The 72089-nt window shown below is 42.8% G+C and overlaps 1 protein-coding gene across 1 annotated transcript; it reads right to left on the bottom strand.

The window, feature by feature from the left end:
- Positions 1 to 47760: 47760 nt before the first annotated feature.
- On the bottom strand, positions 47761 to 51292 carry P2RY1 (purinergic receptor P2Y1). Its single transcript, XM_075861521.1, has 2 exons — positions 51088 to 51292; positions 47761 to 50620 (listed from the first exon to the last, which is right to left on the bottom strand). The coding sequence occupies exon 2, from the start codon at positions 50557 to 50559 to the stop codon at positions 49474 to 49476; it is 1086 nt and encodes a 361-aa protein (XP_075717636.1). The 5' UTR covers positions 50560 to 50620; positions 51088 to 51292; the 3' UTR covers positions 47761 to 49473.
- Between the last annotated feature and the right edge of the window lie 20797 nt (positions 51293 to 72089).

Raw genomic sequence — 72089 nt, 5'->3', positions numbered from 1 at the left:
GGCGGAGCTAACTCCGACTGACCAGGCCGCGATAGGCTCTCCCACTCCTGAGCCTGCCACCCTCGTTGGTGGGAGATGGTGTCAGTCGAACAGCTCTGGCCTCAGGTGTGGATTGATTAATCCCAGGAGTATACCTAGACGTAGTACCTGGCAGATCCCTAACACTGGGGCTTCCACATGCTGGTATCATTGGGCAGGGTAAGCCCAGAATTAGTGGCCTTTCCCACCCTGGTAATGCTAGGCGGCTGCTGCTGCTATGTTATATCTGGCTGGTTATAAAAATGGGGGAACCTCACATCGTTCTTTCCAATTATTTATTTATTTAATTTTTAAAATTACGTGGGGTCCCCCCCATTTTTCATAACCAGCCAGATACAACATAGCAGCAGCAGGCTAGCATTACCGGGGTTGGAAGGGCCACTGTTTTTGGCCCTTCCCAGCCTAATAATACCAGCCTGCGGCCAGCCAGTGCCCGACCATCACTACAGATCGTCGGGTACTGGATCGTACCCGGCTCTTCCCGAAACCCCTGGTGGCAGTGGGTACCATTGTAATAATGGGGATTAGTGTTAGCCTCTGCACCATCTAACACTAAGCCCTGCCTTAGTAATGGACGTTGTCAATCAGCCAACAGCTATTAATAAGGCAGCAATATTAAAGTTTAAAAAAAAAAAGACATAGAAAAAATATTTTATTGAAATAAAAAAAACCCACACAACCCCCGTTAACCATTTTATTGATAATAAAAAAGCCATCATCGATGTAGTCCTCAAATCCGACGTAGTCCAACAACCGTACTTGTGAAAAAACACAAACACACAAAAAAAACATTAGTAAGGGCCTCTTCACATCACCGCTGCCCTTCCGTTGAGGGCTTCCATCAAAAACAACGTAACCCTGTCGCAACAGTGACGGAAACAAACCTTTAGCAACGTTTCCGTTACCATTGATATCAATGGTGAGGGAAACGGAAGCTGAGGTTTCAGGTTGTCTTTCCGTTGAGCGGTTACCCGACAGAAATCTCAGATGGAACCCCTCAACGGGAGAGCGACAGTGATGTGAACACAGCCTAAAACATATGGTAGGCTTAGATACGGGGCCGATGTGCATGTTTGATGCTGTTTGTTTACTGTATCTAAGACTACAACATGGTAGGCTTAAAGAGGTTGTCCAGTTCCTAAACATTAATAGCCTATCCTTAGGATAGGGCATCAATAGCTGGTGGGTCAGGGTCCGACTCCCGGGACCCATGCCAATCAGCTGTTTTGAAGGGGAGTATTTACTCACACTGTGAATTGCTAACACGTTCGTGTTGGCAATTCACAGTGTGGGAAAGTGACCGGAATGAAGGGAAATTATCGCTTGTACAAGCGCTGCACCCCCTTCAAAACAGCTGATTGGCGGGGGTCACGGGAGTCGGACCCGGCCTATAAGCTCCAGCAGACAGTGGTATTAAACCTACCCTCCACTTCGGACACAGTGGAGGTCCTGACTGGAGGTTGTGATGTTGTGGAGGTCGTGATGTTGTGCTCAGCGCATAGCATGGTGACGTCAGGACCTCCGCTGCGCTCTGGAACGAGTAGAGTAAGTACTGTCAGTTACTATAGTAACAGGGGCACGTGTAGTTTATTACATAGGCCCCAGTTACCATAGTAACTTTTCATTGATGTGGGGCCCGGTCGAAATTGCGACCGCTGCGACACCTATAGTTAAACCACTGCCCCTCCTAATTATTGAGTTAAGGTGTTTCAGCCACAGGTACATAAAATTAAGCACACAGCCATGCAATCTCTTCAGACAAACATTGGTAGTAGTATGGTCATACTGAAGAGCTAAGTGACTTTCATCGTGGCACTGTCATAGGATGCCACCGTTGTCACAAGTCAGTTTCTGAATTTTCTGATCTGCCAGATCTGCTCTGGTCAACTGTAGGTTCTGTTTTTACGAAGTGGAAGCATCTAGTAGCTACAACACCTCTGCCATGAAGCAGTAGACCAGGGGTCAGCAACCTTTGGCACTCCAGCTGTTATAAAACTACAACTGCCAGCATGCCCTTACAGCCAAAGGCCGTAGAGCATGTAAACTGACAGAAAGGACCACGGAGTGCAGAAGCACATGGCGCATAAAAATCATCTATACTCTGTTGTATCCCTCACTACAGAGTTCCAAACTACTTCTCAAAGTAGACATGAACTGTGTGCTGATCACCTTTTAAAAAATGTATTGCATCTTTCAACTGGCTGTAACATAAAATATAAAAAATTTACTCACCTCTCCCCTCTGCTTCTTTCCCCTGGATCCCCTCAGACTGTCACAGCAATGATGTTTTCAAAAACATCATTACATTCAGCATGTTTATTTTAAGTTTAAATAAATATATTTTTGTGGATGTAAAGTCTGAAGTGTCCATCAAGGGTTTGACCTTCCCCCAGCTAGCATGCAGAAAGAACTATCCAAATTTCCACCGGTGTGTGTATCTCGCTGGCAGGGGTGAACCTAGCCCCTCTGCTGCCTGAGGCGAACTATAAAAAGGCGCCCCTCCCAAATCTATCAGAGTTTTCTCATTACTAGCTTTACACATCAAACACGCAATATATACATTTTTTTAAATAGGAAAACATTTGATGTTTATTTGCTGTTTGAAGTAAAGAAAAGATTTAAAGAATTCTTCTTACTACCAATCAGTGCAGTGCAAATACTACAGTCTGCACTGCACAGCCCCATATCTTTCCTCGGCAGCCAGTCTCATTTGCGGCGTCACTCTCTGCAATTACATTCAGGCCAGTCCAGGACGGGTCGCGCTGAGAGCTGTTTTTAAGCGGCACGACCTGGGCTGGTTTCTTTACTCTACCTTCTGTATTGTTGTGGTCTGCTTGTGGATTAATATGATCTTAGGCCCTGGACTGTACACAAGTTATGGGACCACATCCCACACGTAAGTATCACCTACATGTCAAAGTACATCACATGCCACTCTGCGGACTGTCTCTTAGCCTGATCATCTGCTGCCACACTCACACTTCCCCACAGCCCACACCACAGTAATTTACATAGATTGTAAGACCAACATTACCAATAATACCCCATACTGTTACTGAATAATACCCCCACAACATAACCACATAGTGGCTTAATAATACGTCACACCATGACTGCATATTACCGCCACATAGTGTCTGAATAATACCACCATAGTGTTAATGAATAATGCCTCCACACCATGAGAACATATTACTACCACATAGTTACTGAATAATACCAGCATACTGTTACTGAATAATACCATCACATCATAACCATATAGTGACTGAATAATACCCCCATATCAGTGGCGTAACTACTGCTATAGCAGCCGTAGCGGCTGCTACGGGGCCCGGGGCATGGGCGGAGGCTCCGCTAGCTGCCGCTATGGCTGCTACAGCGCGACGTCACTGAACACTACGGCAGAGCAGGGAGGTATCTCCCCGCTCTGCCATTAAAGGGGTTGTTCCTACATAAGACATGTATCCCCTATCCACAGGATAGGGGATACATGTGTGATCGCTGGCAGCGATAGGGAGAACGGGGGACCGAAAGTCCCCTGAAGACTTGAGAAACCTCGGACTTCCGGGGTCTGTGTTGGCAGCTCCGTAGAAATTAATAAAGTTCCAGTCGCGCTTGTGCGCATGCGTGACCAGCGCTCCTTTCATTTTTATTGAGCTGCGCAGACACCGGAAGTCAAAAGTTAGTCATGGAGAACTTGGGGGGGACTTTCGGTCCCCCGTTCTCCTTATCAGTGCCAGTGATCACACATGTATCCCCTATCCTGTAGATAGGGGATACATGTCTTTTGTAGGACACACTATAGGTCGGATTTTTTTGGAGGGTTGGGGCTGCATAGCGTTACCTACAGGGGGGGGCTGTATGGCGTTACCTACAGGGGGGGCTGTATAGTGTTACCTACAGGGGGGCTGTATAATGTTATCTACAGGGGTGGCTGTATGGCGTTACCTACAGGGGTGGCTGTATGGCGTTACCTACAGGGGGGCTGTATGGCGTTATCTACAGGGGTGGCTGTATAGCGTTACCTACGGGGGGGGCTGTATGGCATTATCTACAGGGGTGGCTGTATGGCGTTATCTACAGGGGTGGCTGTATGGCGTTACCTACAGGGGTGGCTGTATGGCGTTATCTACAGGGTGGGCTGTATGGCGTTATCTACAGGGTGGGCTGTATGGCGTTATCTACAGAGGGGGCTGTATGGTGTTATCTACAGGGGGGCTGTATAGCGTTATCTACAGAGGGGACTGTATGGCGTTATCTACAGGGGGAGGGCTGTATGGAGCTATTTACAAAGGGGTCTGTATGGCGTTATCTACAGGGGAGGCTGTATGGCGTTATCTACAGGAGGGCTGTATGGCGTTATCTACAGAGGGGGCTGTATGGCGTTATCTACAGGGTGGGCTGTATGGCGTTATCTACAGAGGGGGCTGTATGGCGTCATCTACAGGGGGCTGTATAGCGTTATCTACAGAGGGGGCTGTATGGCGTTATCTACAGGGTGGGCTGTATGGCGTTATCTACCGAGGGGGCTGTATGGCGTTATCTACAGAGGGGGCTGTATGGCGTTCTCTACAGGGGGGCTGTATAGCGTTATCTACAGGGTGGGCTGTATGCCATTATCTACAGTGTGGGCTGTATGGCGCTATTTACAAAGGAGTCTGTATGCCGTTATCTACAGGGTGGGCTGTGTAGCGTTATCTACAGGGGGGGACTGTATGGCGTTATCTACAGGGGGGCTGTATGGCATTATCTACAGAGAGGGCTGTATGGCGTTATCTACAGGGGGCTGTATGGCAATATCTACAGGGGGGGCTGTATGACGCTATTTACAAAGTGGTCTGTATGCCGTTATCTACAGGGGGGGCTGTATGCCGTTATCTACAGGGGGCTGTATGCCGTTATCTACAGGGTGGGCTGTATAGCGTTTTCTACAGAGGGGGCTGTATGGCGTTACCTACAGGGGGGGCTGTATAGTGTTACCTACAGGGGGGCTGTATAATGTTATCTACAGGGGTGGCTGTATGGCGTTACCTACAGGGGTGGCTGTATGGCGTTACCTACAGGGGGGCTGTATGGCGTTATCTACAGGGGTGGCTGTATAGCGTTACCTACGGGGGGGGCTGTATGGCATTATCTACAGGGGTGGCTGTATGGCGTTATCTACAGGGGTGGCTGTATGGCGTTACCTACAGGGGTGGCTGTATGGCGTTATCTACAGGGTGGGCTGTATGGCGTTATCTACAGGGTGGGCTGTATGGCGTTATCTACAGAGGGGGCTGTATGGTGTTATCTACAGGGGGGCTGTATAGCGTTATCTACAGAGGGGACTGTATGGCGTTATCTACAGGGGGAGGGCTGTATGGAGCTATTTACAAAGGGGTCTGTATGGCGTTATCTACAGGGGAGGCTGTATGGCGTTATCTACAGGGGGGCTGTATGGCGTTATCTACAGAGGGGGCTGTATGGCGTTATCTACAGGGTGGGCTGTATGGCGTTATCTACAGAGGGGGCTGTATGGCGTCATCTACAGGGGGCTGTATAGCGTTATCTACAGAGGGGGCTGTATGGCGTTATCTACAGGGTGGGCTGTATGGCGTTATCTACCGAGGGGGCTGTATGGCGTTATCTAAAGAGGGGGCTGTATGGCGTTCTCTACAGGGGGGCTGTATAGCGTTATCTACAGGGTGGGCTGTATGCCATTATCTACAGTGTGGGCTGTATGGCGCTATTTACAAAGGAGTCTGTATGCCGTTATCTACAGGGTGGGCTGTGTAGCGTTATCTACAGGGGGGGACTGTATGGCGTTATCTACAGGGGGGCTGTATGGCATTATCTACAGAGAGGGCTGTATGGCGTTATCTACAGGGGGCTGTATGGCAATATCTACAGGGGGGGCTGTATGACGCTATTTACAAAGTGGTCTGTATGCCGTTATCTACAGGGGGGGCTGTATGCCGTTATCTACAGGGGGCTGTATGCCGTTATCTACAGGGTGGGCTGTATAGCGTTTTCTACAGAGGGGGCTGTATGGCGTTATCTACAGAGGGGGTGTATGCCGTTATCTACAGGGGGGCTGTATGGCGTTATCTACAGGGGGCTGTATGGCGTTATCTACAGGGGGGGCTGTAAAAAAGGCACTATCTACAAGGGGGGGTTGTGTGACACCCAGGGGAGGGGCCCCAGTGAAAAGTTTTCTATGGGGCCCAGTCTTTCCTAGTTACGCCCCTGCCCATATTGATACTGAAAAAAACAAGATCACATATTACTACAACAGTGTCAGAAAACAACCCACGATACTGTTAGTGAATAAAACACACTATATATAGACCAATATTACCACCAAACAGTGACCATATAAAGGTAGATAGCAGTTATACACAGGAAATACGCAGACCACATAAGTGATTACAGAATAGTTATATTGAGTGACTCACAGGTGACGTCTTCTCATATTGAAGTCTCTCACTTTCACCTTTTCTTCTTCATCCAGCCAAGACCGCCATGATAACTTCTCCCGGACACAATTTCCTAAGCCCTGCAGAATATGACACAGAAATCTTTGGCTCCTTGATTTTCTAGCGCACTCCCTAACTATTCCCTACCTCTACACAAACTTCCTATACATACTATACCACACAGTAATAGTACACACACCCTTTTGTTCCCCCAAAGGCCCCACACAGTAAGTGCTACTTTTGTTCCCCTATACAGTGTTAGTGTCCCCTTTATACCTTACTCAGTGATAGAGCCACTTTTAGGGCCCTCACCCAGTAATACAATTCCCACTCAGTACTAATATTCCCTTTATGTCCCCACAGAAATAATGTCTCCACTCAGTAGTAATACGACCTTTTATGCCCCCATTCAGTACTAATGCCACTTTTTCAGCCACACTCAGTAATAATGCCCCCACAGTAATTTTGCCTCTTTATACCCCCACTCAATAAAAATGCCTTCTTTATGCCCCCACAATAAGGATGCCCCCTTTTGCATGCCCCTTTTTTTTCCCCCCTTTTTTATTACCTAATAGACTTATGAATTTTAACTGAATTCAGTGGCCCGGCGTGGACGGCATGATGCAGTGATGTCATCGTGCAGGTCAGTTGATGTCATCAGCGTGCTCCCGATCTCTTGTAGGCCTCAGGTCTAAGCCAGGCTGTGGCCTACATGAGCAAACGGCGGAGCAGGGAGCCAATGGCCAGGGGTTGGCTGGCAAATTTTAGTCTGCGGGGCAACCACAGAGCACTGGCCCAAGAGTAGCGGCCCCTTTCTGGGGGCACTGGGTAATTGGCAAGTTTGCCCCCCTAACATCGCTGCGGAAGAACTCTGCTACCTGTCAACGAAAAAATCATCCGACGGGAGGAAAAATGTTTCTTGATGTCGGAGTACAAGAAAGCCTGACCAGGGAATTAGAATTTCTTGTACTCCGCCATGGGGAAACATTTTTCCCACTGGCAGATGACTTTTCAGTTGACAGGAAGCAGAGTTACATGAAGGAGAATTATTTTTCCCTGACCTCTAGTTTCTATTGTGGCAAATTTAAGTTTTTAAAATTTTTATACTGCTAACTTTTTTTTGGTAGGTTCCGCTGGACCGTTTGGACTACTTCGTCGATTCATTGGACTACTTCGATGATCTACTTTTTAAAAAAAAAAAAAATGGTGAAAGAGGGTTGCATGGGGGAGTTTAGATTGCAATAAAAAAAAAAATTTTTGTTATATTTTATTATGGCCTTAGTAATGGCTGCAAACGCCGCTGCTGCAGAATCAACTGTAGCCTCTGGTGCCGATGTGTCCTCGCTCGTCCGACACGATGCAGGACCTGGGGCAGGAAGTGAGTGACGACACAGCGTGATCTCTCGAGAACACGCTGTGTGTCTGCACTGCCAGAAGCTGGGCGTTCTGAAGAGAAGTGGATGATACCTCTCGTCAGAACGCCCATCTAGTAAAAGAAGTAAAAACGCCCGATGTAACACACATAATACACGCCCAGTTGGACTTTTACTTTAAACACGCCCAGTTGGACTTTAGCAAGCCTCATTTGCATAAATACAAAAATGGTCATAACTTGGCCAAAAATGCTCGTTTTTTAAAAATAAAAACGTTACTCTTATCTACATTGCAGCACCGATCTGCTGCAATAGCAGATAGGGGTTGCAAAATCTGGTGACAGAGCCTCTTTAAGTAGTTTTCCTTTGATTGGGCACACCTGGCAATCTAATTATCAAAGGTGTCTGAGATTGATTACAATGATCCAAAGAGCCCTAAGACACAATACCATCCATGAGTTTAATTGAAAAACAAATAATTAAATGTTTAAAAAAAACTGTGCTTTTCTTTAAAAAATAAGGAAATTTCTAAGTGACCCTAAACTTTTGAACGGTAGTGTATATATATATATATATACATACAGTTAGGTCCATAATTATTTGGACAGTGACACAAGTTTTGGCATTTTAGCTGTTTACCAAAACATATTGAATATACAGTTATGTAATCATTGGGCTTAAAGTGCAGACTCTCAGCTTTAATTTGAGGGTATTCACATCCTAATTTGAGGAAGGGTTTAGGAATTACAGCTCTTTAATATGTAGCTGCCCCTTTTTCAAGGGACCAAAGGTAATTGGACAATTATCTCAAAAGTTATTTAATGGGCTGCATGGGCTATTCCCTCGTTAATCCATCATCAATTAAGCAGGTAAAAGGTCTGGAGTTGATTCGAGGTGGTGCATTTGCATTTGGAAGCTGTTGCTGTGAACCCACAACATGAGGTCAAAGGAGCTCCCAATGCAATCCCATTGCAGACCATCGTTAGGCTGAAACAAAATGAAGAGAAATATCAGAGAGATAGCACAGATGTTAGGCATGGCCAAATCAACAGTTTGGTACATTCTTGGGAAAAAAAAGAGCGCACTGGTGATCTCGTGAACTTCAAAAAGCCTGGACGTCCACGGAAGACAACAGTGGTGGATGATCACAGAATCTTTTCCATGGTGAAGAAAAACCCCTTCACAACATCTACCAAAGTGAACAACACTCTCCTGGAAGTAGGTGTATCTAAGTCTACCATAAAGAGAAGACTTCATGAGAGCAAATACAGAGGGTTCACCACAAACTGCAAACCATTAATCAGCTTCAAAAATAGAAAGGCCAGATTAGACTTTGTCAAGCAACATGTAAAGAAGCCAGCACAGTTCTGGAACAGCATGAAACTGAGATCAACCTGTACCAGAATGATGGTAGGAAGAAAGTATGGAGAAGGCTTGGAACTGCTCAGAATCCAAAGCACACCAAATCCTCTTTAAAACATGGTGGAGGCAGTGTGATTTCATGGGCATGCATGGCTGCCAAAGGCACTGGGTCACTAGTGTTTATTGATGATGTGACTGAAGACAGAAGCAGCCAGATGAATTCTGAAGTGTTCAGGGATATATTTTCTGCTCAGATTCAACCAAATGCAGCAAGCTTTATTGGACGTCACTTCACAGTACAGATGGACAATGACCCAAAACATACTTCGAAAGCAATACAGGAGCTTTTTAAGGAAAAGAAGTGGAATATTCTGCAATGGCCAAGTCAATCACCAGATCTCAACCCGATCGAGCATGCATTTCACTTGGTTAAGACAAAACTTAAGGCAGAAAGACCCACAAACAAGCAACAACTGAAGACAGCGGCAGTAAAGGCTTGGCAAAGCATCACAAAGGAGGAAACCCAGCGTTTGGTGATGTCCATGGGTTCCAGAGTTCAGGCAGTCATTGCCTGCAAAGGATTCTCTACAAAGTCTAACAAAATTACAATAATTGTATTCATGGTAAATGGTAATGTTAATTTGTCCAATTTCTTTTGAGTCCCTGAAATGAGGAGGCTGTGTAGAAAAATGATTGCAATTCACAGGATATTTATGTTCAACCCCTTGAATTAAACCTAAAAGTCTTCACTTCAATTGCATCTCAGTTGTTTCATTTCAAATCCAATGTGGTGGCATGCAATGCCCAAATCAAGAAGATTGTGTCACTGTCCAAATATTTCTGGACCTAACTGCAGTGCCGCACCTGCCATGAGGCCAGGTGAGCCGACGGCCTCAGGCGGCACCACCTACCCAAACGGGGGGGGGGCGGCATTTTCAGCCCGGGAAGGACTGGACCGGGGGGAGGGGCCATGCAGACGCACATAGATAGCAGACGTGCCGAACGTCTGAAACACTCCTCCTCCTCTGTGACGCTGTATGCAGCCAGAGAGGAGAAAGTCTGCAGGAGTAGCGACGAGCAGCACGAGCAGCAGGAGGTAAGTTCCTGCCTTGCTGGGACCGGGACCCGTGACGTGAGTATACTGCAAGGGGGAGTCTGGGCATTTTACCGACAGCAGAGGGCTCTATGGGGCTGGAATAATCCACCCCATAGAGCCCACACATCACTATAATGGAAGGATTAGTGTAGGTGGGGGAGGGTCTGAGCATCTGACTGTCTGACTTACTGCAGTGCAGAGAGCTCTATAGGGGGGGATTCTGCCTCCCCTTTAGAGCAGTCAGTCAGATGCTCAGACCCCCCTAACATTTCAGTATAGTAACTAGTCAGGGCTCTATGGTGGGGGGATAATTCCCCCCTATAGAGCCCTCTGCTGTCAGTAAAGCGCCCAGACCCCCCCCCCACCCCCCCTTGCAGTATACTCCTGGCTTTGTAGCTTTAGGCTTTGTAGCTTTCCTGTGCTTAATTAGCATGGGAAAGCTACAAGCAGGGCTGTGACTGGTGAGTCTCACAGTCACTCCCAGTGCACACTGCATGCAGCAGCTGCGGCATTCAGTCTGACTGTGAGTCTCTGACCAGTCACCACCGACACGCAGCAGAGAGACAGGATAGACTGATAGTGCCTGTCGTTGAATAAACCCTCAACTACTACAGTTTCACAGGGAGTGACTATGAAGCCTTCTATAGTGTAGTGATCAGCTTGTCTGCCTTACATATGGAGGTTGCTGGTTCAAAGCCCATCTAGGTTCTTTTTTTTAATTTATTTTTTATTAATTTTTTTACTTGTATTGGGCTTTGTTCACACTAGCATTAATATACGTTTACCCCTCTTCCATCAGAGGAAGAGAGGATCAATACGTTAAACGGAATTTTGTATCAGTTGCTTTCCGTTTGTCTCCGTTCGCTAAGTTTCCGTTCTTTTGAACGGAAATAAAAGTTCTGCAGACTTCACTTTTGTTTCTTTTAAAAAAAACGGAAACTTAGCGAACGGAGACAAACGGAAAGCAACTGATACAAAAGAATTACCATTGAAAGCAATGGTAATTCTAATGGAGCCGTTGCTTTCCGTTTAACGTATTGATCCTCTCTTCCTCTGACGGAAGAGAGGTAAACGTATATTAATGCTAGTGTGAAAGAAGCCTTAGGGCCTGTTCACATCAGCGTTGGCTTTCCGTTCTGGGGTTCCGTCAGAGGTAAACCCGCAACGGAAAGTCAAACTGAAACCACAGCTTCCGTTTCTGTCACCATTAGCGCAGTCCACTGCGCTATTGATTCCGTCACAAAAACGGAAACCTGCCGGAATGGTGACGAACGGAAACCATTAGCAATGTTTCCGTCACCATTGATTTCAATGGTGACTGAAACAAAATCTGTGGTTTGTTTGACTTTCCGTTGCGGGGTTCACCCGACGGAAACCTCCCACGGAACCCCGGAACGGAAAGCCAACGCTGATGTGAACTGGCCCTAATCCTTCCCCATAAACCTGCACCCGCTAATTAAAATAAATATATTATATAATGTATATAGCTCTGTATCCTGTATCCGTCAGGTCAGCGGGACTGACTGATTCAGTGTCAGCGAGTCCTGCAGGATCGAGCTGTTACCAATCACATCTAAGTTCATAACTTAGATGTGATCGGTAATAGGCGACCTAATGGATTCAGGTCTCAGCGCTATATACAGCTGCTCTGTATACAGGATACAAAGCAGCTGTATCTCAAAAAGTACAAATCATTTTCAATAAAAAGTAATTAAAACTTGCACCAATCGCATTAATAGATATCTTTATATATCATAGTGAATGTCCGAAGTTTTCATCGGTGGGGGACCGAGCACTGAGGCCCCCACCGATCGCAAAAACGAAGCAGCAGAAGTGCTCGGGTGAGCGCTGTGCCGCTTCATTTATGATCGACTTTCAGCCGAGTGTACGGACTCCTAGACTTTCTATTGAGCCCGTACACTGCTCCAAGGAAGCCAAACAGAATTGAAGCGGCACACCGCTCACCCGAGCACTTCTGCTGCTTCGTTTTAGCGACTAGTGGGGGGTCTCAGTGTTCGGACCCCACTGATCAAAACTTCTGACATGTCAAAAGTTTTTTAAAAAGTTGTTACACTTTAAAGAGAATCTTTCACCTGCCCACAGATTTGCATTTGAGTGCAGCATGTAATGGAGAGGGCTGCACAAACTCTGGGGCACTTCACATTTTTTTTCCTACCCTCTTTCCTTACTTAGATATCGGTGCCGTAATGTTTGGCGCCGATATTTAAATAACCCCATGAACTGCCAATGAGGCGGTAATTGGCAAGGGGGCGTGTAACATCGCTGTGACACTGTCCAATCAGCTACGGACAATGTCAACAGCAAGAGCTGGAGAGAGGAGAGCATGTGCGCGTGCACACGCTCTCACTCTTCAGCTCTCGGCAGGCAAGTACAAGACCAGTGGCGTAACTACCGCCGTAGCAGCAGTAGCGGCTGCTACGGGGCCCGCGGCATGAGGGGCCCGTGTCGCCCGCCGGCACGGGCCCCCACCGTGGCTGGAGGCTTCGCTAGCAGCCGCTGTGGCTGCTACAGCGGGACGCCACTGAACACTATGGCAGAGCAGGGAGGTATCTCCCCGCTCTCCCATTAACTGGTTCCCGACCGCTGGCTGTGTTTTTACGGCCAGCGGTCAGGGTCCTTAAAATCCGAGCCATAGACTTTCTACGGCTCGGGCTTTAACTTGCTGCCAGCGCGATCGGGCAGCTGAATGTCGGGTCTCCGGCTGTCAGTGACTGCCGGGGACCCTGAGGAGAGGATAGAAGCAGCTTTCGCTGCTTCTGTCTTCTCTGATCACTTGTACACAGCGCTCAATGAACGCTGTGTATAGGAATAGAGACAGCAGCAGCGGCGCTGTCTCTATTCCTCCCGGTGATCATGTGACTGGTCACATGATCGCCGGGTGCCGTTAGTGGCAGACTGTTGCTGGGTCTTACTAGACCCAGCACAGCCCTATTAGTGACAATCGTCACTATGAGAGGGCTGATTTCCCCTGTAACTGGGGCTGCTGTGCAGCTCCAGTTACAGTGGGAAAACATGGTGCAAAAGAAAGAAATAAAATATATAAAGTTCCCCAAAGGTCTTTTTTGACCTTTGGGGGACAGACCATGGTAATAAAAAAATAATAAAGTAAAGTGCAAAAAAAATGTAAATAATAAATACACATAAAATACCCACCCCTAAAAAAAACGTTCCCCCCGCCAATCATTGTTGTAACGCTAGCGCTGACCCAATTACCCTAATATAGACATGTAATATATAAAAATTTACGGTAGACAATGACGATCACATATAAAAGGTCTATTTTAGGGTAAAACTATGTTATTACCAAAAAAAAAAATAGCTGAAATGTAAAAAAGCTTATTTTTTTACTATTTTCAAACTTTATGAATAAAAATTCTAAAATAGCAAAAAAGGTGTGTATAAAATTGATAAAAAAAGAAACCTGCATTGTCTACGGAAAAAACGTCGCAAAAATCACGTCGTTAGGACAGGGGATACATGTGTGATCGCTGGCATTGATAAAGAGAACGGGGGACTGAAAGTCCCCTGAAGTTCTCCATCACAAACCTCGGACTTCCGGGGTCTGTGTCGGCAGCTCCGTAGAAATGAATGGAGCGCCGGTCGTGCATGTGCGCATGCGTGACCAGCGCTCCTTTCATTGTTATTGAGCTGTGCAGACGCCGGAAGTCAGAGGTTAGTCATGGAGAACTTCAGGGGACGTTCAGTCCCCCGTTCTCCCTATCGCTGCCAGCGATCACACATGTATCCCCTATCCTGTGGAGATCCTGTGGAGAGCGGATACATGTCTTTTGTAGGACACACTGTATGTCGCCTTTTTTTGGGAGGGGGGACGCTGTATGGCGTTCCCTACAGGGGGGGTGGCTGTATGGCGTTCCCTATAGGGGGGAGCTGTATGGCGTTCCCTATAGGGGGGGAGCTGTATGGCGTTCCCTACAGGGGGGGCTGTATGGCGTTCTCTACAGGGGGGCTGTATGGCGTTCCCTACAGGGGGGCTGTATGGCGTTATCTACAGGGGGGCTGTATGCCGTTCTCTACAGGGGGAAGTATGGCGCTATCTACAGAGGGGGGGCTGTATGGCGTTATCTACAGGGGGGGGGCTGTAAAAAGGGCACTATCTACAAGGGGGGGGGGGTTGTGTGACACCCAGGGGAGGGGGGGGCCCCAGTCAAAAGTTTGCTATGGGGCCCAGTCTTTCCTAGTTACGCCCCTGTACAAGACTGTGATCTCAGGTGAGAGATCAGTCTTGTCGCCCTTGTCTGCCGAGAGCTAAAGAGTGAGAGCGTGCGTGCGCGCACAGCTCCGATGCCATGAAACAGAAGAAGAAGAATTCACACTCTTCTTCTGTTCCTTAGTGGTGGCGGAGCTGCGCGTGCACACGCTCTCTCTCCAGCTCTTGCTGTAACGCTGACCGTAGCTGATTGGACAGTGTCACAGCGATGTTACACGCCCCTTGCCAATTACCTCCCCATTGACAGTTCAGGGGGTTATTTAAATATCGGGCGCCAAATATTACAGCACCGATATCTAAATAACGAAGGAGGCTAAGAAAAAAATGTAAAGTGCCCCAGAGTTTGTGCGGCCCTCCCCATTACATGCTGCACTCAGCTGCACATGTATGGGGAGGTGAAAGGTTCTCTTTAAAAGAAAGGTGTTATAATTTTTTATTCTTTATTTGATATGTTTTATTTTATGGGCCTAATTTTTCTAATTATTTTAATATGTTCCCGAAGGTAGCTATTTATTCATATGTCTGTGGGGGCAGCCAACTTTATTTTTATTTTTCATACTGCTAATTTTTGTTTTGCAGGTTCCGCTGGACCATTTGGACTACGTCGTAGATTCGTTGGACTACTTCGCTGTTGTAAGCTTTTTTTCTTTTTTTTTTAATAAAATGGTTAAAGTGGATTGTGTGGAAGAGTTGTCATTTCAATGAAATAAATTTCTTTATGTCTCTGTTTTTTAATACTTCATTACCGCCTTAGTAATGGCTGCTGTCTGATTGAGAGCGTCCATTGCTAAGAAGTGGCTTAGTGTTAGCCAGTAATAAGGCTATCACTAACCCCTATTATTACCCCGGTACCCACCGCCACCAGGAGTACCGGGAAGAGCTGGGTATGATCCAGCACCCGACCATCTGAAGTGAAGGGTACTGGGGTGGCTGCAGGCTGGTACTATCAGGCTAGGAAGGGACAAAAACCATGGCCCTTCCCACCCTGGTGATGCTAGGCTGCTGCTGCTTTATTGTATCTGGCTGGTTATGAAAAATGGAGGGGATCTCACCTATTTTTTTCTAAATTTATTTTTAAAAAATGACGAGGGGTTTCCCCAATTTTTCATAACCAGCCAGATACAATAAAGCAGCTGCAGCCTAGCATCCCCAGGGTGGGAAGGGCCACTTTTTTGGCCCTTTCCAGCCTGATAATACCAGCCTGCGGCCTAACCGTCGTTTCAGATGGCCAGGTACTGAATCGTACTCGACTCTTCCCGGTATCCCTGGCGGCAGTGGGAACCAGGGTAATAATAGGGGTTAGTGATAGCCTTTTTACTGGCTAATGCTAACCCCAGCCTTAGTAATTGAACGCTGTCAATCAGACAGCTGCCATTACTAAGTCCATAATAAAGTATTAAAAAAAAACAGACATAAGAATTTTTTTTTATTGAAATCAAAACTCCCCCATGAAACCCTCTTTTACAATTTTTTTTTTTTTAAAGTAGATAATTGAAGTAGTCCAATGAATCTACGACGTAGTCCAAACGGTCCAGCGGAACCTACCAAAAAAAGTTAGCAGTATAAAATGTAAAAAAAATTTTTATTTGCCACAATAGAAACCCCTGCTCCGCCGTTTGCTCTTGTAGGCCACAGCCTGGTTTAGGCCTGAGGCCTACAAGAGATAGGGAGCACGCTGATGACGTCAACTACCCGGCACGATGACGTCACTGCATCATGCCGTCCACGCCGGGCCACTGAACTCGGTTAAAAATCATAAGTCAATTAGGTAATAAAAAGGGGGCATAGAAGATGTTAAACCATTTTCAGTGTTAATGCTGCGTTGCTGATCTATGATACTAAAGTAATACAGTAAGAAGAGTTCTTTAAATCTTTTCTATACATTAAACAGCACTTTACAAATAAACAACAAATGTTTTCCTATTTAAATTTTTGTTATATATTGCGTGTTTGATGTGTAAAGCCAGTAATGAGAAAACTCCGATAGATTGGGGGGTGGGGGGCGCCTTTTTATAGTTCGCCTCAGGCAGCAGAGGGGCTAGGTTCACCCCTGCCTAACTGTATATATATATATATATATATGTATACAGTGAAGGAAATAAGTATTTGATCCCTTGCTGATTTTGTAAGTTTGCCCACTGTCAAAGACATGAACAGTCTAGAATTTTTAGGCTAGGTTGATTTTACCAGTGAGAGATAGATTATATAAAAAAAAAAAACAGAAAATCACATTGTCAAAATTATATATATTTATTTGCATTGTGCACAGAGAAATAAGTATTTGATCCCTTTGGCAAACAAGACTTAATACTTGGTGGCAAAACCCTTGTTGGCAAGCACAGCAGTCAGATTTTTTTAGTAGTTGATGATGAGGTTTGCACACATGTTAGATGGAATTTTGGCCCACTCCTCTTTGCAGATCATCTGTAAATCATTAAGATTTCAAGGCTGTCGCTTGGCAACTCGGATCTTCAGCTCCCTCCATAAGTTTTCGATGGGATTAAGGTCTGGAGACTGGCTAGGCCACTCCATGACCTTAATGTGCTTATTTTTGAGCCACTCCTTTGTTGCCTTGGCTGTATGTTTCGGGTCATTGTCATGCTGGAAGACCCAGCCACGAGCCATTTTTAATGTCCTGGTGGAGGGAAGGAGGTTGTCACTCAGGATTTGATGGTACATGGCTCCATCCATTCTCCCATTGATGCGGTGAAGTAGTCCTGTGCCCTTAGCAGAGAAACACCCCCAAAACATTATGTTTCCACCTCCATGCTTGACAGTGGGGACGGTGTTCTTTGGGTCATAGGCAGCATTTCTCTTCCTCCAAACACGGCGAGTTGAGTTAATGCCAAAGAGCTCAATTTTAGTCTCATCTGACCACAGCACCTTCTCACAATCACTCTCAGAATCATCCAGATGTTCATTTGCAAACTTCAGATGGGCCTGTACATGTGCCTTCTTGAGCAGGGGGACCTTGCGGGCACTGCAGGATTTAAATCCATTATGGCGTAATGTGTTACCAATGGTTTTCTTGGTCACTGTGGTCCCAGCTGCCTTGAGATCATTTACAAGTTCCCCCCGTGTAGTTTTCGGCTGAGCTCTCACCTTCCTCAGGATCAAAGATACCCCACGAGGTGAGATTTTGTATGGAGCCCCAGATCGATGTCGATTGACAGTCATTTTGTATGTCTTCCATTTTCTTACTATTGCACCAACAGTTGTCTCCTTCTCACCCAGCACCTTACTTATGGTTTTGTAGCCCATTCCAGCCTTGTGCAGGTCTATGATCTTGTCCCTGACATCCTTAGAAAGCTCTTTGGTCTTGCCCATGTTGTAGAGGTTAGAGTCAGACTGATTAATTGAGTCTGTGGACAGGAGTCTTTTATACAGGTGACCATTTAAGACAGCTGTCTTTAATGTAGGCACCAAGTTGATTTGGAGCGTGTAACTGGTCTGGAGGAGGCTGAACTCTTAATGGTTGGTAGGGGATCAAATACTTATTTCTCTGTGCACAATGCAAATAAATATATATAATTTTGACTATGTGATTTTCAGTTTTTTTTTAATACAATCTATCTCTCACTGGTAAAATTAACCTAGCCTAAAAATTCTAGACTGTCCATGACTTTGACAGTGGGCAAACTTACAAAATCAGCAAGGGATCAAATACTTATTTCCTTCACTGTATATATATATATATATATATATATATATATATATATATATATATATATATATATATATATATATATATTTCTAATAATGCAAAGTGTATATTAGGAACTAAAATTGCAGTTATTACAAAAACAATATCTTCATGATGCACTAGTAATGTCTTGTATGGGAGATTGATTTGTGACAGTGTTCAGGAATGAGGGATGACCTTACTAATGTCACTCAGAATTTTCTGTTACAATAAAGTATTTTCGTGCCATCCGACTGCACAAACATTATTCAATAACACTGACAGCTATGGTCATAGAAAACGAAAATTAGAATAAAATCCTGCACACAAGAAAAATTTCACACGGATACGTCATGATGTTGTAAAACTGGTTATGCCTTTCTATATACTGTTTAAAGTATTATCAGCTGTATAAAACCTCTTCTCCTTAGGGCAAGAGTAAGTAATTGAGGAGTTCCCTCATCAGGACCCCACTATTATCCAAAGAATAGACATGTGACTTAGCTGGAGGGTCGAGGTGATAGTGATTGATTTTAATGGTTGCTCTGTAATCCATCATTTTCGAAGATTTATATTGTGCTATGATCAACTGGTTGAGGGGCTCCTACCATTGAGCATTACTTCAAAGGGTCAGTTTTTGCTGCTCTTTTCTAATAGTCCACATTACACTGTGGCACATGGAAACAAATATCCAGCACAGTCAGGGGCGTAGCTAGAGGCTCATGGGCCCCGATGCAAAAATTATTACTGCCCCCCCCCCCCGCAAACTTCTCATGGCCGACGGTCCGCTTTCAGCTGCATCGCTGGGTCTCCTAAATGACCCAACAATGCAGCACTAGCAGCCGGGGCGTCACTAAGGCTGGGTTCATACACACTATTTACGGACGTAATTCGGGCGTTTTAGCATTGAATTACGTCCAAAAATGCGGCTCAAAAGCGTCGGAAAACATCTGCCCATTCATTTGAATGGGTCTTACGATGTTCTGTGCCGATGGTCATTTTTTTTTACGCGTCGCTGTCAAAAGGCGGCGTAAAAAAGTGCCTGTCACTTCTTCAGACGTAAATGGAGTCGTTTTCCATGGACTCCATGGAAAACCAGCTTCAATTACTTCCGTAATGGACGCAGCAAAAGACGCCTGCACATGCCATTAAGCTGAAATTACGGTGCTGTTTTCTCCTGAAAACAGCACAGTAATTTCAGCCGTAACAGACGCTGCCGTGTGAACATACCCTCAGGGCTTAAAATGTCCGGGAAATAGCCCCAATACATATGTGTCCGCCCCAAAAAAAAGTGTGTATATGAGACAGCATAGCATATCTATAGCACTACGACCCTATAAACTATGGATAGGATTAGATACAGTGGCTCAGAAGACAGTATCACACATGATAGTATTAGATACAGTGGCTCAGAAGGCAGTATCACACATGATAGGATTAGATACACAGCTCAGCAGACAGTATCACACATGATAGGATTAGATACAGTGGCCCAGCAGACAGTATCACACATGATAGGATTAGATACAGTGGCTCAGCAGACAGTACCACACATGATAGGATTAGATACAGTGGCTCAGCAGACAGTACCACACATGATAGGATTAGATACAGTGGCTCAGCAGACAGTATCACACATGATAGGATTAGATACAGTGGCTCAGCAGACAGTACCACACATGATAGGATTAGATACAGTGGCTCAGCAGACAGTATCACACATGATAGGATTAGATACAGTGGCTCAGCAGACAGTATCACACATGATCGGATTAGATATAGGGCCCAGCAGACAGTATCATACATGATTGGATTAGATACACAGCTCAGCAGACTGTATCACACATGATAGGATTAGATACAGGGCCCAGCTCGCTGACATTGCGGCTCCAGCGCTGGACCCAGGATAGGTAAGAATAATAATTTTCTTTATGTGTTACTGATTATTTTTGTGTGTTTGTGTTTTTTTTACAGGTTCGGTTGTTGGACTTCGGATACGAGGACTTCAATGACGACGTTTTTTTTATTCTCAATAAAATGGTTAATGAGGGTTGTGTTTTTTTATTTCAATAAAATATTTTTTCTATGTGCTTGTATTTTTTTAAACTTTATTATCACCGCCTTAGTAATGGCCGCTGGCTGATTGACAACCTCCATTACTAAGGCGAGGCTTAATGTTAGCCGGTGCAGAGGCTACACTAACCCCCATTATTACCCAGGTACCCACCGCCACCAGGGGTACTGGGAAGAGCCGGGTACAAACCAGTACCCGACCATCTGTAGTGACGGGCAGGCACCGGGGTGGCCGCAGGCTGGTAGTATTAGGCTGGGGAAGGCCAAAAACAGTGGCCCTTCCCACCCTTGTAATGCTGCCTGCTGCTGCTGTGTTGTATCTGGCTGGTTATGAAAATTGGGGGGGACCCGACATCGTTCTTTCCAATTATTTTTTATTTTTTTTAAAATGACGTGTGGTCCCCCCCATTTTCATAACCAGCCAGATACAATAAAGCAGCAGCAGGCAGCATTACCAGGATGGGAAGGGCCACTGTTTTTGGCCTTTCCCCTCCTGATAATACCAGCCTGCGGCCACCCCAGTGGCCGACCATCACTACAGATGGTCAGGTACTGGATCGTACCCGGCTCTTCCCAGCACCCCTGGTGGCGGTGGGTACCGGGGTAATAAAGGGGGTTAGTGTTAGCCTCTGCATCCGCTAACACTAAGCCCCGCCTTAGCAATGGATGCTGTCAATCAGCCGGCGGCCATTACTAAGGCGGTAGTAATATAGTTTAAAAAAAACCACAAAGACATAGAAAAAATATTTTATTGAAATAAAAAAAAAAACCCACACTACCCTCATTAACCATTTTATTAATAAAAAAAAAGCTGTCATCGAAGTAGTCCTGGAATCCGCCGTAGTCCAACGACCGAACCTGTAAGAAAACACACAAAAAATGATTAGTAACACATGTGTTAGGGTATGTGCACACACACTAATTACGTCCGTAATTGACGGACGTATTTCGGCCGCAAGTACCGGACCGAACACAGTGCAGGGAGCCGGGCTCCTAGCGTCGTACTTATGTACGATGCTAGGAGTACCTGCCTCGCTGCAGGACAACTGTCCCGTACTGAAAACATGTTTACAGTATGGGACAGTTGTCCGGCAGCGAGGCAGGTACTCCTAGCGTCGTACATAACTATAATGCTAGGAGCCCGGCTCCCTGCACTGTGTTCGGTCCGGTACTTGCGGCCGAAATACGTCCGTCAATTACGGACGTAATTAGTGTCTGTGCACATACCCTAAGGCTTAGATACAGGGCCCAAGTGTGATACTGTCTGCGGGACCCTGTATCTAAGCCTACCACAAGGTAGGCTTAGATACAGGGTCCAGCAGACAGTAATCTTATACAGTACAGTAATCTTATACAGCAGACAGGATCACGCATGGGCCATGTATCTAAGCCTACCATGTGATTGGCTTAGATACAGGGCCCAGCAGACAGGATCCTACAATCTGTGATCCTGTCTCATGGGCCCCCTAAGCCTGCTACATCATAGACTTCGGGGTTGTGCAGTCCCTAAACATTGATGGCCTATCCACAGGATAGGCCATCAATAGCTGATGTGTCGCCCGGGACCCGCAAATCAGCTGTTTTGAAGGGGCCGCAGCACTCGTACGAGAGCTGCTTCCCCTTCATTTCACTACTCGCCCACACTGTGAATCGCCGACACCGATTCACAGTGTGACCGGAATGAAGTGACAGGAATGAAGGGGAGCAGCTCTCGTACGAGTGCTGCGGCCCCTTCAAAACAGCTGATTGGCGGGTCCCGGGAGTCAGACCCCGCCAGTCAGGGATAACCTTACCTTCCTCTTCGGCCGCGGCGGTAGTTCTGTCGTCTCGATGCTGTGCGCGGCGGCATAGCGCTGTGACGTCATGCGCTGCGCACAGCGCTTGACGTCAGGACCTCCGCTGCGATCCGGAACCAGGAAGGTAAGTAAAGTATGTTACTATAGTAACAGGGGCCCGCGGCCCGAGTTACTATAGTAACTTTTTATTGATGTGGCGCGGGGGGCCGTGGGCCCCCCTGGCTTCGGGGCCCGGTCGCAATTGCGACCGCTGCGACCCCTATAGCTACGCCAGTGAGCACAGTTAATCCATATCTATAGTTAAAGACATAAAAGCAAATTTATGACTATTCTAGTGAGTGTAAATTACACACCCTTCTTAAAGTTAAACCCTTAATGAAATTATCATCCATAATAATTCCTTAATTTCAGAATATATTTATCCACCTACTGTAAACACTAATCCTGAAATCTGAGATAATAATTAGAATGCACTTTATTTACCTATCATTTTACTAGGTGGTATATTAATTGCAGGGTAACAGTTTTTACTCAGTGGAAAACTTTATAAATGTGAAGATGCTGACATATATATTACTTAGAAAACAAATTCATATAGTTAGGGAATACAAACTAAGCCAGAATACCATTTTACTTACAATGTTTAGTCTGACTCAAAGTGGATATCTTGGAATACATAAATAATGTAATTGGTATGTACACATTTGCAAACAATTGTTTTTCATCTAAAATAAAAAACAAAGCATCTTTACTAACAGTGCCGATTACAAACAGCCTATCGTTTCGTGTCTGCAGCTCTTAGGCAAACCTTAATGTCTCCATGGTTACAGACAACAAACAAACCCTCTGTGTAGTCTGATTTTGCATATATACACTTTCTATCTGACTTCTACTTCTTGTTTACATACCGAATGTAAGTTTGCAAGACGTTTGCAGTTATACTCAATTCTAACTGAACAGGGTTTTTCTTTTTTTTGTAGGCTGCAACCATGGAGACACATAGGTCAACACAGTAGCTGTAGACACAAAACCAAGCATTTTTAATCTAGACAATTTGAAAAGGTAATTCATTCTTTTATTTTATATACACTGGAGTAGTTAATAAACGGTTTTAAAGGTGCACATATCCTTTAAGAACTGATAACTATCCCATCCCCCTCCAAATCCAGAGCTGCCAAGTGTCTTGGATTTTCTTGGACAGTACTGTGTTTTCCCTCTATCACGTAGTTTACCTGACCAAGCTATGTTCTGGGAATTCCCCTGTTAAACTCTTTACCTTCCCATTATCCCAATACTGCAGTAAGACTGCATGTGTTTTCTGCATTTCCTAACTGGGTTACAGCATTTGACCTGAAAGAAATCATGTATGTTTCATATCCACTTGTTATGGCGAAGAGCAGGTGAGTGATGGAGCACTTAGGCTGGTGTTTGGGTAAGGGCCTGTTCACATCATATTTGGCTATCCTTTTTAAACGTTAATTTGGTTTATTTTTATGTTTTAAAACAGATACATTAATGGATCCATAAGTTTTCAATGGGGCTTCTGTCATGCGTGTGAAGCATACCTAACTTTTTAGGTGACTTTTCAGAATAAGCTGTCATATGTGTGTACATGAGGTATAACACTATTTCTTGCCATTATATGACTTATATTCTGCAATATTAGCAGTTTTCTCCTCTGCAGGCGCTAATTCTCAGTTGTCTCTGAGCTAGTGGGCAAGAGCCTAACAGCTATTATGTCTTCTATACACTGTACACATAGAGAAGAGGAGAATCCTGCTCTCCTATCTCTATCTGTAACAAATATATAAAAGCTAATCAGTATTCCCAAATTCAAAAATCCCCCATTGCATCAGTACAAACCAATAAAGATCATGCAGGAAAATAACAAATAACCAAGTCAATAAAAAGTCACAATTTTAATAGATAAAACCTACAAGTAACAAAAAACAAAAAGACCCACAGACCCACAAAGCATAAAATGAAAGGGTGAATCACCCTGGTGAGGCATGAACAGTGCCTAAGCAAAGCAGCAATATGATTGAGGCATAAAACAATACCAACAAGTAACGCATACACTGATTTATCGATAAGAAGGTCAAAAGGATGACCCCACAGACATATTTAAAAGAGCAACAGTGAAAGTAGGACATCATATCCTGAACAGGACCAAATAGAAAGAGGTCATGACTGAGAAGTACCAAAGGTAAAGACAGTGGGGGTGGGGGGGGGGGGGATCAAAAAGTAAAAGTAAGTAGTAGTAGTATGAACTTAGATGTGATCGATAACAACTCGATCCAGCATGTCTGACCTGCTATTACTGAACCCATCAGTCCCGCTGACCTGACGTATACAGGTTTTGGTGCATACAAAGCCGCTGTACAGATGTAGCCATCTTTATTTTGACTTTTAACGCATTAAATACACAGTGGCAAGATCCTTTATCTTTACTTTTTCAATGACTTTTCAATGGCTTTTGTTGTGTGATATCACACTGCTGCAAGGGATCGGAGTCAAGATATAGATGGCTACCTCCATATCTGAAAAAGTAAAAATATATTTTAATAAAAGATAATTACAAAGTAGCACTAAAAACACTGATACACTGCTTAATTGAAAAAACATTTTTCAAAAGGTGTACATAGCCTTTAAGCTACTTCAGGCCGCCCTTACTAAGCTTCATTTGCTTTAATATATGAGGGTAATTATCTGATATCCTTCTTTTTCTTACCGGTGGTTTAATCATCTATAATTTATAATCATTCTGCTCTGTAATGGAAATCCTGGCAAGCTCATGATGGACTCGTGTTTATACACAGCTTCCAATTGGTAGAGGCAGAGCAGGAGTCAAGAAGTGGAAAGCAGGAGCCTGTACCTGTGATGAGACAGGAGGTGGATTTCAGACTACCTGAGACTCCTTGTAGTCACTGGCGTAGCTATAGGGGTCGCAGCGGTCGCAATTGCGACCGGGCCCCGAAGCCAGGGGGGCCCACAGCCCCCCGCACCACATCAATAAAAAGTTACTATAGTAACTCGGGCCGCGGGCCCCTGTTACTATAGTAACAGACTGTACTTACCTTCCTGTTTCCGGATCGCAGCGAAGGTCCTGACGTCAAGCGCTATGCGCCGCGCACAGCATCGAGACGACAGAACTACTGCCGCGGCTGAAGAGGAAGGTAAGATTAGCCCTGACTGGCGGGGTCCGACTACCAGGACCCGCCAATCAGCTGTTTTGAAGGGGCCGCAGCACTCGTACGAGAGCTGCTCCCCTTCATTCCGGTCACTTCATTCCGGTCACACTGTGAATCCGTGTCGGCGATTCACAGTGTGAGGGAGTAGTGAAATGAAGGGGAAGCAGCTGTCGTACGAGTGCTGCGGCCCCTTCAAAACAGCTGATTTGCGGGTCCCGGGAGACGGACTCCGACACATCAGCTAATGATGGCCTATCCTGTGGATAGGCCATCAATGTTTAGGGACTGCACATCCCCATTCCTACGATGTAGCAGGCTTAGGGGGCCCATGAGACAGGATCACAGATTGTGTGATGCTGTCTGCTGGGCCCTGTATCTAAGCCAATCACATGGTAGGCTTAGATACATGGTCCATGTGTGATCCTGTCTGCTGGGCCCTGTATCTAAGCCAATCACATGGTAGGCTTAGATACATGGCCCATGCGTGATCCTGTCTGCTGGGCCCTGTATCTAAGCCAATCACATGGTAGGCTTAGATACATGGCTCATGTGTGATCCTGTCTGCTGGGCCCTGTATATAAGCCTACCACACTGTAGGCTTAGATACAGGGTCCAGCACACAGTAATCTTATACTGTATAAGATTACTGTGTGCTGGACCCTGTATCTAAGCCTACGTTGTGGTAGGCTTAGATACAGGGTGCAGCAGACAGTATCACACATGGGCCCTGTATCTAAGCCTAACACATGTGTTACTAATAGTTTTTTTGTGTGTTTTCTTACAGGTTCGGTCGTTGGACTACGGCAGATTCCAGGACTACTTCGATGACAGCTTTTTTTTTTATTATCAATAAAATGGTTAATGAGGGTTGTGTGTTTTTTATTTTTATTTCAATAAAATATTTTTTCTATGTCTTTGTTTTTTTTTTAAACTATATTACTACCGCCTTAGTAATGGCCGCCGGCTGATTGACAGAGTCCATTGCTAAGGCGGGGCTTAGTGTTAGCCGGTGCAGAGGCTAACACTAACCCCCTTTATTACCCCGGTACCCACCGCCACCAGGGGTGCTGGGAAGAGCCGGGTACGATCCAGTACCTGACCATCTGTAGTGATGGTCGACCATCTGTAGTGATGGTCGGCCACTGGGGCGGCCGCTGGCTGGTAGTATCAGGAGGGGAAAGGCCAGATACAGTGGCCCTTCCCATCCTGGTAATGCTAGGCTGCTGCTGCTTTATTGTATCTGGCTGGTTATGAAAAATGGGGGGGACCCCACGTCATTTAAAAAAAATAAAAATAAAAAATTATTGGAAAGAACGATGTGGGATCCCCACCAATTTTCATAACCAGCCAGATACAACACAGAAGCAACAGGCAGCATTACCAGGGTGGGAAGGGCCACTGTTTTTGGCCTTCCCCAGCCTAATACTACCAGCCTGCGGTCGCCCCGGTGCCTGCCCGTCACTACAGATGGACGAGTACTGGTTCGTACCCGGCTCTTCCCAGTACCCCTGGTGGCGGTGGGTACCGGGGTAATAATGGGGGTTAGTGTTGGCCTTTGCACCGGCTAACATTAAGCCCAGCCTTAGTAATGGAGGTTGCCAATCAGCCAGCGGCCATTACTAAGGCGGTGATAATAAAGTTTAAAAAGATACAGGCACATAGAAAAAATATTTTATTGAAATAAAAAAACACAACCCTTATTAACCATTTTATTGAGAATAAAAAAAACGCCGTCATTGAAGTCCTCGAATCCGAAGTCCAACAACCGAACCTGTAAAAAAAACACAAACACACAAAAATAATCAGTAACACATAAAGAAGCAACATTATTATTCTTACCTTTCCTGGGTCCAGCGCTGGAGAAGCAATGTCAGCGAGCTGAGTCCTGTAACTAATCCAATCAAGTGTGATACTGTCTGCTGGGCCCTATATCTAATCCTATCATGTGTGATACTGTCTGCTGAGCCACTGTATCTATTCCTATCATGTGTGATACTGTCTGCTGGGCCCTATATCTAATCCTATCATGTGTGATACTGTCTGCTCAGCCACTGTATCTAATCCTATCATGTGTGATACTGTCTGCTGAGCCACTGTATCTAATCCTATAATCTGTGATACTGTCTGCTGGGCCCTATATCTAATTATATCATGTGTGATACTGTCTGCTCAGCCACTGTTAGGGATCTGCCAGGTACTACGTCTAGGTATACTCCTGGGATTAAACAATCCACACCTGAGGCCAGACCTGTTCGACTGACACCATCTCCCACCAACCAGGGTGGCAGGCTCAGGAGTGGGAGAGCCTATCGCGGCCTGGTCAGTCGGAGTTAGCTCCGCCCCCTGCCCTTTATTACCTGCTGTGTTCTCCTCCTCAGTGCTTGTAATTCTTCTGGATTCCTGGCCCCACTGCTGCTTGCTCCAGCCTGCTTCTGCCGTGCTTCTGCCTTGCTGCAGTTCCGCTTAACCTGCTTTGCTTTGCCTCTGGCTTGCTTCCTCCTCCGTGCTCACTTGGGTATACTCCACTTCATCCTGGTCCGGACTACTCATTCACCGCCCCGTTTCCCCGCGGCGTTCCGTGGGCGACTGCCCCTTCCCTTGCGTGTTCCCTGTTTGTTCTCCCGTGCACTTAGACAGCGTAGGGACCGCCGCCCAGTTGTACCCCGTCGCCTAGGGCGGGTCGTTGCAAGTAGGCAGGGACAGGGCGGTGGGTAGATTAGGGCTCACTTTCCCTTCACCTCCTTCCTGCCATTACAGCCACTGTATCTAATCCTATCATGTGTGATACTGTCTGCTGAGTCATTGTATCTAATCCTATCATGTGTGATACTGTCTGCTGGGCCACTGCATCTAATCCTATCATGTGTGATACTGTCTGCTCAGCCACTGTATCTAATCCTATCATGTGTGATACTGTCTGCTCAGCCACTGTATCTAATCCTATTATGTGTGATACTGTCTGCTGAGCCAATGTATCTAATCCTATCCATAGTTTATAGGGTCGTAGTGCTATAGATATGCTATGCTATCTCCTATACACACATTTTTTTTTGGGCGGACACATATGTATTGGGGCTATTTCCCCTGACATTTTAAGCCCTGAGGGTATGTTCACACGGCAGCGTCCGTTACGGCTGAAATTACGGTGCTGTTTTCAGGAGAAAACAGCACCGTAATTTCAGCCGTAAAGGCATGTGCAGGCGTCTTTCACTGCGTCCATTACGGACGTAATTGGAGCTGTTTTTCCATGTAGTCCATGGAAAACGGCTCCATTTACGTCTGAAGAAGTGACAGGCACTTCTTTGACGCTGGCGTCTTTTTTACGCGCTGCCTTTTGACAGCGGCGCGTAAAAAAAATGACCGTCGGCACAGAACATCGTAAGACCCATTCAAATGAATGGGCAGATGTTTGCCAACGCTTTTGAGCCGCATTTTCGGACGTAATTCAATGCTAAAACGCCCGAAATAGGGTGTGTAACCCAGCCTTAGTGACGCCCCTGGCTGCTAGTGCTGCATTGTTGGGTTACTTAGGAGACCCAGCGATGCAGCTGAAAGCTGCGGACCATCGGCCACTTTTGCATCGGGGCCCATGAGCCTTTAGCTACGCCCCTGCTTGTAGTCGCTGTAGCCAAGTAGTAGTAAAAGATCACAACTCTGATCTAATGAAGCTGAGATGAAAAGCAGCAATGAGCAAAGTAAATAGTAGGTAAATAGCATCTATAGATCATTTGTGAGCTCAGAAATGGACCCCAGCTTAAAGGGAAATCGCTGATTACCAAAAATTTAACCAACATGTTTCATGCCACAATTTACAGAACCTACAATTTACAGAACCATGTGTATGCAATGCCAAAGTGCCTCACAGTTTCAGAGTACTTTAGTATTGTAAACAATAGAATATATTATAAATTTGCATTATTGTAAATTTCTTAATATAATCATAGTTTCAGAATATATATGCTTCTGCAAGCAGAAAAAAACAGAATGGCACTGATGGGATAAATGAATTCCCAGCAGTTAACCTTATAACCCTAAAGCTTGTCAGCAAGCTACTGACCACTATTTTGGGCAACCACATTTTAGATTGCTGGTTCACAATTGGATTGCTCCACTAATTTTATATGAAGGCCATCAGTCCTCTTGAAAAAGCTCTTGGCTCTGGATAATTAAGAAGGATCCAAATCGGAAGACTCCTTACATATTAGATAAGTATGCACTAATGGTACATTTTACAAGTGTTTGTCTATAGTAGAAAACCTAATTAAAAAAACAAACATATTCTTCCACAATATTATTTACTCAGTTTCCATTTTCTAAATCCAATTTCAAGTTCCTAATGGAGCTAGTCACAGCATTTTCGTCTTTCATATTACCATATAATTTTTTTTTCTGCATACATATACTCTTGCAGTACAGCTTAATATTTATCTCCGATAAGATCAAATTCCATGAGTATTTATTTTACATTATTGAGACTGTACCGGCTATCTGTTATTCATGCTAGCATTTAATGTCAGGTTGCCTGCATGCAGTGGCATTGTAATTGGCAATTCCTTACTATTTCTTATACAATACATAGTATAATCATTCAAGTATTCCCAGCTGCATGTGTTTCTTTCCATGAAATTTAATTCCTCTACAGTCGTTCCTGGAAATGCACTATACGTTTTCTTAAATATGGTCTTAACCCGTGGTGAAAAAAGAACTGTTATAAGTGAAATTTTACTCTCAAGACTGAATTGAAATACTGCCAAGTACATGACAAGAATGTAGGAAATTCATAAGGATAAGCCAGTAAGTATTCCTTATCCTCAGTTGTTTTTCCAATTATGGGGCAAAGCACTGAGTAGTAAATAATAGTTGACTTAATTGAAAGTAATGCCCCTGTACTGCTTCATCAGATATAAATGCCCTGTGTAAAATAATTTATAATAGATATTGGATAGATTATTTAGAAACAGCTGGCTTGGAAAAATACATTGAAAATAATAATGTCAGGCATCTCTAAAGTTTTTTGTTTTTTTTTAGAAAGAATTATCAATTTACATTATTGTTCTTAATATTATAGGTGGGGTTGTCATGTGAGGAGTGATTTCCTGCATCTATGTGTTCCAAGAGTAATAATATTACAAATGTGTTTTTGTCTATATTTAGCATACAATATATAGGGCATTTATCTAATTCAACACAAAAAGGAAAATGTATACATGCAGGGGTGGGATTCAAATGTTTAACAACAGGTTCCTGTTTTGCAGACAAAGACATGTGTGCTATAGGGGGGGGGGTGTCGCTGTGTTTTGTGGTGTATTGCCCCATGGAAAATTATTCTAATAATAAATCTAACAATTGGGATATTCTAAAATACACCCTATATTAAAGTGGACTCTAAATAAAAAAATTCCCTGTCCAGAATGTTTTCGTGTGGGTTTCCACACTATGTATATAATTATATAACTATACATACCTACCTACCCACACATTATATTAAACTCACCCATTACATATAGACCTATATGCACACATTCAATATCCTAAGAATGCTCAGCCCATTTAGTTACACTGTGCAATGTGAGAAGGCTTGAGGACAGTGTGGCGTGCGCAGTAACCCGCGACAAATCTCCTGGCTAATACACATATACGGTGCCAGGACCAAGCTTAGTACATATATACAGCAACAGAACCAAGCTCAGTACATAAATACAACACCAGAATCAAGCTTAGTACATAAATACATCACCAGGACCAAGTTCAGTACATAAATACTGCAGCAGAACCAAGCTCATACATATATACAGCACCAGAACTAAGCGTAATACAAAAATACAACACCAGTAACCAAGCTCAGTACATAAATACAGCACCAGAACCAAGCTCAGTACATAAATACAACACCAGAACTAAGATCAGTGCATAACTACAACACTAGAACAAAGCGCAGTACATAAATACAACACCAGAACCAATCTCAGCATATAAATGCAGCACCCAAAGCAAGCTTAGCACATAAATACAACACCAGATCCAAGATCAGTACCTAAATACAACACCAGAACCAAGCTCAGTAAATAACTACTGCAGCAGAACCAAGCTCATACATATATACAGAACCAAGCATAGTACATAAATACAGCACCAGGACCAAGCTCAGTACATAAATACTGCAGCAGAACCAAGCTCATACATATATACAGCACCAGAACAAAGCGGAGTACACAAATAAAACACCAGAAGCAAGCTCAGTACATATATACAGTGCCAGAACAAAGCTCATACATATATACAGCACCAGAACAAAGCTCAGTACATAAATACAACACCACAACAAAGCTCAGTACATAAATACTGCAGCAGTACCAAGCTCATACATATATACACAGCACCAGAACCAAACATAGTACACAAATACGACACCAGAACCAAGCTCAGTACATATATACAGTGCCAGAACAAAGCTCATACATATATACAGCACCAGAACCAAGATCAGTACATAAATACAACACCAGAACAAACTCAGTACATAAATACAACACCAGAACCAATCTCCACATGTAAATGCAGCACCAGAACCAACCTCAGTACATAAATACAACACCAGATCCAAGCTCAGTACATAAAAGCAACACCAGAACAAAGTTCAGTACATAACTACAACACCAGAACCAAGCTCAGTACATAAATACAGAACCAGAACCAAGCTTAGTACATAAATACAGCACTAGAACAAAGCTCAGTACATATATACAGTACCAGAACAAAGGTTCTGGTATTGTATATATGTAATGAGCTTGGTTCTCAGGATGTATATGTGTATTGGGCTTGGTTCTGTGAATGTATATATGTACTGAGCTTGGTTCTGGGGATGTATATGTGTACTGAGCTTGGTTCTGGTGCTGTATTTATGTACTGAGCTTTGTTGTGGTGCTGTATATATGTACTGAGCTTGGTTCTGTTGATGTTTATATATAGTGAGTTTGGTTCTGGTGTTGTATTTATGTACTGAGATTGGTTCTGGAGTTGTATGTATGTAATAAGCTTCTCTTTGGTGCTGTATATATTTGTTGAGCTTGGTTTTTTATGATGTATATAACTCCAGAATCAAGTTCAGTACATATATATATACACAGCACCAGAACCAATCTCAGTACATAAATACAGCACAAGCACAAATACAGCTCAGTACATAGATCATTTGCAAATTCAGTTTAACCATATAAGTTTGTACGGCATAAAACTACAGCTCCCAGTATAGACAGAACGATGGTAAAAATATGCTGGGAGTGGCTGTTTCACAAAAAAAAAACAGATCATACAGTGACTATAGTACTGATCAGTCACAGGGAGAATAAGGCCTCATCCACACGGTCGTGCCCGTAATCACGGCCCGCGATTGCAGGCACAGCTAGCCACCGACGGCCGCGGCCTGCATTTTTGACCCGTGCTCCCATACAAAGTATCATGTCCTACATGTCCTATCTTTTGCGGTAGACTTCTACGGCCCGGACACCTTCCCGTAAATAAACGGGAAGGTGTCCGTGGACAATAGTAGTGAATTGGTCCGCAAATATGGAAATTTTTTAAGGCCGTGTGCATGGGGCCTAAACACTTACATTTAGTGACTCACCGGTGACAACTTCTCAGATTGGAGTCGTTTTTTCCTCTTTTCTTTTCCAGCTGGTGAAGACCTCTATGATGATGCCGTGACCAATTTCTGCAGAGTTTGCCGCTCACATGACTTCAGCTTCTCTTTTTTCCAACATTTCTGCAACTATAAATGAAGAGAAAATTTGATGGTGCCACACTCTATGCTCCTAAATATAATAGTATCATACACTGCACCCCAAATATAATAGTGCAAATATAATAGTATCATACACTGTGCTCATGAATAAAATAGTAAAATCAAACACTGTAAAGTAATGCACCACACACACACACACAGTGCCCCCTGTAGATAGTGCCCCTCATAGAGCCCCCTGTAGATAGTGCCCTTAATAGAGCTCTCTGTAGATAGTGCTCCCCATATAGCCCTCTGTGGATAGTAGCGTTCCCTGTAGATAAGGCCCCCTGTAGCATTCTCTGTAGACAAGGCCCCCTGTGGTGCTCCCTGTAGATAGGGCCCCCTATGGCGTTCTCTGTGGATAGGGCCCCCTGTGGTCTTTACTGTAGATAATGCCCCCTGTAGCATTTCCTGTAGATAGTGCCCCCTGAGACGTTCCCTGTAGATAGGGTCTCTATATAGTTCACTGTAGATAGGGCCCCTATATAGTTCCCTGTAGTTAGTGCTCTCTATATAGTCCCCTGTAGTGAGTGTCCCCAATATAGTCCCCTGTAGTTAGTATTTCCTATATAGCCTCCTGTAGTTAGTGCCCCCTATATAGTCCCCTGTAGTTAATGTTCCCTATATAGCCCCCTGTAGTTAATGCCCCATATATAGTCCACTGTAGTTAGTGTGACTTATATAGCCCCCTTTTAGTTAGTGCTCCCTATATAGTCCCCTGTAGTTAGTGTCCCCTATATAGTACCCTGTAGTTAGTTCCCTATATAGCCCCTGTAGTTAGTACCCCCTATATAGTCCTCTGTGGTTAGTGCCCCTATATAGTCCCCTGTAGTTAGTGTTCCTTATATAGTCCCCTGTAGTTAGTGTTCCCTATATAGTCCCCTGTAGTTAGTGCCCCTATATAGTCCCCTCTAGTTAGTGTCACTTATATTGTCCCCTATAGTTAGTGTTCCATATATAGTCCCCTGTAGTTAGTGTTCCATATATAGGCCCCTGTGGTTAGTGCCCCCTATAAGGTCCCCTGTAGTTAGTGTTTCTTATATAGGCCCCTGTAGTTAGTGCCCCTATATAGACCCTTGTAGTTAGTGTTCCCTATATAGTCCCCTGTAGTTAGTGCCCCCTATATAGTCCCCTGTAGTTAGTGTTCCCTATATAGCCCCCTGTAGTTAGTGTCCATTATATAGTCCCGTGTAGTTAGTGCCCCTATATAGTCTTCTGTAGTTAGTGTTCCCTATATAGTCCCCTATAGATAAGGCCTCCAACGCTGCCCACAGTAGAAGGAAAAAAATATAAACATAAAAGGATAACAAGAAGCAACTGCCACAGGACCATCAAATACAGTGTCTGCCACAGGATCCCCATAACTGTCAGCAGGGGAACTGCTCAAATACAGGGACAGCCACAGGACCCCCATATCAGTGATAATGTGGAAAAAAAATATGTTGAGGAATGCTGTCATATGGAGGAAAAATATAACCACTCTGCTCTGTTTGACGATGGCAGAAATAGAATAGAACACAAGAGCTGCACAATATTCCCTCCCCACTATCCACCTCAAAGTGACATTCTCATAAAGCACAAGCGACATCTCTGACCAAATACAGTTTAATCTTCACTCATGGCAGGAATAGTCTCACACGTGCCCATCTGGAACACATGCCATGGGTTCACAACCCATATTTTAGCCATGTTTTTTTTTACTTTTTATTCTGATATTGTAGCCCGCCCTATTAATTTTAGTTTGTGGAGGTTTTTTCTTTCTTCAGCTTTATTGAGGAAAACCAAGATATTAAACCAGTGTGAAAAATTGTGAAAAAACTACAATTGCATGTAAAAAAATAAAAATAAAAAAGTGGTGGGATGCTGCAGGTATTAACATGTGGTTTTGTAGTATCGTTTTCTTCTTTATTGTGATGGTGGTGCGGTAGAAAGACAATACCACTACTTATGAACATAACTTAAAGGGCAATCTTTGGGCTCTACGGAGATGACATCATAGCATGACCATTAATATTAGCTTTGTACCCTGATGATGCCACCATAAGTAGTGAAGCATGTATGGAAACTAGTGGTGCACTTCTTTTTTTATTTTTATTTGCACTGAGTGGGGGATCGAGGCTGTCACAGATAGAGAGATATATCATAAATAGGGAATACAAAGATGGATGAGAGTTCTGCCCAGTTTCCTTCCCTGGACCAATAATATTAATATAGATCAGTATATGGGAAATTAATCTGACTGCTTATGTATTAAGTCAGAAATAGAGCGCATGTGTGTGTCCATCCCATTTGAAGTGTATTCATTGTAGAAATAAAGAGGGACAGTGAATACCAGCACGCAGTGATAGATATCAAACCTGTGGATGTACTCTGGCTGAATTTACACTGATATATATTGGCATATGCTGACTGATTTTATATTAATAATTTATATATACAGTTTTTTTCTGTTACATTTCTCCATCCTCTTCTTCCTCTTCCAAACATGTTTTGTTTGTTTGGGCATTGCAAAGCAAAATATTTGTATTTACGGAGGAAATAAATGTTAAGACAATCGCAGGTAGTGAGAGGTTTCTTCTATTGGGCCAAAATAATGGCTTTTTAGTTACTCTAATATTGACATTATTGGATGTACAGATGACAGGCTGGCAAATTGATAGGCAATATATATATTCATTAGGAAGCAGCTAATCACTTTTCACCCACTTTGTAAGTAGAAGGGGTATAGAGATTGCAGTTGCACTTGGCTCTGACGCTTGCCATGTGAAGGGCACTTGACAGTTTGGCGGGAGACTGTATGGATTTTGCCTCTTTTTTTAACCTTCTCTAATATTACATCTATTTCAATTCTGCTCTTGATCACTAACAAATATAATTCAGTATATTTACTACAGGTAAAGTAATCCATATCCTCCAAAATAAGTGCACATTATTTCCAACATGAATCAGATTACCTGCTGCAGTTGGCAGACTGGGTTTTGAGGTTATAAATAAAACAAACTGAAGTGTTTTCTGTAGATTGGGATCCTATAATTTGCACCACACTTTAATATGGAGTATTAACATCCTATGGCCTTTGAGGCTGGGTTCACACGACCTATTTTCAGGCGTAAACTAGGCGTATTATGCCTCGTTTTACGCCTGAAAATACGGCTACAATACGTCGGCAAACATCTGCCCATTCATTCGAATGGGTTTGCCGACATACTGTGCAGACGACCTGTAATTTACGCATCGTCGTTTGACAGCTGTCAAACGACGACGCGTAAATTGACTGCCTCGGCAAAGAAGTGCAGGGCACTTCTTTGCAACGTAATTTGAGCCGTTCTTCATTGAACTCAATGAAGAGCAGCTCAAGATTTACGAGCGTCACAGACGCCTCGTATATTACGAGGAGGAGCATTTACGTGTGAAACGAGGCAGCTGTTTTCTCTTGAAAACAGTCTGTCTTTTCACACGTAAATGCCTGCTATAGTGTGCACATACCCTGAGAGTTTTATTGAGAACCCTTTCACTATGCCAATAGAGTTGGCTAGGACAAAGTCAAAGTGCAGATTTAAGATAAGACACATGCAGCACAAATCAAAAACAAGCTCACAGCTCTGAGGTTTAGGGCTCATTCAGGGAGATTGTAACTCGTCCGTGTGACGGCGTTTAAACAACGGCCGTCACACGACACATGTATTCCAATTGGGCCGTTCACACAGCCGTTGTTTCAATGTCCTATTTTCTTGCGTTTTCACACATCCCTCCATAGACTCTAGTCTATGAGAGATCCGTGATATCGCGTGGCGCATGGGCGCACCTCGGACGTGAAAAACCTCAGTTTTTCACATCCGAGGTTGCACACGCTCATCTGAGTGTATCTTTACACATTCTGCAGCCCATGCAATATCTGTTTTGCAAATCCTGGGGAAAAACGTTCAACCTCTAGAAAATGAATCCATAATGTTTCAAATCAGTAGAAAACGAATCATGTGCCTAATGTATTAGTGGCTATGTGGTATTAAGAGTCAAAAAGTATTCTTTAATACTATAAAATGAAATAAAAAAATCAGTGTTGACCACCAGTTCTCCATTGTGAGGACCCTGAACTTGCGATTGTACCACTGAAAGGGGAGAAGTGTGATGTTGGGGTTAAATGCAGTCACACAAGATTTTTCAATGAATGAGTGAATCATACAAAATAATAAAAGACATTGCAGGAAATCACAGTTAGTATTTTAATATTCAAGCATAAGTGCCTATGACTCACTGATATTCCAGATAAATCCTCTATAAACCAGGTCCAAACATTTACAATTGGACAGGATATCTAACTAGAATTATGATTATTCTGCAACAAAGATAACGGACTGATAAATGATATCGCTGCCTTATTGATGTGTCAGACTTATAATGGACTTCATTTGATTCTGAACTCTTTGGGCACTTCCTCTTAAATGCAGCCTAGACCACTGTTACACCAGCTGTACCATTCAAGTGAGCTCCTCAGATAGACAAGCCATGCTTTCATGGAGGATCCTTCACCCATACTGTAAGTGGCTGTTTCCTCTTGTCACTGAACAGGAAGGCTGTTATTTCAGGCACATTGCAGCTAATGTTTGACTGACAACAATACAGCTAGATTCATTAGCGACTGCAGTTTTTATACATAAAGTAATCCAATGAAGCCTGGCCATATTCATATGCATTTTGTGGTTGATTGATTCATTCATAGATTTTATTTATGTTATTATTTAAAGAAGAAACATTCTAAAAGTTTAACGAAACGCAGCCTGTGCCCATTCTACAATGCACCAGATATAAAAAACAAAACAGTGTTTACATTTCCATCCTTCGTTCCACTCCAGCATTAGGAACTGGAAGGTCTGACTGGCTCTCCAGTGTATTACCGAATTCCCTCTGGTGGGCCCAGGTTCTGACATAATAAAGAGCCTCAAAGATCCAGCAGAGGACAACCACATTTGGAGTGGAGTTTGAAGTCAATTACTTTGCACTATATCTATTTCTCATCAGTTTATTCACAAATAACATGTTAGACCTCATTTATTTGTCCTGTGTGTACAATGATAACAACAATTGTTACGATGAAATTAAAAGTGGACGTACACATGTTCTGTATAGATGGACGGGGGGGGGGCACCTCGAATCACTTCCTTTGGTGTGCTCATGGAACCCCAATGTAATATTTGGTATATTTTCTGAAAAAATTCAGAGGGCTCCAGCACTGATACCTAAAACCAGCAGTTCTGAAGACAGATGAATGGCAATGCCAGCGTAGAGATCCAGTATAGTGATCTCTGTGGTCCGGCTGAGCCTGTTGCTAGATAATAGCCCATACACATTCAACACTGTATAGTAAAAATTATATATAATATATATATGTATATATATATATATATATATATATATATATATATATATATATATATATATACTACCGTTCAAAAGTTTAGGGTCACTTAGAAATTTCCTTATTTTTTAAAGAAAAGCACAGTTTTTTTCGATGAAGATAACATTAAATTAATCAGAAATACACTCTATACATTGTTAATGTGCTAAATGACTATTCTAGCTGCAAACCTCTGGTTTTTAATGCAATATCTACATAGTTGTATAGAGGCCCATTTCCAGCAACCATCACTCCAGTGTTCTAATGGTACATTGTGTTTGCTAACTGTGTTAGAAGGCTAATGGATGATTAGAAAACACTTGAAAAACCCTTGTGCAATTATGTTAGCACCTCTGTAAACAGTTTTGCTGTTTAGAGGAGCAATAAAACTGACCATCCTTTGAGCTAGTTGAGAATCTGGAGCATTACATTTGTGGGTTCGATTAAACTCTCAAAATGGCTAGAAAAAGAGAGCTTTCATGTGAAACTCGACAGTCTATTCTTGTTCTTAGAAATTAAGGCTATTCCATGCGAGAAATTGCCAAGAAACTGAAGGTTTCCTACAACGGTGTGTACTACTCCCTTCACAGGACAGCACACACAGGCTCTAACCAGAGTAGAAAGAGAAGTGGGAGGCCCCGCTGCACAACTGAGCAACAAGACAAGTACATTAGAGTCTCTAGTTTGAGAAATAGACGCCTCACAGGTCCTCAACTGGCAGCTTCATTAAATAGTACCCGCAAAACGCCAGTGTCAACGTCTACAGTGAAGAGGCGACTCCGGGATGCTGGCCTTCAGGGCAGAGTGGCAAAGAAAAAGCCATATCTGAGACTGGCTCATAAAAGGAAAAGATTAATATGGGCAAAAGCACACAGACATTGGACAGAGGAAGATTGGAAAAAAGTGTTATGGACATACGAATCGAAGTTTGAGGTGTTTGGATCACACAGAAGAATATTTGTGAGAAGCAGAACAACTGAAAAGATGCTGGAAGAGTGCCTGACGCCATCTGTCAAGCATGGTGGAGGTAATGTGATGGTCTGGGGTTGCTTTGGTGCTGGTAAAGTGGGAGATTTGTACAAAGTAAAAGGGATTTTGAATAAGGAAGGCTATCACTCCATTTTGCAACGCCATGCCATACCCTGTGGACAGCGCTTGATTGGAGCCAATTTCATCCTACAACAGGACAATGACCCAAAGCACACCTCCAAATTATGCAAGAACTATTTAGGGAAGAAACAGGCAGCTGGTATTCTATCTGTAATGGAGTGGCCAGCGCAGTCCCCAGATCTCAACCCCATAGAGCTGTTGTGGGAGCAGCTTGACCGTATGGTATGCAAGAAGTGCCCATCAAGCCAATCCAACTTGTGGGAGGGGCTTCTGGAAGCATGGGGTGAAATTTCTCCCGATTACCTCAGCAAATTAACAGCTAGGATGCCAAAGGTCTGCAATGCTGTAATTGCTGCTTCTTTGACGAAAGCAAAGTTTGAAGGAGAAAATTATTATTTCAAATAAAAATCATTATTTCTAACCTTGTCAATGTCTTGACTATATTTTCTAGTCATTTTGCAACTCATTTGATAAATATAAGTGTGAGTTTTCATGGAAAACACAAAATTGTCTGGGTGACCCCAAACTTTTGAACGGTAGTGTATATATATATATATATATATATATATATATATATATATATATATATATATATATATGCACACACACACACACACACACACACACACACACACACACACAGACACACACACACAATGCATTTGGAAAGTTTCCAGACCCTTTCAATTTCTTTACAATTTGTTATGTTGAGGCCTTGTGCTAAAGTGAAAAAACATTCAAGATTTTCCCCATAATTCTTCAGTCAATACCCCATTGTGACAAAGTGAAAACAGAATGTTAGTAATCTTTGCTAATTTATTGAAAAGAAAAAACTAAAATATTACATTCATTGACATAAGTATTCAGACCCTGTACTAAGTACTTAGTAACTTTGGCAGCGATATCAGCCTCCAGTCTTCTTGGCTATGATGCCACCAGATTTGCACACCTGGATTTGAGGATTTTCTGTCATTCTTCTCTGCAGATCCTCTCAAGCTCTGTCAGGTTGGATGGGCAGGTGATGAGCAGTGCCGGGTTTCCTCCAGACATGATGCTTAGAATTGAGGCCAAAAAGTTCATTCTTGGTTTCATCAGACCACAGAATCTTGTTTCTCATCGTCTGAGATTCTTTTAGTTGCTTTTTTGCAAACTCCAGATGGGCTTTAATGCATCTTTTACTAAGGAGAGGCTTCTTTCTGTCCACTCTGCCACAAAGCCCAGATTTGTGGAGTGTTGCAGTGATGGTTGACCTTCTTGAAGTTTCTCCCATCTGCACACAGGATCTTTGGAGCTCAGCCAGAGTGAGCATTGTGTTCTTGGTCACCTCTCTTACCAAAGCCCTTTTTACTTCGTTTGGAGGGGCAGCCAGCTCTAGGAAGAGTCCTGGTTGTTCCAAACTTCTTCCATTTAAGAATTATGGATTCCACTGAGCTCCACACAATCCTGTCTCTGAGCTCTACAGGCAGTTATTTTCTCCTCATGGCTTGGTTTTGGCTCTGATATGCATTGTGAGCTGTGAGACCTTATATAGACAGGGGTGTGTCTTTCCAAATCATGTCCAATCAAATTAATTTACCACAGGTGTAGAAACATTTAGAAGATAATCTAGAGAAATAGGAGGCCCGCAAGCTAAATTTCAAGTGTCATAGCAAAGGGTCTGAATACTTATGTCCATGCGAAATTTGAGTTTTTAATTTTTAATAAATGTGCAAAAACTTCTAAAATTCTGTTCTTACTTTGTCATTATGCGGTATTGAGTGCTTTCCAAATGCACAATCTATATATATATATATATATATATATATATATATATATATATATATATATATATATATGTATAATGTATAGGGATGAACAACAGATGTATATTGCGGTAAATCATCTAATAACTGAAAACCAGCATGGATCTATTAAAAAAGGTTGTGTCTGACCTGCATGCTCGGCTTCTATAAGGAGGTATGGATAAATCTGGATGTTGGTAATGCGGTTGGATTTTGCAAATGCATTTGATACAAGACCTCACTACAGCCTTGTACTGAGGCTACAGATGCAGGGACTGGGGGACATTAGCAGTGAGTTACCACAATTATCTGTATTAGGGCTAATTTTTTTTTTTTTTATCACTTCATTTATGATCTAGTGGATAGGATTAAGAGTAAAGTGTTAGTATTTGCTGATGATACAAAACTTTGTGGGATTCTTAAAACTGAGATTGATTGTAAAATATTAAAGAAAGACGTTGGTAAGCTTGCAGTCGGGGGAAGAATGCGGCAGATACAATTTAATGTTGATACTGTACATGTAAAGTAATGCACCTAGGTTGCAGTAATATTATCACTACATATACATTAAATGGAATAAAACTGGGGATAATAGAAGAAGATAAGTACTTTTGTATTCTGGTTTCTAGTAAACTAAGCAGCAGCACTCAATGTCAAGCAGCAGCTGCAAAAGCAAATAAGATTTTAGGCTGTATAAAAAGAGTGACAAATACCTGTGATTCAAATATAATATTGACAGTCTATATATCCTTTGTATTACTGCATCCTGAATATGGGATTCAGTTTTGGGCCTCACATTGTAGCTGTAAAAAGGATATTGCAGGCGTCTAACTTGTAAGATGGGATGGGAGGTCTCTCTTTCAATGAGAGGCTAGAAAAATTGGACTTGTTCAGCTTGTAAAAAAAAAGAGTTGCTTTGGAAGTCATCTTATTAACATTTAAGTATATGTGTGGTCAATGCGTAGAACTAGCACATGATTTATTCTTTCCAAGAACTATATAAAGGACATGGGGACCTGGCTTTATATGTGGTGGAAAAGATATTCAAACATCAATGTATGAAAGGGTTCTTTACAGTTAGAATAGTTAACGTATAAAATGCCCTACCCCAAGAGGTAGTAATGACAGATATAATGACAGCATTAAATAAATGGCTAGGTGCTTATATAATGACAAATAGCATTGAGGGCTTAAATAATTTACCATTGAGCAATGTATTATTGATCTGAGAAAGGTTAAATATTTTCATAAATTCCAACCTATGTAATGAACCTAGCTCAGCATTTATCTCAATGCAAAGATACAGACAACCTGCCTGCAAATTCTTTCTATATAGCTGGTGACTAAAGATAGGCAGACGAAGGCTGGGCTGCTATCAGATCATCATTCCACTAGGAGTGTCATGGATGTGGCAAGCTCTTCTCACATTTAACATGCAGAAAGCAGACAACGTAGCCCATCTGATACCTTTGATACAATAAGTGGTCTACGCAGGTAATTGTTTTTTGTTTTTTTAGAGAGCAGTGGGCTACATGTAATGATACATACCAGAAAAGGTGTATATAGTCCTATGACACCTAGTAGACATTTTCATAGCATTATTTGCTAAATTTTCAGAAATATGGATCATAAAATCAACAGGTTTTTAAAAAAAAAACAAAACCCCAATTTCCTGTATTAAGACACTATAGGTATTTAGTTTTTACTTGCTCTAAAAGCTAAACTCTAGTAAATTCTAGAGCTTCTTATAGTATTTTTTAGAGTCCTTTAGACTGGGCCATGAATGATTATTTTAATGCACTCTGCTAGCTAGTCAGTGATCAAACATGGACTATTGCTTAGCAACAGATACAAGACGAAGCACCCTACATTGGTGTGGCCAGTGTTGTCATCTACCTGTCTTTCACAACTGCTTGCATTAAGTATTGAAGATCCATTACCAACACATTTACCGCCATGATTTCTTATAAGATGGCCATAGGTGCCTAAAGAAGTATTTTTCTTATATACATTTTTTATGTTTTTTTATACCTTTGGTGGGTTACAAGTAGGAAAATGAATGGCATGGCAGGAATCATTTTGTTGCATGGATGGAGGCCTACTTCAAAAAGCTTTTTTTTTTCCACACACCAAACATAATTATATCAACAACAGTGCATTTTCATAATAATTTTCAATGGCTTTTGTGCATCAGAAACTGAATAGCTTATGGGAAATTATTTGGACTTAAAGACTATGTACACCTTTGAAATCTTTTTTTTTATATATAAATGTCCATAAGTGTGATTGATGCAACTTTCAAAATACTTTTTATTAAAACTTATTTTTACTTTTTGACATACAGCCGCTTTGTATTCTAACATCACAAATCAGCTGTATATCTTGAACGTTGCACCAATCCAACTGATGGACATTATATATATATATATATATATATATATATATTTATATATATATATATATATATATATATATATATATGTATATACAAAAATTTCAGCCGCACAGTCAAAAAATTGTAAATGGGTGCAAGCCCGCCAGGGTCATGACCAAAAGACCCAAACAAGTAGACCCAAAAATCAGGCAGCACTCCGAAGGTAAATTGCAAAGAAAGTGGTGGTACTTTATTATGCACCTGACTGATTTCTTTGCAATTTACCTTCGGAGTGCTGCCTGATTTTTGGATATATATATATATATATATATATATATATATACATATGTAAACATATATACAAATAAAGGATTTCAAATGTGTACATAGCCTTTAATGTAACATACATCTCCAATACTGCATTCATTATTCTAAAAATGTAGTATTCATAAACCCAAGAACTAACTCTAATTATCTTGTAAGTCTTTAATTGCATTTTCAAGTTTACCATTTATTTCCCAAAGTAATAACCAGAGGTCCTTTTAAACCGGTGACCTTGATTCAGATGAAGCGGTAAATCTGCGCAAACTCATTGAGCCGTATAATGTCTCTGTTATTGTGACACCTTACATCACAGTGTGGAGGATGTATTCACATTCCAACATCTGAAAGCTATTAAGTGATGATTTTTTTCAGGGAAAATGAGGACATGTCTTAACACTAGGTTGAAAAAGATTGGAGGGAATGAAGGAGTTGCTGAAGAGAGCAGAAGCATGTTTGTTCAAATACTGTAAAAAAAAATAAAAAATCTCACGGCAGTGTGTATGAATGAGAATGCTTATCACAGCATTCTGTATAGAAGACTTTAGTGGGTTTATTTTGAGGGTGGATTCAGCTGCATGGAACGTCATGGTTGAGGCTATAATAATTGTTCTAACAGAGACAAATTGTGGAATCTCACAATAGACATGAACACTGAGCATTTACTTATTTTTTATTTCAGCAAGAGAGAAATGGGGGCAAATGTACTATAATTCCCCTGCTGTGCTGAGACTTAACCGTGGGATTTCACAACAGGCATCTCTTATTATTTTACATGCATTATTTCTCGCTACTGTATCTTCAACTTCTTTGAGATAAAAGAAACACAGACGGTCTTTTAATATAACACTGTGCTAAGCTGCAGGCTCAATTATAAGCAAGTCTATCATGGACCAGTGATTTAATATTTTCGCAACCTTTGGCTTACCCTTAAATAAAATTGTAGCAGCAATTTAACCATAAAATTCTTTACAAATTATGGGGATAATCGTGAAAATAAAAAAGAAAGAAAGAAAACCATCCTGCATTTTAATTAAATGTCTAAATATGAACTCTGTTTGAATAACATGGAGATGATTTTATAGCATCGTCCAGTGAGCAATCCATTATTTTGTCGTTGGCAATTTTCCCATTGCAAATATGAATAAAATCCATAAATTAAAATGTGATTTCAAGTAACATCCAAAATGACAAAAAGTGAGAATAGCAGGGAGTCGAGCCAGCAAAAATAAAAAGTGGATTTAAAAGAACAATACTGGTGTGTATAATAATTCACTAAAATAATTCAGATTATCAAGCCATGTACATGAGTAAGAGGATTATAAAATAAGAAAGATTTGTTCTATGTATATGAAAAGTACTTTGAAATTAGAGTTTGGCAAATTCCTAAAAACGAAGCAATACATATCTTTTTAAGCTGCGTAGATGATACAAATGGGATCAGGTGTAGAAAGGAAAAGTAAGTAGAAATAGTGGTGTTGTCATGGCAACCAGATTTCAGATGTCCCCTTGAGGAGGAAAGGAGGAAATGTAGGCAAGCAAGAAAGCATCTTTTAGGTAGCACCACCATATTTTTTGTCCACTATGTATTATACACAGCTTTATGAACTCCTCCCAATATTTAGAGTTTAAGTCCTATCTCCTGGGAAGGAACCCAAAATGGGCCAAAATACCAGTTTTTATGAAAATCTGCATAAGCCCTACCATTAAAACGAGACTTTTGAGGGGTATGTTCTAAAACTGGTTAAAATATTTACAAGTAATTGCATAAACAAATTAAAAGTAACAGTTAATAAAACAGGCCTCATGCATGTGTGGTCAAAAAGTGGAGGCGTGGAGCCGTCTATAGCAACCAATTAAATCAGCTATTTTAATTTTTGTAGACGGTGCTTTAGAAATGACAGCTGAAAAACGGCAATGCTGCAATGGGCAGGGTCGGTTTTTTCTACATGAGGCCCTATGGATGGATCTAATTGTATTGTATGCACCTCCTCTGGTTATAGAGTAAAACTCTATCCATGCTCCATGAATCATAGTAAAAAACAAACAAACACCAAAAGACATTTAAAATCTGATGTTATTTCTTTGAGATTAACTAGAACTTAAAATGTGTTTTCTTTTGAGACGTGTGGGGTCTTCAGTGCTGTATACAAACTAATTCTAGCATAGTAAAAATAGATACCACCTGGAGCAGGATAGTTATACAGACACAATCATGCTGCCATATGTTCTCATGAAAAGATCTAATTTGTGTATATTAAATCAGAGTTATTGAACTACTTGACTTATGAAGTGGAGAAAACCACTAACTGCAGCATAAAGTGCCAAAGAGCAAAGATGGTCAACTGTCTATGTCCTAGCTGTAAACTGTACTTCCCATGATGTGTCACAGCTGCTGAGGATGAAAGTAAGGAACTTGCAATGAAATGTTATTCCTTCTCCAAAAACCTACAATACAAAGTATCAAGAATAGGAAAGCAAACACTGAATATTCCAGTACACTGAATGAAAAAAAATAAAGAAATTATCATATTAAAGGTGGTTATCTGGTGTGCACAATTTATTTTCAGAAAGATGGTTCCCGGGAGATTAGTTAAATGAAGAGGACCCTGCTGCTTGTCACCCCCATGATCATCTGCTGGGGAAAGTGTAGTACAAGGTCTAATTTTTCCTGCAGCGCCTCTACAGAGAAAATGAAGCATTACACTTCACTCATTTAAATCATTGGGAGTATATTGATTTCAATTTACACTGGGGGTTCTAGCTAATAGTTGGTGTTTCAATGAGCTCAACATGCTTTTTTAGGGCTTTAAAAGAAGGAATCTCTACACCTGACGACCTCTTTAAAGCCTATTACATTATTAAAAGCAACACAGCTTTAAATTATAATAACATTAAATTGACATACAAAACCAAATGTAAAGTGTTAATAAATAGCAAATTTGTTTGTAATTGAATATGACAATCAGGCGTGTCTGAAAGACAGAAGTGTCAATTCACAATACAGTGTAACCAATCCTAAGGTAATTAAAACTGAATAATGAGCTGTAATGTAAATTGACTTAGAGAAACAGTAATGCTAATTGAAATGTAACATGTATGCTTATCTAAATATTTGTGTACATGTTGTTTATTTAAATTCATGATTTTCGATATGGTAATGGTATTACCATTCAATCAGAGTAGTGTACACTTGTTTATACTGTGTTTGGAAAACACATTAATGTAGGTTAGAAGGATGTCATGCTATAATAGCATAGCGGTGATGGGGATGAATTTGCATAGTGTCTGGTCTTGTAAAGTTATATGAAAGGCATGTAATGAAATAAAGGGTAATGAGTTGAGCCCTTCTTCTGCCATATACTGTGTACGTGGGGAGAAAGCAATGACACTAAGATTAAAGCTGCATTTGCACAGGTGTCCATCTTCTAGTTGAAATGAAACCTATAAACCTTCTCCGTTCATGTATATTTAGACTCTTTTTACAAATAGACAGTAACTTGTTTTCCTTCCTTGAAAACGTGTGAAACTACTAAGCCCGCCTGACAGGACAGTTCTCATAGTCTCATAGAAAGATGTCCACTATATGCAGGTTACTACATGGCACAGGTTATCCATCTTTTGGCTGCTCATTCTACATCTAGTCGACTCTGTTGTGGGTAATAATATAAAAACAGCAGAACAGTTAATAGTTTTATTGGGTCTCTTTGCGTTTGAAATGGCCAGGTACAACACCAGAGGCACTTGGGGTCAAAAGTTGTTGTATTTGTTGCTGTTTAGTATCCATGAACTACTACCATGCTGTACACATATCCTGCATGCAAACATCACAGCGCCAAAGTGAAATGAATACCCCTTTTATTGTGAAAGTTAAACACATTTAGAAATTAAAACTACAAAACCTGAGAGAGGCTTTAATGTCAAGTAACACTGTCTCCATAGGCAAATCAATAAAATGGCACTGTTAATCACGGGTAAAACAGATTTACTGAACTATATTAAATTACAGATAATGGTACAAAAATAAAACATTTTTCACATAAGCATTAAACACATACAGTACTATTTTCCAAACATACACAGTACGTTTAACATATAAATCACATTTATCCCTTCATATCATCTATTGACATGATATAGAGATACATCATGCCACATTTCAAGAACATTATTGTACTGTTAGTTGCTGAGCACTAAAAAGAAAGTATTGATGCCCAGAATTGAGAACGGTTCTTGGAGATATACATATATTTTGTTTCTCAGTAGTTAGTGGTACCAGGGTAAGATCTGGAGGTCACTGGGACATACAGTCTTGCATCCTGCAGGCATACAGTCTAGCCTGGCTTAAAACGAAAAAATACCTAATCTCATACATCATATCATGTTTTTCATAGTCTTTCATCATACATCTGAGATACTGTAGTCTGGTGCCTAGGGTAGGTAGTATTGACCTTTTTCACAATAAGCCCTTGTAAATTAGGAATCCAATTTCAACATTTTAACTTTGTTAATATTTTAAAATATATATATATTTAAATAGTCCATTTTGTGCAATAAAATTGTCATAGACAATTGACGCTCTTCTAAAGAGCGGTAATCCAGTTTCCATGTACTCAAGTGCTCCCTCTACACCCTTGACTGATATGACCGAGGACATAACCTCTGTTTGACCATCACCCCAGTCACCTCTTTTTAAACAATAATCTCCCCAATATTGACATTTGGACAGATTATTGTCACCACATTTTGCCTGTTTTTTTTTATTTCTTCCTTGTTTAAAACAGACATGGCTAAATGACAAAAGGGCAGTAGTATTAAGCTGAATATTTCCAGCTAAACTTTTGAAATTAGGTGGTTTTCTCCAAATAAGTACATCTCTATTGCAACAATACTTTGTTTTTGTTTTTTGTTTTTTAATCAAATGTCTCTCCAGTAAAATAATCATTTCAAATGTCTTTGCTTCAGAGAAAAGCAGGTACACAGAAAAAATATATAGTCACCTAATTATTAATACTTTTTTTTTTTTAAATATCAGCACATTACAACTTTTTGAGTTACATTCCTTCACCGTATTAGCAGTAGTTAAAACTTATTCACAGTAAAATCTGGAATAATTCGAAGAAAATACATTTATAATGTTAAGCTTGTAGAGATCAATGATCCTAGAGGGAAAACATCCCTTTTGTTCCTCAGACAGTGATGGAAATGCAAATGTCTGTTAAGATGCCTTAGAACTTTCTGCTTTCTTTCGGATAAATAGTTCTATCCCGTCTCAGTATTTCAATTGACTTTTACCCGTAAAATCATTACAAGAAAGAAACAGCCATAATCTTAGATAATGCATCCCCATAGTGCTAACAGTTGGGTGTCTTGAGCAATCCAATTCTTAGTCTTCACAAGCTTGTGTCTCCGTTCTGCTTGTACTCCGATAAGATGTTGAGAGTCATCTCTTCACTTTTGGATTGTACATTTGCTTCACTTCTTCTGGACGCTTTTCTAGTTGCCCTTGACAGCTTCCGCCGAAAGGTGTCTCCTGCCAAGAAATATAGGATGGGATCCACACAGCTATTGAGGCTAGCAAGACCCCTAGTCACTTGGTACGTGGCATATACTCTGTCATTGAATGAACACATTTCGGGGGACTGAAAATCCAGCCTGGCTCTCAAATTCAGATTCTTCATCACATGGAAAGGAAGATATGATACCGCAAAGACAGTCAAGACAATAATGACCAGATAAATAGATTTTTTTCTCAGGGGAGCATTGTTCATATCTTTATAGATCAAAGCTCTAACAATTAATCCATAACATCCTAGAATTAGTATAAACGGGATGCAGAAACCAAAGACAGTGGTACACATGCTGTATATGAAGTAGCTTCTTAAGTAATCATCAGAAGATGTGTCAAAACATGTAATGGTTTTATTTTTCCTCATTGCGGTTCCAGAGAAAAAAAGGATGGGAGAGATACCAGCAATAACAATGAACCAGACGAGAGCACTGATGTAGATGGAATTTTTCTTCTTCAGCCTCCCAAGTGATTTGAGTGGATGCACTACCCCTGTGTATCGGTGGACACTGATACAAGTCAGGAACAGAATGCTTCCATAGAGGTTGACATGAAATATAAACCTTTGCAATTTGCACATGGCATCCCCAAAAATCCAATCAGTTTTATTGAAATAATAAAAAATGAGTGCTGGGAGGGAAAGGACATATAAAAAATCTGCAAGTGCCAAATTGAACATGTAGACGGAGATACTGCTCCATGGTTTCATGTGAAAGATGAACATCCATATTGCCACACTATTACCAATAAATCCTGTGATACAAACCACTATATACACAGCAGGGAGGTAATAGAATTGAAAGCCTGTCTTTGTCAGAGAGCATTTTGTGACATTCCCAGTAGATGAGCCACTTGCCAGCAAAGTGCTTTGAGTAACATTCAAAAGAGCTGATAGAAAGACTTCTGTCATGGTCTTTTCAAGTCAAAACAGGCAGGGAGTGGAAAACAACGAGGTTGGTGGCTGCAATCATCTAAAAGGAAAAAGGGAAGGAGGAGGTAGTAGTTACTAAATTATCAATCAGGTAAAGACGGGAGCGCAGAATAACCCCTAATACTGAATTACATTGCACTGCTATACAATCAGCAAACTTCCCGGCTTATTCTACACTATTCAATGCAGGAGACCAGTAGAGATGAGCAAATCTTTTTAAGAAAATCTTTTTATCCATTGAATCTGTAGGAGACAAATCAGCCTAATTCTCTGCAAATCTCCAAACTGGCAAATCAATTCTCTCATCTCTAGTGACCAAATGTCAGGACAGAATACCAAAGGACAATGGACTTATGCAAGCTGCAACCTTGTAGCAAACAATGAAAGTTATGTGGGGTCATCTCATTAACATGGAAGGAAGTGCAAAGGGCACAATCTATAAAAACTTCCACCCACTTGCATTGCACGGGTGTGTACAACTGGTTTTCTTTTACAAGCCATGCCTACCTCACAGAGTAGTCCTTCTGATCTTTGCAATCAAAAACCACTGTCGTTGTCATCTCAGGAACCCATAAACCACAAGAGAGAGTGTGCAAAAAGTTGCATTGCCGCTGTCGCACAGTGCAGGAGTCTGCCTTTCCACATTGATTCCTTCACACAGAGAAAGTGTACAGCAATACTTCTCCAGAGAATGAGAGAGACACAGTGAGAAGGGGAGGGAGGCAAAGAGAGATGGTGGGTGGGAGCACAGTTCACCCTCCTTACTAAGTTGTCACAGGCAGCAGCAGGCGTGGTCTCCCAGCTCATCCCTCTAAAACAACATGCATTCTGATAAGAAGTAGTTCCCACAGGCTTGCATTATTCTCTGCTTGCCGTTCCCTATGATCCTTTTTGACAACTATAGTGAAGGAAAGAAGGTTTTCTTGGCAGCAGGAAACTGAAAATCAGTTGTGTTTGGTTTTTGATCAGATGTATTCAGATTAGAAGAGAGTTAGTGCAACTATGGTGAGGACAGCAGCAAGTTGCCATCAATATAAAAGATTTGTGAAGAACACATCTCTAGCAAAACACAACCCTAACCAGCAAAGCAGAGCCACAACTGCATTAGTGACAATACAAACATAGGACACTGCAAAAATAATAGTTGTATTAACAATGATGGGAAGACAAGTCTCCCCGAGAAGAGAACTTAAAAAAGGCTGTGGTGTCTGTCTGACTTCAGTGCCTGCCAATATATTACATTACAGAGCTCTCAGTGCATTAAACCCCCATGTGTAGTGACTGATCTACACATTGCACTGGAATGCTTCATAGTGATGTCCAGTCTCTCAAGCTATTAACCTCTCTAATTATATTATACAGTTATTTCTCCCTCCAATCCAGTCGTCACCGCACCCATTCCTGCTGTTCCTCCTGCTACACTTCCTGTCTGTACCAGTGCAGACCCCCTGTGCTGCTTGCCGCTACCTCCACGCTATGACGGAGACCCGAGGACCTGTAGGGGATTTTTGAATCAGTGCCTGATCCACTTCAGACTACATGGCAGGTCCTTCTCTTCGGATGACGTCAGGATCGCCTTCATCATCTCTCTCCGTACTGGCAAAGCCCTGGCATGGGCAAATCCTCTGTGGGAACATCAGGGACCAGAGACCCGTGACTTGCAGTGCTTCTTACGGACCTTCCGCTAGATCTTTGAGGAACCTGGGAGAGTTTCTTCGGCTGCTGCATCTCTGCTGATCCTACACCAGGGAGATCTGTCCATGGGCGAGTATGCCATTCAGTTCCGTATCCTGGCTGCTGAGGTAACCTGGAACAACGAGGCTTTGGTGGCCACATTCTGGCAGGGACTGTCTTTGGGGATTAAGGACGAGCTTGCCGCTCGCGATCTGCTATCTACCCTCGACGATCTTATCCTACTTGCCACCAGGGTTGACATGAGGATCCGGGAGCATTCCCAAGAGGTTCTCCGGGAGAGAGAACTTCCTAGATATGTCAGGATGATGGAGGATCGAGGATGAAGTGAAGGCTTTTTTGAGACTAATAAATGCGGACTCTGCCTCTGGGGTCCACACCTTGGCGTTCACACCCTTCTTGGTAAGGGTGGAAATAGGAGATGTCAGTGATGAGAAGTTTGGGATAAACTGCCGGTAGAAATTGGCGAATCCCAGGAAACGCTGTATGGACCTCAGACCTTGAGGACGTGGCCACTCCAGGACAGCTCTCACTTTCTCAGGATCCATCTTGAGACCTTGATCTGAGATGATGTAGCCCAGGAAGGGCAGAGAACTCCTTTCAAAGACGCACTTCTCCAGTTTGGCTTATAAACGATTCTCCCTTAATCGTAGTAGAACTTGACGGACATGCCTCCGATGAGTCGTCGGATCTGGGGAGAAAATCAAAATATCATCGAGATAAACAACAACACAGATATAGAGGAGATCTCGGAAGATATCATTAACAAATTACCTGGAAGACTGTGGTAGCGCTACACAGTCCAAATGGCATCCCCAGGTATTCATAGTGCCCATCTCGAGTGTTGAACGCCGTCTTCCACTCATCCCCTTGACGGATTCGGATCAAATTATAAGCCCCACGCAAGTCTAGTTTAAAAAAATTTGAGCTCCTCGTATACGGTCAAACAGTTCAGATATAAGTGGCAACGGGTATTTGTTCTTGACCATGATCTGGTTGAGACCACGGTAGTCAATGCAGGATTGAAGAGATCCGTCTTTCTTTTTAACGAAGAAGAACCCAGCCCCGGCCGGGGAGGAAGACTTTCGTATGAAACCCCTCTCCAAATTCTCCTTGACATAGGCCAACATGGATAGAGACTCTGGCAAGGAGAGAGAATATACTCAGCCATGGGGGAGAGAGGCATCAGGAACCAGTTCAATGGGGCAGTCATAAGTCCGAGGTGGAGGCAGCATCTCAGCCTCCCTTTTGCTGAAGACATCTGCAAACTGAGCGAACTGGGGGGGGGCAGTCCCGCCAATGAGGTAGAGGAGGCTGGACAAGATGGATCTGCAACAGACAACGACCAAGGCACTTGAAGCCCCATTGGAGAACCTCTCCGGAAATTCCAGTCCAGGACTGGTGCATGCAGTCGAAGCCAAGGCAGGCCCAGCAGAACAGGATTGATGGCCTTGGGCAAAACAAGGAAAGAAATTAATTCAGAATGAAGGACTCCAACATGGAGCTTCAACGGCTTGGCTTTAGAAACGATGGGATCAGGCAGAGGCAGTCGATTCACTGAGGCAACAGCCAAAGATCTATCCAGGGGAACTGTGGGCAACTGAAGATGATCCACTAGCTCCTTTTGGATGAAGTTTTCCGCACACCCAGAGTCAAGATAGGCAGAAACTTGATGCGTCCTCTCGCCGGATACTAGGTTCACAGGAATAGTCAGCTTGTAACAGAATGCTTTATTTGGTACCGTTCCACCTAGGGTTGTCTCTCCAACCAATCCTAGGCAATGGGGTCTCTCTGGCCTCTGGGGGCACAGACGCACAATATGGCCTCTGAAGCCGCAATACAGACAAAGTCCAGAAGTGCGTCTGCGTTGTTTCTCCTGGATAGACAATTTGACATGCTTCCTCTGCTTAGGATCTTCTGGTAGGACGACTGAGGAGGATTGTAAGGATTGCTGGAAAGTAGAATCCAGCCTTCTGGGAGGACTTTTGTTCGGTTGGCAAACAGGAGAAGAATTCTCCGATGGGGACACAGTTCTAAACAGGCTGGGTACCCTGGTGTTCGTAAAACCCAAGACCTGATTGTTCATGACTTTTGGTGGCCCACGCTACCCAAGGGTGTTGTGGACTTTGTCTCTTCTTGCACGGTGTGTGCTTCTAACAAGGTTACTCACTACAAGCCTGCCGGCCTTCGTCAACCTCTGACTGTACCCAATGCCCCCTGGCAGCACATTGCGATGGACTTTGTCACCGACCTTCCTCTCTCAGCAGGATGCAACACTGTCTGGGTGGTGGTGGACCGGTTCTCGAAGATGGCACATTTTATCCCGCTGACCGGCCTACCTTATGCTCCCCGACTGGCGAGTCTCTTCATTCAGCACATCTTCCGCTTGCATGGCTTGCCCCTTCACATTGTGTCCGATCGAGGGGTTCAGTTTACCTCGAAATTCTGGAGGGCTCTCTGTAAACTCCTGGATGTGAGATTGGACTTTTCCTCAGCCTATCTTCCCCAGTCCAATGGGCAAGTCGTAAGGATCAACCAGATCATGGAGAATTATCTCCGTCCCTTCATCTCCTTACAGCATGATAACTGGGTACAGCTTCTTCCATGGTCCGAGTTCTCGTACAACAACCACACAAGCGAGTCCACCACTTCCACTCCGTTTTACATTATGTACAGTCAACATCCTAGAGTCCCTCTTCCAGTGTCTACTACTTCTCAGGTACCCGCTGCTGAGTCTGCATTTAGGGACTTTCTGCAAATCTGGCAACAGACCCGGTCCTCTATTTTGCTGGCTGTCAATCGCATGAAGCGAAAAGCGGATACAAAATGAATAGAGCCGCCTCAGTATTTTCCAGGTACCAAAGTTTGTCTGTTTACACTGAACATTCGTTTGAAGTTGCCTTCATACAAGTTTGCTCCCAGGTTCCTCAGTCCTTTTGAGATTCTGCAACAGATTAACCCTGTCTCCTATAAACTGCGGCTGCCTCCTACCCTCAGAATCCCCAACTCCTTTCATGTGTCCCTCCTGAAACCAGTGGTCCTGAACCACTACAGCAAGACTTCCAGTTCCACAACTGCTTCCAGCGGTTCTTCTGATGTGTTTGAGGTGCGGGAGATCCTGGACTGTAAGAGGGTAGGAGGAAGGTCTTTCTATTTGTTGCACTGGAGAGGGTTTGGTCCTGAGGAGAGGTCCTGGGAGCCGGAGGAGAACCTCGATGCCCCTGCTCTAGTTAAGAAGTTCCTCTCTCGCTCTGGTCCCAAGAAGAGGGGTGGCCGTAAAAGGGGGGATACTGTAACATCCATGGCCGCCGGCCGTCAGGTCTACACACCTCCTGACGCCCGCAGCCATGGATCTGTGAGCGCTGGTCCCCATCTCCTTCCCAGAAGATGCCAATGCTCACTTCTGCTCCGGTCCGCTGTGTCCCGTAGGGTGCGCGCGCGCTTGTGCCAGCTCTTAAAGGGCCAGCGTGCACACATGAAGAAAATAATCATAAACACACATGATTTCCTGGACTATAAGAAGGCCCCAGCCCATCTGATCCTTGCCTGAGCGTTGTTAGTATATCCAAAGTCTATCTTGCAAATGGTCCCAGTGTTTTCCGTTCCAGTTGTTACCCGTGCCCTGTTACCTGTTCCTGTTTCCTGTGCTGTGTTCTTGTTCCTGTTCCTACTAGTTGGAGTCGTGTCTACTCGACCTGCTGTTGTTTGCCATGTCCTGTTTCATCCTCCACGTCCTGTGTCATCTGCCACATCCAGAGGGATTCGCCACATCTGGCGGAACCTGCGGCACCTGCTGTCATTCGCCACGTCTGGCGTTACCTGCTACATCCACCTCCATCCATGCCAGAGCTGCGGGCACTGTCTGGACCATCCAGGTACCCTTGTGCGGGACTTTGTATTGCTGGGGTTCCCTGTTGTTTGGCCAGCTGCCTCCCTGCTACAGCGGTGCGGCCTAGTGGGTCCATATACCCACAAACTGTGACACACTACATATAATATAATGTTATAAATATATAAACTCCTAGAACAGTGCGGTAACGGGCTAAGATATGTCCACAAGGGACCTCTTCCCTTTCATAACAATAAGGCCACTCCACAATTAATGCCATACAGAAAAACGGAGTACAATAGCCATGTATATAAAAATATAACTATTTTATTTGACATGAAGATTTAGACAGACAATTAAAAATGGTATCAAAATCTAGAAGACTCTATACAAGTTCACATGTACATGTCAGGATAAGGAAACCTATGCGGTAGACAAGGTGTACTATAATCTATATGTTAAGGTATAGGTAATGCAGTGTTCCAAGAATGGTGGTACCCTATCAAAAGTGCAAGTGCATAAAGTCTGGACATTTCAGTCCATATTATGGAAGGGAATGCCACTAATGTCCATTAAAAAGCAACACCTTGCCCATCTCACTGGTCCTAGCAGTCTGCATGATGTGTGTTGAACCCCTCTACTATATAGAGGTGACATTTACTACATATAATATAATGTACACTACACTACACTAGCTTACTAGATAGAGGAAATATTTACTACATATAATATAATATAATGTACACTACACTAGCTTACTAGATACTGGAGATATTCACTACATATAATATAATGTACACTACACTAGCTTACTAGATAGAGGAGATATTAATTACATATAATATAATGTACACTACAGTACACCAGTTAACTAGATAGAGGAGATATTCACTACATATAATAGAATGAACACTGCCCTAGCTTACTAGATAGAGGTTATATTCACTACATATAATATATTGTACACTTCACTAGCTTACTAGAAAGAGGTGATACTATTTATAATATAATTTACACTACACTAGCTTACTAAATATAGGTGATGTTCACTACATATTATATAATGTACAATACACTAGCTTACTAGAAAGAGGTGATATTCACTACATATAATATAATGTACACTACACTAGCTTACTAGATAGAGGTGATATTCACTACATATAATATAAAGTACACTACACTAGCTTACTAGATGGAGGTGATATTTACTACATATAATATAATGTACACTACACTAGCTTACTAGATAGAGGAGATATTCACTACATATAATATAAAGTACACTACACTAGCTTACTAGATGGAGGTGATATTTACTACATATAATATAATGTACACTACACTAGCTTACTAGATAGAGATGATATTCACAACATATAATATAATGTACACCACACTAGCTTACTAGATAGAGGAGCTATTCACTACATATAATATAATATAATATAATATAATATACACTACACTATCTTACTGGATAGAGGTGATTTTCACTAAATATAATAGAATGAACACTACCCTAGCTTACTAGATAGAGGTGATATTCACTACATATAATATATTGTACACTGCACTAACTTACTAGATAGAGGTGATATTCACTACATATAATATAATGTACACTACACTGGCTTACTAGATAGAGGTGATATTCACAACATATAATATAATGTTCACCACATTAGCTTACTAAATAGAGGTGATGTTCCCTACATATAATATAATATACACTACACTACACTACACTACACTACACTAGCATACTGGATAGAGGTGATATTCACTACATATAATATCATGTACACTACACTAGCTAACTAGATAGAGGTGATATTCACTACATATAATATACACTACACTACACTAGTGTAACGTCTAGGGCTGGGGGTCGCCGTCCTGACTTACCTCTTGACGATCCCGGCCATGGACATCCCTCTTCACGGCGTCAGCTCCCTCCAGGGAGACGCCGGCACTGTCTTCCGGGTCCTCGGACTGATTCCTGCAGGGCGCGCGCACGTGCACGGCCTTAAAGGGCCAGTACACGTCCAGCTGTCACCTATCAATTATCAGCCCAAATGGCTGTTGGACTATAATTAGGGGCTCTGCCCACTGGTTCCTTGCCTGAGCGTAGTTGTATACCCTAGTTGGTCTTGCCAAAGGTCTCCCAGTGTTTTCCAGTTCCCAGTGTTACCCGTTCCTGCTGCCTGTACCCTGTATCCCGTGCTATCGTATCTACAGTAAGAGTCAAGTCGTTACCTGCTGTGAAAGTCAAGTCGTGTCTTCCCGCTGCATCCGCAGCGTTACCTGCTGTGAAAGTCAAGTCGTGCTCCCGCTACTGTCTACTTTGCCTCAGGTACCCGTTCAGAACTATAGACATTGGTTTGTACCTTGTTGGCCAGCTGCTACCCCGCTACGCGGTACGGCCCAGTGGGTCCACACTCTGCGCCGTGACAGTACTCTCAGGCCACGGACCCCGCTGGCCAAGTCAAGAGCCTGTCATCCTCCCAAGTCATGCAGGCGGACCTGCAGGATCTGCAAGCATGACAGGATCATCTCCTTGTGCAGTAGACTCTTAGGCACAGAATCTAGGTGCTCTAGTTACTTCCGTCACCACTCCAATTCTATCTCCTCCGATCGACCCTCCTGCTACACCTCCTGGCAGCCCCAATTCGGACTCTCGGTTCTTGCTGCCTTTGCCACCTCGGTTTCATGGAGACGCAAGTTCGTGCAGGGGGTTTCTGAATCAATGCCAAATCCATTTCACCCTGCACGCCCAAGCATTTCCTTCGGACGGAACCAGGATCGCCTTCATTATATCCCTAGACGCCAGCAAGGCCCTGGCCTGGGCGAATCCAATTTGGGAGCGACAGGGACCCAAGACCCGAGACTTCCAGGGGTTTGTGCGGTTGTTCCGTTCCGTATTTGAGGAGCCTAGACGAGCCTTATCGGCAGCCACTGCTATCTTTAACCTGCGTCAGGAGGACGCCTCCGTGGGCGAATACACCATCCAGTTCCGGACTCTGGCAGGAGAATTGTCCTGGAACAATGAGGCCTTGGTAGCATCCTTCTGACCTGAGATCAAAGACGAACTGGCTGCTCGAGATCTCCCAGCTGCCCTGGATGACCCGATTCTACTGGCTACCCGTGTGGACATAAGGCTCAGAGAGAGATCCCAAGAGATTCCACAGGAGAAACGGCTTCCTAGACTGGCGCCCAACTTCTAGCAACCACTCTTGCCTTGTTCTTCTGCTGCGCCCGAGGTTCTGATGCAGGTGGATCGGCTTAAACTATCCGTTCAAGGAAAACAGCGCAGGCGCACCTTTGGACTCTGCCTATATTGCGGCCTCACTGGCCATGTCGTGCGTTTGTGTTCCCAGAGGCCTAAGAAACCGCAATGCCTGGGATTGGTTGGAGAGACTACCCTGGGCGCTACTGCACTTAATAGAGAACTCTCTTCCAAGCTGTTTATTCCTGTGACCATCATCGCTGGCGAGAGACCTCATCCCCTCTCTGCCTACCTGGACTCTGGCTCCGCAGCCATTTTCATCTGTCAAGACCTTGTTGATCTTCTACAGTTGCCTACTGTTTTGCTTGAGAGACTGTTGATCGTTGCCTAGGTAGATGGACTGCCTTTGCCTGACCCATTTTTGTCTGTGACCAAGCCTTTGAGACTCCAAGTGGGAGCTCTTCATTCTGAGCTCATCTCCTTGTATGTCCTGTCCAAGGCCGTCAACCCTGTGATGCTGGGTTTGCCTTGGCTCCGTCTTCAAGCCCCAGTCCTGGATTGGAACTCCGGATGGGTTCTCCAGTGGGGCCCCAAGTGTCTAGATCGCTGTCTGGGTCATGTCCATCCATCCCAGCCTTCTCCGCATCAGTCATTGACAGGGTTGCCTCCTTGTTACTCTCAGTTCGCTGATGTCTTCCACAAAAAGGAGGCAGAGATATTGCCACCACATCGAGAATACGAAAGCCATGACTAAGGACGCAGATCGCGTCTGAAACGCGTAGGCACCTGCCTATCCCCTTCAAGTAGCCATTTTTACTCTGAACAAACACAGATTGTCTATCTTTTAATACCCCTTGTTGTCAAATAAAACTTGGAAGAAGTTTCCAATTTGAACAGATATTCCTGGTCTCAGCGCTGGATCCTTTCCTATTTTTTTCTCGTCTTATTTATTACGTGTGCCGACACGAGGACCCGAGCGCTACAGACAGTGTGACTTCTATAGTCAGGTGAGCTGGAGGATCCCTCCTTTTTTCTCATACGATTGTCCTATCGACTTGGTTCCTGATTCGTCCCCTCCTCGTGGTAGAGTATACTCTCTCTCTCTCCTTGCCAGAGACCCAGTCTATGTCGGCCTACATTAAAGAGAATCTGGAGAGGGGCTTCATACGAAAGTCTTCATCCCCGGCCGGAGCCGGGTTTTTCTTTGTCAAAAAGAAGGATGGATCCCTTCGACCCTGCATTGACTATCGAGGCCTCAATCAGATCATGGTGAAGAACAGGTACCCTTTGCCGTTGATTTCTGAGCTCTTTGATCGTATACAGGGGGGCGAAATTTTTTTCCAAGCTTGACCTGCGGGGGGCTTACAATCTAATCCGGATCCGTCAGGGTGACGAGTGGAAGACTGCTTTTAACACATGTGATGGACACTACGAATATTTGGTCATGCCCTTCGGCCTGTGTAACGCTCCCGCAGTATTTCAAGAATTTGTGAATTATATTTTTCGTGATCTCCTCTATGTCTGTGTTGTGGTGTATCTCGATGATATCTTGATTTTTTTTCCCAGATCTTGTGACTCATCAGGGCCATGTCCGCCAGGTGTTGCTTAGATTAAGGGAGAATCATCTTTACGCCAAGTTGGAGAAGTGTGTTTTCCAAGAGAAGTCTCTTCCCTTCTTGGGCTATATCATCTCTGATCAAGGTCTCAAGATGGACCCTGAAAAGGTCAAGGCTGTCCTGGAGCGGCCACGTCCCCAAGACTTAAGGGCCATACAACGCTTCCTGGGATTCGCCAACTTCTACAGACTGTTCATTCCCAACTTCTCTTCTCTGACAGCCCCCATCTCCACCCTCACTAAGAAAGGTATGAATGCCAAGTATGGACTCCAGAGGCGGAAATCGCATTTGAAACCTTAAAAAAGGCCTTCACGTCAGCTTCTATATTTCACCACCCTTATGTATCCTTACATTTTTCATTGGAGGTGGACGCCTCCTCTGTTGGTGCTGGTGCACTACTGTTCCAGAGAGGTTCGAAAGGCAAGACGATGGTATGTGGTAACTACTCCAAGCTGTTTTCTTCTGCAGAGAGCAACTACTCGATTGGAGATCGGGAGTTACTGGCCATCAAGCTGGCCCTGCAGGAGTGGAGACACCTACTGGAGGGCGCAGCTCATCCTATCCTGGTCTTCACGGACCACAAGAATTTGACCTACCTACAGACGGCTCAACAGCTGAATCCTCGTCAAGCCAGGTGGTCATTTTTTTTTCACGGTTCCGGTTCGAACTCCACTACCGACCTGCCGACAAGAATGTGAGGGCCGATGCCTTGTCTAGGTCGTTTGAGACAGAGGACACTGTGGAGTCCCCACATAATATTATCGATCCTTCCTGCATCTACTCTGTTAACCCTCTGCAGGTTAGAGACATTCCTCCGGGAAAAACTTTTGTACGGCTGGCAGACAGAAGAGGAATCCTTCGCTGGGGTCACAGTTCCAAGCTGGCAGGTCACACGGGCGCCCGTAAGAACCGAGACCTAATTGCCCATCAGTTCTGGTGGCCTACGCTGCCCAAAGACGTCTTGGACTTTGTGTCCTCCTGTACGATGTGTGCAGCAAACAAGGTTGCCCACTCCAGACCAGCCGGTCTGCTCCATCCATTGCCTGTGCACAATGCCCCTGGCGGCATATTGCTATGGACTTCGTCACAGATCTGCCTCTCTCTGCGGGATGCAGTGTGATCTGGGTGGTGGTGGATCGTTTTTCTAAAATGGCTCATTTTGTTCCTCTGACTGGCCTTCCTTCTGCCACTTGACTGGCTGATCTCTTCATGCAACACATCTTCCGTCTGCACGGATTACCCCTGCATATTGTCTCGGATCGAGGGGTCAGTTCACCTCAAAGTTCTGGAGAGCTCTCTGCGGCCTACTCACTGTAAAGTTGGACTTCTCCTCAGCTTACCACCCTCAGTCCAATGGACAAGTTGAGAGGATTAACCAAATTATAGAGAACTATCTGCACCACTTTGTCTCTAGACGAAACGATGACTGGGTGCAGCTGCTCCCGTGGGCGGAGTTCTCTTATAATAACCATACCAGTGAGTCCACCACCTCCAGTCCGTTCTTCATAGTCTATGGTCAACATCCTCAAATACCCCTGCCCGGTGCTACTATGTCTCAGGTGCCTGCAGCCGACTCTACCTTCAGGAACTTTCTGCAAATATGGCAGCAGACACGATCTTCTATTCTGCTGGCAGTGGATCGCATGAAGAGAAAGGCAAACACTAAAAGACGAGAGCCTCCCCAGTTTCTTTGAGGTACTAAGGTCTGGCTGTCTTCCAGGAATATCTGGCTGAGGGTGCCATCCTGCAAGTTTGCTCCCAGGTTCCTTGGACCCTTCGAGATTCTATTACAGATCAATCCTGTGTCGTACAAGCTCCGACTGCCTCCTACCCTCAAGATTCCTAACTCCTTCCACGTCTCCTTGCTAAAACCCGTGGTCCTGAACAGCTACTCCAGGACTCCTAGTTCCGCAGTGGTTCCTGGCGGTTCATCCGGAACTTTCGAAGTGAGGGAGATCCTGGCCACCAAGAAAGTAGGAGGCAGGACGTTTTTTTTGGTGGATTGGAGGGGATTTGGCCCAGAGGAGAGGTCTTGGGAGCCAGAGGAGAAAATCGATGCTCCTGTCCTCGTGAAGAAATTTCTTTCCCGCTCTGGTCCCAAGAAGAGGGGGCGTAAGAGGGGGGATACTGTAACGTCTAGGGCGTCGCCGTCCTGACTTACCTCTTGATGATCCCGGCAATGGACATCGCTCTTCACGGCGTCAGCTCTGTCCAGGGAGATGCCAGCACTGTCTTCCAGGTCCTCGGACTGATAGCCGCAGGGCGCGCGTGCCCGCGCGTGCATGGCCTTAAAGGGCCAGTACACGTCCAGCTGTCACCTATCAATTATCAGCCCAAATGGCTGCTGGATTATAATTAGGGGCTCTTCCCACTGGTTCCTTGACTGAGCATTGTTGTATACCCTAGTTTGTCTTGCTAAAGGTCTCCCAGTGTTTTCCAGTTCCCAGTGTTACCCGTTCCTGCTGCCTGTACCCTGTATCCCGTGCTATCGTATCTACAGTAAGAGTCAAGTCGTCACCTGCTGTGAAAGTCAAGTCGTGACTTTCCGCTGCATCCGTGGCGTCACCTGCTGTGAAAGTCAAGTCGTGTCTTCCCGCTGCATCCGCGGCGTCACCTGCTGTGAAAGTCAAGTCGTGCTCCCGCTATTGTCTACTTTTCCTCAGGTACCCGTTCAGAACTATAGACATTGTTTTGTACCTTGCTGGTCAGCTGCTACCCCGCTACGCGGTACGGCCCAGTGGGTCCACACCCCGCGCCGTGACAACTATCTTACTGTATAGAGGTTAAATACACTACATAAAAAATAATGTACACTACACTAGCTTGCTGGATAGAGACGATATTCATCACCAAAAAAAATAATGTACACTCAACTTGTAGGCAGGGGAATGGTTTCAAAGGAGGAGCAGGCTGAGCGGTACAATACAGTATCTCGAATCCTTATTGGTTACAATCAGTAGATAGGAGGGTTTTCATATTAGTTAAATATAAGGCAAGTAGGAAGTGGCTGTCCCTTACCTCAGCCCCCTGTCATTTGTGAGGAACGTATGTTTAGAGCCTTGCCACCCTCATCGCCGGGGCTGGAGGTGGCTTGGTGGGATTTGGCTGGTGAAAGCACTATAACAGCGGTGAGTGGGGTTGAGGTCCGGTAGTTAGGCCATGTGGTGCCATGAAGTGAGGTTGTGACTTCGACTGTACAGGGGGTATGGGTAACACTGCCTTGAGTGTCTGCTTTGTCTTTCACCTCTGTTTTTTCTGGCTGCTGCAGGGAGAGGAGAACTCAATGGGCTTGATGAGATTTGCACTCTACGTGTGAGCCGTCTCACCATGGTCAGCATGGTATGGAGTTCGGTTCCAGTTGCCTCTACACCGATTGAGGCACCCTTGTCTGTTTTGGGTATTCCTGATCTAGATTTGTCTACATGCCTGCAGGCATTGTCTTCCATGGTCCTTGTTAATGCTGGTAAAAATAATCTAGTAACAGTGTTACATTCCGTTTTATCTCGTTTTGAAAGTGGCGGAAAAAAAATCTAAACAAATCCAAAAATCTGAAGTTGCATCAGCTGCAGTTGTTGTTAGGGTTGTTGGCTTTTTTGTTTGCAGAGTTATTACCATGGATTGGGTCTTGTCCAGACAGATATCTCTATCTCCGAAACGGGCTTTGAGGCCTGATCATTATATTAGGGTAGCAAAATCTATAAAATAGGATCTCCTGGTATGGCATGTTTTTCTACGAAAGTTCAATGGTCGCACTCTATGGCAAATGGAAGAGGTGTTGAATGAAGAGTTACATTTGTTTACAGATGCAGAGGGCAGTCTGGAATTTGGAGCAATATTTGACACTCATTAGCGCAAAGCTTACTTATCGTACATATAGAAAGTGGTTGAGAGCAACTTAAGTCCTTAGTACAGAGTTCTGTGGCACCAGAAATGTTGGCAAGCTTTAATAAGTTTTGGTGTGAATGTCTTCGCTTTGGGTGGTGTTTTTTTTTTTTTTTTACTAGTACGGATGTTTTTCACCTGAATGTGACACTGGATTATTTAGTAGTTTTGAATGGAAGAGGTACTGTTGAAATTGTAGGGTTTGAAGGATGTCACAAAGCACTTTTTTTTATCGGACAGGTGCTTAAAGGTTGCAGTAAGACAAAATTGGTTAGAGATAGGAAAGCCTAATTTCCTTTGCATTATTGCAGAGGATTTTGAATGCAGTGGGGGAGGTCTATTCAAATGCCTACGAATGTTGTATGTTATGGGCAGTTTTTTTGGTTACTTTGGTGTTGCCTAGTAAGAATCGTTTAGGGGGTTTAACAGTGGAGGAGGTAGTGGTTCTCCAGGGTGAAGTCAAAATTTGTGTTCGCAGATCAAAAACAGATCAGCTATGCAGTGGTAAATAATTTACTATTTCTGAATTGGAGAAAACTGGGGAAAAAATGCTCCTTGCACTGGGTGCTCTGGTGTGACTGGTTCACTGATTCCACTGATTCCACAGAGTCATGGATAGAAATTAAAAGGATTTAATGGAGAACATGTATAAAAAACAATAAAAAAGGGTTGCTGCAACGCGTTTCAACCTCTTACTGATGCCTGACGAAGACCTCAGTACGAGGTTGAAACGCGTTTCAGCAACACTTTTTTATTGTTTTTTATACTCCATTAAATCCTTTCTATCCATGACTCCGTGGAATCATCTTTGTAAAGAAAGTCAGTTACAAGGGTCACACTGAAATGTAATTTTAATTAACTGATTAATTGGTTTATGTCACGTATGTCATAAGAGTTTGTCTTATATGACTTTCATGTTTGCACGGCACACCTAGTTTTTTTTTTTATTGGCACGCCATACCAAAAAGGTTGCCTACCCCTGGTTTAGAGGGTCTACTGCTTGCTGCCTATAAAGTGTTGAGGCAGTACACGACAAGAAGTTAAAGGTCATAACACTGTTTTTAGGGTTATGATGTTATTATTTATACTGTATATACCTTTATATTTGTATTTATATAATAAAGCTGTGGCCACTCCACTTATCCTAGCATAAGGTCATTTATAGGTTAAGTAAGGCTTCGTTCACATCTGCGTCAGTCGACTACAGTATTCATTCCGTCAAAACAACGGAACCCTTGCACAACTGACACAAACAGAAACCATTGGCACTGGATCCGTCACCATTGAAATGGTGATGTTTGTGTCAGTCAGGGCTCCGTTCCGACGGAAAGCTCAGACGGAACGTCAGAATGAAGCCCTAGCGCAGATGTGAACATAGCCTAAGGGATAGAGAGCATGGTTAAGGTTATACCTGCAGTCTACACTAGCTTGCTGGACAGAGGTAATATTCACTATATAAAATATAATGTACACTATACTGTTCTAGCTTGCTAGATAGAGATAATATTTACTACATAAAATATGAAGTACATTACACTAGCTTGATAGACAGAGACAATGTTCACTACATATAATATAATGTACACTGCACTAGCTTGCTGGATAGAGTCTATATTAAATATATATATAATATGAAGTACATTACACAAGCTTACTCTATAGAGGTGATATTCACTATATATAATATGAAATACACTACACTAGCCTGCTGGATAGAGGGGGATATTCTCTACATATAATATAATATGCGCTGCACTACTTTACTAGATAGAGGTGATATTCACTACATATAATATAATGTACACTACACTAGCTTACTAGATAGAGGTGATATATACTACATATAATATAATGTACACTACACTAACTTACTAGATAATAGTATATATAGTGAATATAGACTTTAAGTACATTACACAAGCTTACTGTAAAGAGGTGATATTCACTACATATAATATAATGACACTACACTAGCTTACTAGATAGAGGTGATATTCACTACATGTAATATAATGTACACTACACTGCACCAGCTTACTAGATAGAAGATATATTCACTACATATCATATAATGTACATTACACTAGCTTACTAGATAGAGGAGATATTTACTACATATAATATAATGTACAGGGTGGGCCATTTATATGGATACACCTAAATAAAATGGGAATGGTTGGTGATATTAACTTCCTGTTTGTGGCACATTAGTATATGGGAGGGGGGAAACTTTTCAAGCTGGGTGTTGACCATGGCGGCCATTTTGAAGTTGGCCATTTTGTATCCAACTTTAGTTTTTTCAATGGGAAGAGGGTCATGTGACACATCAAACTTATCGAGAATTTCACAAGAAAAACAATGGTGTGCTTGGTTTTAACGTTACTTTATTCTTTCATGAGTTATTTACAAGTTTCTGACCACTTATAAAATTTGTTCAAAGTGCTGCCCATTGTGTTGAATTGTCAATGCAACCCTCTTCTCCCACTCTTCACACACTGATAGCAACACCGCAGAAGAAATGCTAGCACAGGCTTCCAGTATCCGTAGTTTCATTTGCTGCACATCTCGTATCTTCACAGCATAGACAATTGCCTTCAGATGACCCCAAAGATAAAAGTCTAAGGGGGTCAGATCGGGAGACCTAGGGGGCCATTCAACAAAATATCTCCTCTATCTAGTAAGCTAGTGTAATGTACATTATATGATATGTAGTGAATATATCTTCTATCTTCTATCTACACTACACTAGCTTACTACATAGAGGTGATATTCACTATATATAATATAATGTACATTACACTAGCTTACTAGATAGAGGAGATATTTACTACATATAATATAATGTACACTATAATAGTTTACAGGATAGAGTCTATACTCACTATCTATAATATTAAGTACATTATACACGCTTACTGTATAGAGGTGATATTCACTATATATAATATAATGTACACTACACTAGTCTAGCTTGCTTAATGGCGGCGATATTCACTATGTACTAGCTTACTGGATAGAGTTAATTTTTACTACACACAATGTACACTACAATAGCTTACTGCATAGAGACAGTATTTACTATAATATATATATATATATATAATAAAAAAAAAATATATATATATATATATATATATATATAAAAATAAATAAATAAATAAAATAAAATATGAAATACATTACACTAGCTTACTGGATAGAGGCGATATTCACTACATATAATATAAAGCACACTACAGTAGCTTACTGGATGTTATGCCCACGGCCGCTGACCACTGGCATCCCCCTCTTACCAGCAGCCGCAACCGCAGAACTGTATTTCTCTGCCGGCCTCTACCTGTCTATGCCCAGAGGGTGCGCGCGCCAGTGCTAGTTCTTAAAGGATCAGTAAAAATGTCCCCAGCCTATCCCTGCACACCCTGGCCCTTATAAGTGACCCTGCCCCTTTCCCCAGTGCCTGAGCAATGTTGTTACTAACCTAGTGTTAGCCTGCGAAGGGTCCGTATCCTGTTTCTAGAATCCTGTGTCTGTGACTAGTTCTTTATCCTGAATCCTGTGCCCGTGACTAGTCCTGTATCCTGAGTCTTGTGTCCATGACCAGTCCTGTATCCTGAGTCTTGCATCCGTGACCAGTCCTGTATCCTGTATCCAGCACCTGCCTGCTTCCAGTAATCCGGCACCAGCCTGCCTCCAGTAATCCGGCACCAGCCTGCTTTCAGTGATCCGGCACCAGCCGGTTTCCAGTGATTCGACACCAGTCTGCTTCCAGTATCCGGCACCAGCTTGTATCCGCTACCTGCAATCTGACTGTGTCCAGCTGTCATCAAGGTACCATTTTCCAGTGACTATATCCCACCTGTCTGGCCAGCAGCCACTCCGTTACGGCGGTGTAGGCCAGTGGTTCCCCAAGCCTATTGGATGTTACACTGGATAGAGGTGAAATTCACTACATATAATATAATGTACACTACTATAGCCTAGATAGAGGTGATATTCACTACATATAATATAATATACACTAGACTAGCTTACTAGATATAGGTAATATTCACGACATATAATATTAAGTACACTACACTGCACTAGCTTGCTGGATAGAGGTGATATTCACATATAAAATATATAGTATATTACAATAGTTTGCCGGATAGAGGTGATATTCACTAAACTATTTCTCCAGGAATACATAATTGTGTAAGGCAGGATGCACACACAGCATTTTGATTTGTTTTGGGCGTTTTTAATGGCGTTCTTAGCAGCCTTTTTGTGCAGTGTTTTTTAGTGCGGCAAGAAGTTACATTAAAACTATAGTTACAGTGGAGGAAATAAGTATTTGATCCCTTGCTGATTTTGTACGTTTGCCCACTGTCAAAGACATGTACAGTCTAGAATTTTTAGGCTAGGTTAATTTTACCAGTGAGAGATAGATTATATAAAAAAAAAAAAGAAAATCACATTGTCAAAATTATATATATTTATTTGCATTGTGCACAGAGAAATAAGTATTTGATCCCCTACCAACCATTAAGAGTTCAGCCTCCTCCAGACCAGTTACACGCTCCAAATCAACTTGGTGCCTGCATTAAAGACAGCTGTCTTATATGGTCACCTGTATAAAAGACTCCTGTCCACAGACTCAATTAATCAGTCTAACTCTAACCTCTACAACATGGGCAAGACCAAAGAGCTTTCTAAGGATGTCAGGGACAAGATCATAGACCTGCACAAGGCTGGAATGGGCTACAAAACCATAAGTAAGACGCTGGGTGAGAAGGAGACAACTGTTGGTGCAATAGTAAGAAAATGGAAGACATACAAAATGACTGTCAATCGACATCGATCTGGGGCTCCATGCAAAATCTCACCTCATGGGGTATCCTTGATCCTGAGGAAGGTGAGAGCTCAGCCGAACACTACACGGGGGGAACTTGTTAATGATCTCAAGGCAGCTGGGACCACAGTCACCAAGAAAACCATTGGTAACACATTACGCCGTAATGGATTAAAATCCTGCAGTGCAAGCAAGGTCCCCCTGATCAAGAAGGCACATGTACAGGCCCGTCTGAAGTTTGCAAATGAACATCTGGATGATTCTGAGAGTGACTGGGAGAAGGTGCTGTGGTCAGATCAGACTAAAATTGAGCTCTTTGGCATTAACTCAACTCGCCGTTTTTGGAGGAAGAGAAATGCTGCCTATGACCCAAAGAACACCATCCCCACTGTCAAGCATGGAGGTGGAAACATTATGTTTTGGGGGTGTTTCTATGCTAAGGGCACAGGACTACGTCACCGCATCAATGGGAGAATGGATGGAGCCATGTACCGTCAAATCCAGAGTGACAACCTCCTTCCCTCCACCAGGACATTAAAAATGGCTCGTGGCTGGGTCTTCCAGCACGACAATTACCCGAAACATACAGCCAAGGCAACAAAGGAGTGGCTCAAAAAGAAGCACATTAAGGTCATGGAGTGGCCTAGCCAGTCTCCATACCTTAATCCCATCGAAAACTTTTGGAGGGAGCTGAAGATCCGAGTTGCCAAGTGACAGCCTCGAAATCTTAATGATTTACAGATGATCTGCAAAGAGGAGTGGGCCAAAATTCCATCTAACATGTGTGCAAACCTCATCATCAACTACTAAAAATGTCTGACTGCTGTGCTTGCCAACAAGGGTTTTGCCACCAAGTATTAAGTCTTGTTTGCCAAAGGGATCAAATACTTATTTCTCTGTGCACAATGCAAATAAATTTATATAATTTTGACAATGTTATTTTTTTTTATTTTTTTTATATAATCTATCTCTCACTGGTAAAATTAACCTAGCCTAAAAATTCTAGACTGTTCATGACTTTGACAGTGGGCAAACTTACAAAATCAGCAAGGGATCAAATACTTATTTCCTCCACTGTAAATATAGAGTTCACTACACACAATTACATTCTGGTTTGGACGTTTTTGAAGCAATTTTGTGGTCAATGGCATTTTTCTTCCAAATGTTCTGAGTATGGCATTTTTCAGGCGTTTTTCCATAGGTTTCTCCATAGGACTTCAAAAACGCCAGAAATAAAGCATGTACAAAATGACACTAGATAAAAAAAAGCCACCAAAATGCCAGAAAAAATGCAGATTACATTTTAATAATGCTGCCGTTTTTAGACACCTAGGCCTAATGAACGTGTTATAGCCTTGTAATATACTCACCTTGTCTCCACCACAATTTGGTGTGTTTTTTTGGCCAGAATTCTGTGGGGGTTCTAGGCCTTATACACTGCGTACTTTTACCCAGCATACCCACTTTGTGTGCACAAAGCCTTAAACAAAAATGATTTGTTTTTGCATCACCTCTTTCCAAGAGCCATAACTTTTGTATTTTTCCTTCGATGTAGTCATATGTGGCTTTGTTTTTTGGTGACAACATTTAGTTTTCATTGGTACCATTTTGGGGTACATGGTACTTATTGATTAACTTTTATTATATTTATTAGGGGGGAATGGGGAAAAAAGTAACTCCGATAGTTGTTTTTTTTGTAAGGAGTTTACCATGTGGTTTAAATAACGTGTTGAATTAAATCTTTACGATTGTGGCAATACCGTTATATTTTTTATTATAATTTTTTTTACACTTTTACAAAATAAAATGGTTTTATATTTTATTTACAGTGACATTTTTTTAATTTCGAAATAAACTTTATTTAACTGTTAATTATTTTTTTTAGTCCCACTAGGGAACTTGTGATCTTCTAATTGCTGATATAATTCTTTGGTATTCTAAATTTAAAACTGACAGGCAGTCTATCTGGACGTGCCTCTGGCATGGCTTAATAAGCATACAGTCATGCAAAAAAAATAAAAACAACTCCTGTTTCCAAAGCTCTGCTCACCATTCCGGACCAATGTTATAAGTCTTCAAACAGGGATAAATGTAAAAAAGTTTCATTGGAAACATGCGATGCGTTTCAACCCTCAGCTAAGGTCTTCCTCAGGCATATGTAAACAATGACAACTTCAACAGTAAAATTGTAAAAAAAAAAAAGCATCTAAAAGGGGGCGGGAGGATGACAAGGAATGCCGCCCTCAAAAAAATAGCAATTAGCTAATTGTTTTTTAAACAATGGGATCTATTTCACAATCATAGAGAACATACTATAGTTGGTGAACATCCTAAACCAACATGTTTATCTGACAGTGAATTGTTGTGTAACACTTATATAGATATTCAGACCGAAGCAGCAAGTCTTAGTGCTTCCGCAATGTGGATCAA

Source organism: Rhinoderma darwinii, chromosome 4 (genome assembly GCF_050947455.1).
Source record: "Rhinoderma darwinii isolate aRhiDar2 chromosome 4, aRhiDar2.hap1, whole genome shotgun sequence".
NCBI lineage: Eukaryota > Metazoa > Chordata > Amphibia > Anura > Rhinodermatidae > Rhinoderma > Rhinoderma darwinii.
The sequence above is the reverse complement of the archived record's forward strand: the minus strand, read 5'-3'. Positions and strand labels throughout refer to the sequence as shown.

Bases quoted from the DNA above. Each gene is read 5' to 3' on its own strand.
- P2RY1 (XM_075861521.1), bottom strand. From the start codon at position 50,559: ATGACAGAAGTCTTTCTATCAGCTCTTTTGAATGTTACTCAAAGCACT.